The 72,089-nt window shown below is 46.8% G+C and overlaps 1 protein-coding gene across 1 annotated transcript; it reads right to left on the bottom strand.

Moving 5' to 3' along the window:
* Positions 1-39,328: 39,328 nt before the first annotated feature.
* Positions 39,329-69,847, bottom strand: LOC137525496 (perforin-1-like). Its single transcript, XM_068246615.1, has 4 exons — positions 69,801-69,847; positions 58,061-58,628; positions 55,250-55,616; positions 39,329-40,483 (listed from the first exon to the last, which is right to left on the bottom strand). The coding sequence occupies exons 2-4, from the start codon at positions 58,597-58,599 to the stop codon at positions 39,761-39,763; spliced, it is 1,629 nt and encodes a 542-aa protein (XP_068102716.1). The 5' UTR covers positions 58,600-58,628; positions 69,801-69,847; the 3' UTR covers positions 39,329-39,760.
* Between the last annotated feature and the right edge of the window lie 2,242 nt (positions 69,848-72,089).

Genomic DNA, 72,089 nt, shown 5'->3' with positions numbered 1-72,089 from the left:
CCTGCTGGTGCTGCTGGAGGAGCAGGAGGGCGGGTGGCTGCTGTTGCTGCTGCTGCTGCTGAAGGCTGTGCAGTGATGGGTGTGGTGCCACTGCCAGCAGCAGATGCCTTCAGCCTCTGGAACTCCTCATGCTGGTGGAAATGTTTAGCCGCAAGGTGGTTGATGAGCGAGCTGGTGCTGAACTTTAAGGGGTCTGCACCTCTGCTCAACTTCCGCTGACAGTGGTTGCAAGTGGCGTACTTGCTGTACACAGTGGGCATGGTGAAAAACCGCCAGATTGGTGACAGAAACTTCCCCCTACGGCATGGAAGCGCTGCTGCCTGTCTCCCTGTGGTGGTTGGGGGGGGGGCTTGGGTGCGGCTGGGGGTGGTACTGGCTGATGCTGCTGCTGCTGAGCCTGAGACACCAGCAGGCTGTGGGACGCTGCCAATGCTTGCAATGATGCGCCTCCTTGCAAGGCCCACAAGCGCATCCTCCTCCTCCTCCTCAGAGCTGCTGAGGACGACATCCCCTGGAGGTGGTGGCACCCAGTCTCTGTCTGTCACCGGGTCATCATCATCCTCCCCCTCCTGAAACATGTCCTGCTGGGATGAGGACCCCCCAAACTCCTCTCCTGATGCATGGATGGGCTGCTTGACTGTCGCCACAGTCTTGCTGTCCAATCCCTCATCCCCCAAAGTGCCCATCAGCATCTCCTCCTCAAGATCGCCAACAACAGCAGACAATTTACTCATGATGCCTGGGGTCAAAAGACTGCTGAATGACAGGTCGGCGAGTGACGGTGAACTGGCCTCCTCCCCAGACCCTGCTGGGCGGCTGCTGCGAACAGGGGTGGTGGTGGTGGTGAGGGTGGAGGCCTCGGATGCAGAGCTGATGGCGGGCTGCTCATCCTCCGTCATGAGTTGCACCACAGTGTCTGCATCCTTTTCCTCAATGGGACGTTTCCGACCCGGCTGGAGGAAAATGGGAGCAGGTGCTACACGCTGCTGCTGCTGTGTCTCTGCAGCGTGAGTTGCAGATGCTCCTGCTGGGCGGCGCCCAAGGCGTCCACGGCCAGTGGCTATGGGAGGAATGTTAGCCACTGACGCTGCTGCTGCTGCTGCGGAACTGTGCATGGTGGCGCGCCCGCGGCCGCGGCTTGCCACAATGCTGCTCCCTCTCCTCCTGATTCCCTTGCTGCCCTTCCCCTTGCCCAAACCGCGCTGGCTGCCACTTCCAGACATCTTAAATGTTTTGGGCGTATAGACAAAAGTTTTGTAAAAGGGCGGGTGAAAAGTGGGGTACTTTAATGGAGTGGGTTGGTTGGTGAGGTGACTGAGTGAGTGTCCCCTAGTACAGTAAGTAAGTAGTAACAGTCAGGAAGTACAACTAGCAGTTACAATAATCAGTAGTAATCACAAGTAAATTTAGTGTGTGTACACTCAGACAGTGAGTGCACGCACGCAGGAGCTAGTAGCCTATGAACACAGTGACTGAGTGTCCTAGACTCCTAGTACAGTAAGAGTAAGTAGTAACAGTAAGTAGAACTAACTAATTACAATAATCAATCAGCGATCAGAAGGAAATGGAGTGTGGGTGTGTGTACACTCAGACAGTGAGTGCACGCACGCAGGAGCTAGTAGCCTATGAACACAGTGACTGAGTGTCCTAGACTCCTAGTACAGTAAGAGTAAGTAGTAACAGTAAGTAGAACTAACTAATTACAATAATCAATCAGCGATCAGAAGGAAATGGAGTGTGGGTGTGTGTACACTCAGACAGTGAGTGCACGCACGCAGGAGCTAGTAGCCTATGAACACAGTGACTGAGTGTCCTAGACTCCTAGTACAGTAAGAGTAAGTAGTAACAGTAAGTACAACTAACTAATTACGATAATCAATCAGCGATCAGAAGGAAATGGAGTGTGGGTGTGTGTACACTCAGACAGTGAGTGCACGCACGCAGGAGCTAGTAGCCTATGGACAGTGACTGAGTGTCCTAGACTCCTAGTACAGTAAGAGTAAGTAGTAACAGTAAGTAGAACTAACTAATTACAATAATCAATCAGCGATCAGAAGGAAATGGAGTGTGGGTGTGTGTACACTCAGACAGTGAGTGCACGCACGCAGGAGCTAGTAGCCTATGAACACAGTGACTGAGTGTCCTAGACTCCTAGTACAGTAAGAGTAAGTAGTAACAGTAAGTAGAACTAACTAATTACAATAATCAATCAGCGATCAGAAGGAAATGGAGTGTGGGTGTGTGTACACTCAGACAGTGAGTGCACGCACGCAGGAGCTAGTAGCCTATGGACAGTGACTGAGTGTCCTAGACTCCTAGTACAGTAAGAGTAAGTAGTAACAGTAAGTAGAACTAACTAATTACAATAATCAATCAGCGATCAGAAGGAAATGGAGTGTGGGTGTGTGTACACTCAGACAGTGAGTGCACGCACGCAGGAGCTAGTAGCCTATGAACACAGTGACTGAGTGTCCTAGACTCCTAGTACAGTAAGAGTAAGTAGTAACAGTAAGTAGAACTAACTAATTACAATAATCAATCAGCGATCAGAAGGAAATGGAGTGTGGGTGTGTGTACACTCAGACAGTGAGTGCACGCACGCAGGAGCTAGTAGCCTATGAACACAGTGACTGAGTGTCCTAGACTCCTAGTACAGTAAGAGTAAGTAGTAACAGTAAGTAGAACTAACTAATTACAATAATCAATCAGCGATCAGAAGGAAATGGAGTGTGGGTGTGTGTACACTCAGACAGTGAGTGCACGCACGCAGGAGCTAGTAGCCTATGAACACAGTGACTGAGTGTCCTAGACTCCTAGTACAGTAAGAGTAAGTAGTAACAGTAAGTAGAACTAACTAATTACAATAATCAATCAGCGATCAGAAGGAAATGGAGTGTGGGTGTGTGTACACTCAGACAGTGAGTGCACGCACGCAGGAGCTAGTAGCCTATGAACACAGTGACTGAGTGTCCTAGACTCCTAGTACAGTAAGAGTAAGTAGTAACAGTAAGTAGAACTAACTAATTACAATAATCAATCAGCGATCAGAAGGAAATGGAGTGTGGGTGTGTGTACACTCAGACAGTGAGTGTACGCACGCAGGAGCTAGTAGCCTATGAACACAGTGACTGAGTGTCCTAGACTCCTAGTACAGTAAGAGTAAGTAGTAACAGTAAGTACAACTAACTAATTACGATAATCAATCAGCGATCAGAAGGAAATGGAGTGTGGGTGTGTGTACACTCAGACAGTGAGTGCACGCACGCAGGAGCTAGTAGCCTATGGACAGTGACTGAGTGTCCTAGACTCCTAGTACAGTAAGAGTAAGTAGTAACAGTAAGTAGAACTAACTAATTACAATAATCAATCAGCGATCAGAAGGAAATGGAGTGTGGGTGTGTGTACACTCAGACAGTGAGTGCACGCACGCAGGAGCTAGTAGCCTATGAACACAGTGACTGAGTGTCCTAGACTCCTAGTACAGTAAGAGTAAGTAGTAACAGTAAGTAGAACTAACTAATTACAATAATCAATCAGCGATCAGAAGGAAATGGAGTGTGGGTGTGTGTACACTCAGACAGTGAGTGCACGCACGCAGGAGCTAGTAGCCTATGGACAGTGACTGAGTGTCCTAGACTCCTAGTACAGTAAGAGTAAGTAGTAACAGTAAGTAGAACTAACTAATTACGATAATCAATCAGCGATCAGAAGGAAATAGAGTGTGTGTTGTGTGTGTACACTCAGACAGTGAGTGCAGTGCGCACACGCAGGAGCTAGTAGCCTATATGAACAGTGACAGTGAGTGTCCCTACGGGTATAGTAAGAGTAAGTAGTAAGTAAGTACAACTAACTAACAATAATCTATCAGTAATCAGAAGGAAATAGAGTGTGTGTACACACAGACAGTGAGTGAGTGCACACACGCAGGAGCTAGCTAGTAGCCTATAAACAGTGACAGTCAGTGAGTGTCCTACTCCTAGTACAGTATAACTACAATACTATTAGTAAAGGACAGCAGAAATACTGGTATAGATGAGAGAAATAAACAGAGGACAGCTGCCCACAGAGGCAAGGCCCCCCTGAGGCCTAAACCTGTAAGCTTGCAGCAGCTGCCTGTCTCTAATGTAACACACAAGCTACTAACTAAAATACAATGTCTATCTAACTAACAACAATATAGGTGTATATGGCAGGTGTAGGTGAGCAAAAACGCTAGGTAAATGATCACAATAGAGCACTTGCTAAGCCAAAGCACAAAGGAGCAACTCTCTCTCTGTACAAGTCTCAGGCAAGCATGGAGAAACGGAACATGGCGGCCGCTATTTATAGGGTAGGGGCTGGCCAGGGTCCCCCTCTGTGATTGGCTGCCGTCAGAGGGCCTGGGAGCCCTCTGATTGGCTCTAAGGACATCAATCTGGGCTATGACGCTATTCGAGCTCGGTACCGAGCTCGAATAGCGCCGAGTTGCTCGAATAGCTCGAATAGTGAATGGGCTATTCGAGTGTACTCGGATAGCCCATTCGAATAGCTCCAGCTATTCGGAGCTCGAATACCGAGCTCGAATAGCTGAAAAAGAGCTCGAATATTCGAGCTACTCGAATATTCGAGCTCTGCTGAGCACCACTGCCTATAAAGACTGTTTCTGGCCATAAAAGTGATGCAAAACTTGTTTCAAAGAGTCCAACACCTGGATAGGGGCTAGAGATGGCCTGAATGGTTCGCCGGGCAGGTAGCTCAAGCAAATTTCTGCTATTCGTGTTCACGGTGAACTGCGAACACACAGTACGTTCGTCCCGCCCCCTATACCTCATCATTGGGCTAAACTTTGACCCTCTACATCACAGTCAACAGACACATGGCAGCCAATCAGGCTGCACTCCCCCCCCCCCCCCCCCCCCATAAAAATGCAGCAGCGTCAGCCATGTTCTCAGTCTCTCTTTCCGTTGTAGTGAGAGGAAGGGAGAGACATTGCTGGAGATAGGGAAAGCGTTAGCTAGGCTCTTGTTAGCTTGCTCCTCGCTGAAATTTGTTGCTGAAAGCACCCCAAAAAAGCTCTTTTAAGGGCTAATATTCTTCTGATGTTTTTTTTTTTTTTTTTTACGTGTGACAATGACCTTGCATAGATACAGCCCTGTCGCAGCTGGCCCTTGCTTTACAGTACCAGTGCGTATCTTTCCACTGTTTTTGTGTCATTTAACTTATTATACCAAAGGTCTCTGTGTGGGTGACACGCTGCATAGATACAGCCCACAGTCCCAGCTGGCATTTTTAGTCCACCAGCACACTGTATTATACCAGTACATATCTTTTCACTGTATTTGTGATTGAACTTATTATACCATAGCTCTCTTTGTGGGTGACACTGCATAGATACAGCACTCTCGCCAACGTGCGCACTAGCACGGCCATCACTACACAGCTGTTTGTGGTGCGTTAAACAGTGAGTTTGGTCTGTCAGTGTAAAGCAGTACACTACTTACACTACCTGATTGATGTATATGTTACGGTCAGAACCCGAAGTGTGGCCACTTCGCGTTCTGGCCAGCCACTTCGGGTTCTGGCCGGCCAATGTGCGAAGTGGCCGCAGCGCAGCGGCCAATGTTAGAAATGGCATGATGACACATAAGTTACAATGTATTTTATGGCCGTCACGCTGCGGCCAAATGTATTAGAAGTCTCGCACTGCCTCCTCTCCTCCTCCCCCCGCCTCTCTCATCTCCCTGCCTCTATACAATATACGGAGCAGCCGGCGGGGACACGCGTATCCCCGAGAGTCGATCGTCGCGGCAGGGGAATCCTGCCGTTCCTGCAGAGCGGGTGCTGGCAGAAGCAATGTCTGCAGCCTCCCCGCTCTGCTGCCCCTGCTGCGACGAACGACTCTCCAGGACACGCGTGTCCCCGCTGGCTGCTCCGTATGTGGTATAGGAGGCAGGGAGAGGAGAGAGGAAATTGACCAACTTCCGCGTGTGTCCCCGCCGGCTGCTCCGTATGTGGTATAGGAGGCAGGGAGAAGAGAGAGGCGGGGGGGGGAGGAGGAGAGGAGGCAGTGCGAGACTTCTAATACATTTAGCCGCAGCGTGACGGCCATAAAATACATTGTAACTTATGTGTCATCATGCCATTTCTAACAGTGGCCGCTGCGCTGCGGCCACTTCGCACATTGGCCGGCCAGAACCCGAAGTGGCTGGCCAGAACGCGAAGTGGCCACACTTCGGGTTCTGGCCGTAACATATACACACACAAGCTGTTTTAAAGCCCTTGATGCCTGTTTCAAGAAAGTAGTGGTGCACCTCTTTTGCTTATCAGGTGATGTGCCACGGCCCAACATGGCAGCACCCCAGGTATATCTTCCACGTATATCCAGAGAGCCGGCACCATCCGTTTTCAAAATGCTCTTTTATTGATTAAAGTGCTTTACAGCCATCACAGCAACGTTTCAAAGCTAAACCGCTTCTTTATCAAGCTAAGCTGCAAGTCAGAATACAATATAACTGTATAGCTTACTCCTTTATATAGTATCATGGTTCCATGAACACCCAATCGCATTTCTTGCGATTCTTGTTGTATCCTCTCCACTGTAAGTACCATGGCATCAAAGGAAGCCTTATTCCAGATCTGGCTCCATTTTTGGCAGAAGACAGAGTCTGTGGGGAACATGATGGGTGCCACGCTAGATCTCATTCCTCGAGGAATCCGTTTGGTTCTGTAATATTCTGCAAGCGTTTTGGCATGTAGTTCAAATGTCGTGTGTAATTTCGCAACCTTGATAAGTTGTTTCCGAATGGCTTTTTCATCAGCCATATTGAGATAAGCCACCTCAGTAGACACCTGTGCCATGATTTTATCAGCTTCTTCTGGTGTATAGGAAAGGATCAATTGGTCCATGCTGCTGTCCTCCATGTTCACGCAATGGGTGCACACACTGTGTGCTGAGAAGACTCACGTTTCAAGAAAGTAGTGGTGCACCTCTTTTGCTTATCAGGTGATGTGCCACGGCCCAACCTGGCAGCACCCCAGGTATATCTTCCACGTATATCCAGAGAGCCGGCACCATCCGTTTTCAAAATGCTCTTTTATTGATTAAAGTGCTTTACAGCCATCACAGCAACGTTTCAAAGCGAATCCGCTTCTTTATCAAGCTAAGCTGCAAGTCAGAATACAATATAACTGTATAGCTTACTCCTTTATATAGTATCATGGTTCCATGAACACCCAATCGCATTATCCCAATTTGAAACATCCTATCGCAAGGCTCTATGGCCTGCGGACCTGATGGGGAACTATCTAGGTACTCACGGATAGGACATTACCATGGACGTCATCCCCTCAAACTTCAAATCTATAGGTTGAGTCTCCTGTCTCCGCAGACAATACTGGCCGCGCATCTCCTTCGTCTCCACCCCCTGTCTCGCCGTCATCAAGTGGGGAACGTCGGGGTCACGTGTGCCTGGAGAGACGTCATGCATCCCGCCCTGCCCACGTAGCGTCAGCCAATCAGTGTGCGGTGCGCTCGCTGTGGCGCGCCGCCCACCTCAGATGTAAACATTGCCTACGGACTCCGTGACAGAGATTATCAACTACGGAAACATACTATAAGGCTGCACAGATATACACTAATGTCAGGGGAGATCAAAACAGGGAACAGAGGCATATGCACATAAGAGCTGCATGTCATTATATACAATTTGATATCATTCCTAATGCCACACAGTGGCAAATGAAAAGTAAATGCAATATGCACAGAATGGATTATAGGTAGAAGAATAGAGCCACATCAGACACCATGGAGACAAGGGGAAACCAAAGTGTCACAATACAATACTCTACAAAAAGGGAGCCAAGTCTAACTCCCGATTGAGTCCCCTTGGCTCCATGGTGTCAAGTTTTTTATCCAGTGTGCCTCTCTCCAGAGAAGTCTCTTAAGTCTATCCCCTCCTCTTTTTGGTTGCATCACCTGTTCTACTATCTGAAACTTAAGCTGGCTAACATTGTGTCTAGCCTGGCTAAAGTGATAAGGGACAGCCTGATCAGTCAAGTTCTCACGTATAGCGTGTTTGTGAGATGACAATCTCACCTTCATCTTTTGAGTTGTTTGGCCTATATATAGCAGGCCACATGGACATTTTAGAGCGTATACCACATACGTGGAATCACATGTGTGGCATCCCTGTATCTTAAATTTAGTTCCTCTATGGGGGTGAAGAATTTGATCCCCTTTAATGACCGAACTGCAATGAACGCAGTTCAGACATAGGAATGTACCTCTACGTGAGAACCTGGCTTGTGATCCCCGTCCCTCCATATCTGCATGGACCAGACGGTCCCGCAGGTTAGGGGCCCGTTTATAGGAAAAAATGGGGGGACAGACAAACTGCTTCACATGGGGAAGGCTATCTGATAAATAGTGCCAATGCCTTTTAACAACTTTGGCTATCTCATCGCTCATAAGGTTATATCTAGACACAAATGGAATCCTATTCTCAATATCTCTTTGTCTCCTCTGTCTTGTCCTGTCCCCTGGCTCCCTGTCTCTGGCTCTCTGTACCACCTCACTCGGGTATCCCCTCTGTAAGAATTTTTGCTGCATCTCGTCCAATCTCCTAGTCTGTGCTTCACCATCATCCACTATCATCCGTACCCTCTGAAACTGACTTATGGGTACCGACCTCTTAGTAGCCCCCGGATGGAAACTCCCGTAATGGAGAAGGGAGTTCACATCCGTGGGCTTAACAAAGAGGTCGGTCTTCAACCGATCTCCATGTCTCATAACCAGGGTATCTAAAAAACTCACCTGTTCTACAGAACTATGAACTGTAAGTCTAATCTGATGACACCTGTCCATTAGCTGTGACACAAACGTGTCAAGGGTCGAATGTGGCCCCGCCCACACGCAAAAAATATCATCTATATAGCGAAACCACTGTAGGGCATGTGTTTTAAATAAATCATTAGTGTAAACAAACATCTCTTCATACACGCCCATATATATATTTGCGTAGGACGGGGCCACATTCGACCCCATCGCCGTACCTCTAATCTGCATATAATAAGTCTCCTCAAACCGAAAATAGTTCATCTGTAATACAATATTTAAGAGGGAGCAGACAAAATCTACCTGTGCCTTAGAGTGATCTGATGCTGTCTCCAGCATATATTGGATCGCCTCTACACCCCCATCATGTGGGATGGAGGTGTAGAGGCTCTCCACATCCATAGTAACCAAATACCACTCCCCAACAATTGGCTGCATATTTCTCAACATGTTAAGGAACATTGGTGTGTCCCTCAGATAAATTTTTGTGAAATAACATAGGGTCGTAAAATCCTATCAAGGTACTTGGCAATGGGGGCAAAAACAGAGTCAATGCCCGCCACTATGGGCCGCCCTGGCGGGTCCACAAGATTTTTATGAATTTTGGGGCACACGTAGATCACTGGTGTAATAGGATGCGTCTGAATCAAAAATTCCGACAGTTTATCATCGATAATTTGTTCTTCCCTGGCACTCGAGACAATTTGGGCTATTTTGGATTGTATTTCCTTAAGAGGATCTGACGTCAAGCATCTATACGTGGACTGATCTTGCAGTTGCCTCAGAATTTCCTTTCTGTACTTGTGGGTGTCCATCACCACGATGGCCCCACCTTTGTCCGCAGGTTTGATCGTTATTGCGGAATTATCCACTAGTTCTTGTATAGCCTTCCTCTCCACTTTTGAAATGTTGTTACGGATTCTAAAGCCCACCGGATCATATCTACGGAACAGCTGGTCAACATCCTTCTGGACCTTATCCACGAAGATATCGATAACCTGGCACGAGGATGGCTGAAACTTGCTTTTAATTCTTAAATCTGTATCTGCAAGTGCCAGACGATCATCATTGCTGTTTATGGGGGTAGTGCTAGCTGGAAAATCTCTAGGCATGGAGAAAAAATATTTAAGCTTAATAGTGCGAAAGAATTTCTGCAGATCTATGTCCATTTCCAGTGGATCAGGTAAATGTACAGGGGCAAAAGATAGTCCATGATTTAATGCTGATAGTTGGGAAGAGGTGAGCTCCACTGAGGAGATATTCACAACTATGTTCTCCTGTATGGTTTGTTCTGACGTGACCTCAGGCGCTCCCTTATGCCGCCTCCGTTTCCTGCCGCCCCTGTGTCTCCTCCTTGATTGGATCGATGATCCGACAGTCCCTCCTGGGAGGAACTGGTCAAAAAATCAGAGGATTCCTGAGGTTGTCGTGCTTCAGCAGGCTGTGCACCTCCTGCTCCCCCTGTACGTGGTTTCCTAATTGGTCGTCCACTCCTTATCGGTCTCTGCCATTGGTGTATATAACCTGAGTTGTAATCAGTGGTGTCCCTTTGATATTTGTCCCTCTTGATAGATTCAGTCTGTAAACGATGACAGTCCAGTGTTATGATAAGTTCCAACTCAAACTTATCAAAGTCATCTTTGGATATCAGATCACGTAATTTCTCTTTCAAATTCTGTTGCTGGGTTATCAGCTTGGGCAGTTCTTGTTGTATCCTCTCCACTGTAAGTACCATGGCATCAAAGGAAGCCTTATTCCAGATCTGGCTCCATTTTTGGCAGAAGACAGAGTCTGTGGGGAACATGATGGGTGCCACGCTAGATCTCATTCCTCGAGGAATCCGTTTGGTTCTGTAATATTCTGCAAGCGTTTTGGCATGTAGTTCAAATGTCGTGTGTAATTTCGCAACCTTGATAAGTTGTTTCCGAATGGCTTTTTCATCAGCCATATTGAGATAAGCCACCTCAGTAGACACCTGTGCCATGATTTTATCAGCTTCTTCTGGTGTATAGGAAAGGATCAATTGGTCCATGCTGCTGTCCTCCATGTTCACGCAATGGGTGCACACACTGTGTGCTGAGAAGACTCACGTTTCAAGAAAGTAGTGGTGCACCTCTTTTGCTTATCAGGTGATGTGCCACGGCCCAACCTGGCAGCACCCCAGGTATATCTTCCACGTATATCCAGAGAGCCGGCACCATCCGTTTTCAAAATGCTCTTTTATTGATTAAAGTGCTTTACAGCCATCACAGCAACGTTTCAAAGCGAATCCGCTTCTTTATCAAGCTAAGCTGCAAGTCAGAATACAATATAACTGTATAGCTTACTCCTTTATATAGTATCATGGTTCCATGAACACCCAATCGCATTATCCCAATTTGAAACATCCTATCGCAAGGCTCTATGGCCTGCGGACCTGATGGGGAACTATCTAGGTACTCACAGATAGGACATTACCATGGACGTCATCCCCTGGAGAGACGTCATGCATCCCGCCCTGCCCACGTAGCGTCAGCCAATCAGTGTGCGGTGCGCTCGCTGTGGCGCGCCGCCCACCTCAGATGTAAACATTGCCTACGGACTCCGTGACAGAGATTATCAACTACGGAAACATACTATAAGGCTGCACAGATATACACTAATGTCAGGGGAGATCAAAACAGGGAACAGAGGCATATGCACATAAGAGCTGCATGTCATTATATACAATTTGATATCATTCCTAATGCCACACAGTGGCAAATGAAAAGTAAATGCAATATGCACAGAATGGATTATAGGTAGAAGAATAGAGCCACATCAGACACCATGGAGACAAGGGGAAACCAAAGTGTCACAATACAATACTCTACAAAAAGGGAGCCAAGTCTAACTCCCGATTGAGTCCCCTTGGCTCCATGGTGTCAAGTTTCCGTAGTTGATAATCTCTGTCACGGAGTCCGTAGGCAATGTTTACATCTGAGGTGGGTGGTGCGCCACAGCGAGCGCACCGCACACTGATTGGCTGACGCTACGTGGGCAGGGCGGGATGCATGACGTCTCTCCAGGCACACGTGACCCCGACGTTCCCCACTTGGTCCGCCGATGACGGCGAGACAGGGGGTGGAGACGAAGGAGATGCGCGGCCAGTATTGTCTGCGGAGACAGGAGACTCAACCTATAGATTTGAAGTTTGAGGGGATGACGTCCATGGTAATGTCCTATCTGTGAGTACCTAGATAGTTCCCCATCAGGTCCGCAGGCCATAGAGCCTTGCGATAGGATGTTTCAAATTGGGATAATGCGATTGGGTGTTCATGGAACCATGATACTATATAAAGGAGTAAGCTATACAGTTATATTGTATTCTGACTTGCAGCTTAGCTTGATAAAGAAGCGGATTAGCTTTGAAACGTTGCTGTGATGGCTGTAAAGCACTTTAATCAATAAAAGAGCATTTTGAAAATGTATGGTGCCGGCTCTCTGGATATACGTGGAAGATATACCTGGGGTGCTTCCAGGTTGGGCCGTGGCACATCACCTGATAAGCAAAAGAGGTGCACCACTACTTTCTTGAAACGTGAGTCTTCTCAGCACACAGTGTGTGCACCCATTGCGTGAACATGGAGGACAGCAGCATGGACCAATTGATCCTTTCCTATACACCAGAAGAAGCTGATAAAATCATGGCACAGGTGTCTACTGAGGTGGCTTATCTCAATATGGCTGATGAAAAAGCCATTCGGAAACAACTTATCAATGTTGCGAAATTACACACGACATTTGAACTACATGCCAAAACGCTTGCAGAATATTACAGAACCAAACGGATTCCTCGAGGAATGAGATCTAGCGTGGCACCCATCATGTTCCCCACAGACTCTGTCTTCTGCCAAAAATGGAGCCAGATCTGGAATAAGGCTTCCTTTGATGCCATGGTACTTACAGTGGAGAGGATACAACAAGAACTGCCCAAGCTGATAACCCAGCAACAGAATTTGAAAGAGAAATCACGTGATCTGATATCCAAAGATGACTTTGATAAGTTTGAGTTGGAACTTATCATTAGTGTTGGGCGAACAGTGTTCGCCACTGTTCGGGTTCTGCAGAACATCACCCTGTTCGGGTGATGTTCGAGTTCGGCCGAACACCTCATGGTGTTCGGCCTTTTAAGTTCGGGTTCGCCCCGAACTTCTGTATGCCCCCGAACAGGGCCGAACAGGGCCCCTGTTCGGGCGAACAGGGCCCTGTTCGGCCGAACAGGCCGCAATACGGCCCCCCTATGGGGTCGCAGGCATAAGGGGGGAGCATGCCCCGATCGCGGGGGGGGTCGGAAATTCCCCCCACCCCCTCCGCTAGCGCTCCCCCCTCTGCCCGCTTCCCCATTCAAAAGTTTCAAGAAGTACCTGTATAGCGGATGGCCTGGCAGTGGGCGGCACTGTGGAGTGAGGAGGAGGAGGAGTCCGGAGAGTGACGAGTTGAGGGAGGCCGGGCAGCGGGCGTGAGGTCAGAGAAAGGGCGGAAGTTCCGCCCTTTCGCTGACCTCACGCCCGCTGCCCGGCCTCCCTCAACTCGTCACTCTCCGGACTCCTCCTCCTCCTCACTCCACAGTGCCGCCCACTGCCAGGCCATCCGCTATACAGGTACTTCTTGAAACTTTTGAATGGGGAAGCGGGCAGAGGGGGGAGCGCTAGCGGAGGGGGTGGGGGGAATTTCCGACCCCCCCCGCGATCGGGGCATGCTCCCCCCTTATGCCTGCGACCCCATAGGGCCCCCAAAATAGGGATGTTCGGGAAGTTCGGGGTTCGGCCCGAACATGCCGAACATCTCGGCCATGTTCGGCGAACTTTCCCGAACCCGAACATCCAGGTGTTCGCCCATCACTACTTATCATAACACTGGACTGTCATCGTTTACAGACTAAATCTATCAAGAGGGACAAATATCAAAGGGACACCACTGATTACAACTCAGGTTATATATACCAATGGCAGAGACCGATAAGGAGTGGACGACCAATTAGGAAACCACGTACAGGGGGAGCAGGAGGTGCACAGCCTGCTGAAGCACGACAACCTCAGGAATCCTCTGATTTTTTGACCAGTTCCTCCCAGGAGGGACTGTCGGATCATCGATCCAATCAAGGAGGAGACACAGGGGCGGCAGGAAACGGAGGCGGCATAAGGGAGCGCCTGAGGTCACGTCAGAACAAACCATACCCCTGTTTAACTCTCTAGTAAGGCCACATCTGGAATATGGAATTCAGTTCTGGGCACCACATTACAAAAAAGATATTGCAGTTTTAGAGCAGGTGCAGAGACGAGCAACAAAATTGATACGTGGGATGGAAGGTCTCACTTACCAAGAAAGGTTAGATAAACTGGGTTTATTTAGTCTAGAGAAAAGACGCCTTAGAGGAGATCTAATTAACATGTATAAATACATCAGAGGGCAATATAATAGCTTGGCGGATGAGCTTTTTGTCCCTAGGCCTTCTCAAAGGACTAGAGGACATGATCTGCGCATGGAGGAAAAACGTTTTAGCCATTTATTTAGGAAAGGGTTCTTTACAGTAAGAGTGATTAAGATGTGGAATGCATTGCCACAGGAAGTCGTTATGGCAAACTCTATACCTGCATTTAAAGGGGGCTTAGATGCTTTCCTTGCGTTGAATGACATCCATGGCTACAATTACTAGGTAATGCCAATGATGTTGATCCAGGGATTTTATCTGATTGCCATCTGGAGTCGGGAAGGAATTTTTACCTTGTAAGGGTTTTTTCGCCTTCCTCTGGATCAACAGGGATATGTGAGGGAGCAGGGTGGAGTTGTACTTTGTACTGGTTGAACTCGATGGACGTATGTCTTTTTTCAACCAAAGTAACTATGTAACTATGTAACATACAGGAGAACATAGTTGTGAATATCTCCTCAGTGGAGCTCACCTCTTCCCAACTATCAGCATTAAATCATGGACTATCTTTTGCCCCTGTACATTTACCTGATCCACTGGAAATGGACATAGATCTGCAGAAATTCTTTCGCACTATTAAGCTTAAATATTTTTTCTCCATGCCTAGAGATTTTCCAGCTAGCACTACCCCCATAAACAGCAATGATGATCGTCTGGCACTTGCAGATACAGATTTAAGAATTAAAAGCAAGTTTCAGCCATCCTCGTGCCAGGTTATCGATATCTTCGTGGATAAGGTCCAGAAGGATGTTGACCAGCTGTTCCGTAGATATGATCCGGTGGGCTTTAGAATCCATAACAACATTTCAAAAGTGGAGAGGAAGGCTATACAAGAACTAGTGGATAATTCCGCAATAACGATCAAACCTGCGGACAAAGGTGGGGCCATCGTGGTGATGGACACCCACAAGTACAGAAAGGAAATCCTGAGGCAACTGCAAGATCAGTCCACATATAGATGCTTGACGTCAGACCCTCTTAAGGAAATACAATCCAAAATAGCCCAAATTGTCTCGAGTGCCAGGGAAGAACAAATTATCGATGATAAACTGTCGGAATTTTTGATTCAGACGCATCCTATTACACCAGTGATCTACGTGTGCCCCAAAATTCATAAAAATCTTGTGGACCCGCCAGGGCGGCCCATAGTGGCGGGCATTGACTCTGTTTTTGCCCCCATTGCCAAGTACCTTGATAGGATTTTACGACCCTATGTTATTTCACAAAAATCTTATCTGAAGGACACACCAATGTTCCTTAACGTGTTGAGAAATATGCAGCCAATTGTTGGGGAGTGGTATTTGGTTACTATGGATGTGGAGAGCCTCTACACCTCCATCCCACATGATGGGGGTGTAGAGGCGATCCGATATATGCTGGAGACAGCATCAGATCACTCTAAGGCACAGGTAGATTTTGTCTGCTCCCTCTTAAATATTGTATTACAGATGAACTATTTTCGGTTTGAGGAGACTTATTATATGCAGATTAGAGGTACGGCGATGGGGTCGAATGTGGCCCCGTCCTACGCAAATATATATATGGGCGTGTATGAAGAGATGTTTGTTTACACTAATGATTTATTTAAAACACATGCCCTACAGTGGTTTCGCTATATAGATGATATTTTTTGCGTGTGGGCGGGGCCACATTCGACCCTTGACACGTTTGTGTCACAGCTAATGGACAGGTGTCATCAGATTAGACTTACAGTTCATAGTTCTGTAGAACAGGTGAGTTTTTTAGATACCCTGGTTATGAGACATGGAGATCGGTTGAAGACCGACCTCTTTGTTAAGCCCACGGATGTGAACTCCCTTCTCCATTACGGGAGTTTCCATCCGGGGGCTACTAAGAGGTCAGTACCCATAAGTCAGTTTCAGAGGGTACGGATGATAGTGGATGATGGTGAAGCACAGACTAGGAGATTGGACGAGATGCAGCAAAAATTCTTACAGAGGGGATACCCGAGTGAGGTGGTACAGAGAGCCAGAGACAGGGAGCCAGGGGACAGGACAAGACAGAGGAGACAAAGAGATATTGAGAATAGGATTCCATTTGTGTCTAGATATAACCTTATGAGCGATGAGATAGCCAAAGTTGTTAAAAGGCATTGGCACTATTTATCAGATAGCCTTCCCCATGTGAAGCAGTTTGTCTGTCCCCCCATTTTTTCCTATAAACGGGCCCCTAACCTGCGGGACCGTCTGGTCCATGCAGATATGGAGGGACGGGGATCACAAGCCAGGTTCTCACGTAGAGGTACATTCCCATGTCTGAACTGCGTTCATTGCAGTTCGGTCATTAAAGGGGATCAAATTCTTCACCCCCATAGAGGAACTAAATTTAAGATACAGGGATGCCACACATGTGATTCCACGTATGTGGTATACGCTCTAAAATGTCCATGTGGCCTGCTATATATAGGCCAAACAACTCAAAAGATGAAGGTGAGATTGTCATCTCACAAACACGCTATACGTGAGAACTTGACTGATCAGGCTGTCCCTTATCACTTTAGCCAGGCTAGACACAATGTTAGCCAGCTTAAGTTTCAGATAGTAGAACAGGTGATGCAACCAAAAAGAGGAGGGGATAGACTTAAGAGACTTCTCTGGAGAGAGGCACACTGGATAAAAAACTTGACACCATGGAGCCAAGGGGACTCAATCGGGAGTTAGACTTGGCTCCCTTTTTGTAGAGTATTGTATTGTGACACTTTGGTTTCCCCTTGTCTCCATGGTGTCTGATGTGGCTCTATTCTTCTACCTATAATCCATTCTGTGCATATTGCATTTACTTTTCATTTGCCACTGTGTGGCATTAGGAATGATATCAAATTGTATATAATGACATGCAGCTCTTATGTGCATATGCCTCTGTTCCCTGTTTTGATCTCCCCTGACATTAGTGTATATCTGTGCAGCCTTATAGTATGTTTCCGTAGTTGATAATCTCTGTCACGGAGTCCGTAGGCAATGTTTACATCTGAGGTGGGCGGCGCGCCACAGCGAGCGCACCGCACACTGATTGGCTGACGCTACGTGGGCAGGGCGGGATGCATGACGTCTCTCCAGGCACATGTGACCCCGACGTTCCCCACTTGGTCCGCCGATGACGGCGAGACAGGGGGTGGAGACGAAGGAGATGCGCGGCCAGTATTGTCTGCGGAGACAGGAGACTCAACCTATAGATTTGAAGTTTGAGGGGATGACGTCCATGGTAATGTCCTATCCGTGAGTACCTAGATAGTTCCCCATCAGGTCCGCAGGCCATAGAGCCTTGCGATAGGGTGTTTCAAATTGGGATAATGCGATTGGGTGTTCATGGAACCATGATACTATATAAAGGAGTAAGCTATACAGTTATATTGTATTCTGACTTGCAGCTTAGCTTGATAAAGAAGCGGATTCGCTTTGAAACGTTGCTGTGATGGCTGTAAAGCACTTTAATCAATAAAAGAGCATTTTGAAAACGGATGGTGCCGGCTCTCTGGATATACGTGGAAGATATACCTGGGGTGCTGCCAGGTTGGGCCGTGGCACATCACCTGATAAGCAAAAGAGGTGCACCACTACTTTCTTGAAACGTGAGTCTTCTCAGCACACAGTGTGTGCACCCATTGCGTGAACATGGAGGACAGCAGCATGGACCAATTGATCCTTTCCTATACACCAGAAGAAGCTGATAAAATCATGGCACAGGTGTCTACTGAGGTGGCTTATCTCAATATGGCTGATGAAAAAGCCATTCGGAAACAACTTATTAAGGTTGCGAAATTACACACGACATTTGAACTACATGCCAAAACGCTTGCAGAATATTACAGAACCAAACGGATTCCTCGAGGAATGAGATCTAGCGTGGCACCCATCATGTTCCCCACAGACTCTGTCTTCTGCCAAAAATGGAGCCAGATCTGGAATAAGGCTTCCTTTGATGCCATGGTACTTACAGTGGAGAGGATACAACAAGAACTGCCCAAGCTGATAACCCAGCAACAGAATTTGAAAGAGAAATTACGTGATCTGATATCCAAAGATGACTTTGATAAGTTTGAGTTGAAACTTATCATAACACTGGACTGTCATCGTTTACAGACTGAATCTATCAAGAGGGACAAATATCAAAGGGACACCACTGATTACAACTCAGGTTATATATACCAATGGCAGAGACCGATAAGGAGTGGACGACCAATTAGGAAACCAAGTACAGAGGGAGCAGGAGGTGCACAGCCTGCTGAAGCACGACAACCTCAGGAATCCTCTGATTTTTCGACCAGTTCCTCCCAGGAGGGACTGTCGGATCATCGATCCAATCAAGGAGGAGACACAGGGGCGGCAGGAAACGGAGGCGGCATAAGGGAGCGCCTGAGGTCACGTCAGAACAAACCATACAGGAGAACATAGTTGTGAATATCTCCTCAGTGGAGCTCACCTCTTCCCAACTATCAGCATTAAATCATGGACTATCTTTTGCCCCTGTACATTTACCTGATCCACTGGAAATGGACATAGATCTGCAGAAATTCTTTCGCACTATTAAGCTTAAATATTTTTTCTCCATGCCTAGAGATTTTCCAGCTAGCACTACCCCCATAAACAGCAATGATGATCGTCTGGCACTTGCAGATACAGATTTAAGAATTAAAAGCAAGTTTCAGCCATCCTCGTGCCAGGTTATCGATATCTTCGTGGATAAGGTCCAGAAGGATGTTGACCAGCTGTTCCGTAGATATGATCCGGTGGGCTTTAGAATCCATAACAGCATTTCAAAAGTGGAGAGGAAGGCTATACAAGAACTAGTGGATAGATCAAACCTGCAGACAAAGGTGGGGCCATCGTGGTGATGGACACCCACAAGTACAGAAAGGAAATCCTGAGGCAACTGCAAGATCAGTCCACGTATAGATGCTTGACGTCAGACCCTCTTAAGGAAATACAATCCAAAATAGCCCAAATTGTCTCGAGTGCCAGGGAAGAACAAATTATCGATGATAAACTTTCGGAATTTTTGATTCAGACGCATTCTATTACACCAGTGATCTACGTGTGCCCCAAAATTCATAAAAATCTTGTGGACCCGCCAGGGCGGCCCATAGTGGCGGGCATTGACTCTGTTTTTGCCCCCATTGCCAAGTACCTTGATAGGATTTTACGACCCTATGTTATTTCACAAAAATCTTATCTGAGGGACACACCAATGTTCCTTAACGTGTTGAGAAATATGCAGCCAATTGTTGGGGAGTGGTATTTGGTTACTATGGATGTGGAGAGCCTCTACACCTCCATCCCACATGATGGGGGTGTAGAGGCGATCCGATATATGCTGGAGACAGCATCAGATCACTCTAAGGCACAGGTAGATTTTGTCTGCTCCCTCTTAAATATTGTATTACAGATGAACTATTTTCGGTTTGAGGAGACTTATTATATGCAGATTAGAGGTACGGCGATGGGGTCGAATGTGGCCCCGTCCTACGCAAATATATATATGGGCGTGTATGAAGAGATGTTTGTTTACACTAATGATTTATTTAAAACACATGCCCTACAGTGGTTTCGCTATATAGATGATATTTTTTGCGTGTGGGCGGGGCCACATTCGACCCTTGACACGTTTGTGTCACAGCTAATGGACAGGTGTCATCAGATTAGACTTACAGTTCATAGTTCTGTAGAACAGGTGAGTTTTTTAGATACCCTGGTTATGAGACATGGAGATCGGTTGAAGACCGACCTCTTTGTTAAGCCCACGGATGTGAACTCCCTTCTCCATTACGGGAGTTTCCATCCGGGGGCTACTAAGAGGTCAGTACCCATAAGTCAGTTTCAGAGGGTACGGATGATAGTGGATGATGGTGAAGCACAGACTAGGAGATTGGACGAGATGCAGCAAAAATTCTTACAGAGGGGATACCCGAGTGAGGTGGTACAGAGAGCCAGAGACAGGGAGCCAGGGGACAGGACAAGACAGAGGAGACAAAGAGATATTGAGAATAGGATTCCATTTGTGTCTAGATATAACCTTATGAGCGATGAGATAGCCAAAGTTGTTAAAAGGCATTGGCACTATTTATCAGATAGCCTTCCCCATGTGAAGCAGTTTGTCTGTCCCCCCATTTTTTCCTATAAACGGGCCCCTAACCTGCGGGACCGTCTGGTCCATGCAGATATGGAGGGACGGGGATCACAAGCCAGGTTCTCACGTAGAGGTACATTCCCATGTCTGAACTGCGTTCATTGCAGTTCGGTCATTAAAGGGGATCAAATTCTTCACCCCCATAGAGGAACTAAATTTAAGATACAGGGATGCCACACATGTGATTCCACGTATGTGGTATACGCTCTAAAATGTCCATGTGGCCTGCTATATATAGGCCAAACAACTCAAAAGATGAAGGTGAGATTGTCATCTCACAAACACGCTATACGTGAGAACTTGACTGATCAGGCTGTCCCTTATCACTTTAGCCAGGCTAGACACAATGTTAGCCAGCTTAAGTTTCAGATAGTAGAACAGGTGATGCAACCAAAAAGAGGAGGGGATAGACTTAAGAGACTTCTCTGGAGAGAGGCACACTGGATAAAAAACTTGACACCATGGAGCCAAGGGGACTCAATCGGGAGTTAGACTTGGCTCCCTTTTTGTAGAGTATTGTATTGTGACACTTTGGTTTCCCCTTGTCTCCATGGTGTCTGATGTGGCTCTATTCTTCTACCTATAATCCATTCTGTGCATATTGCATTTACTTTTCATTTGCCACTGTGTGGCATTAGGAATGATATCAAATTGTATATAATGACATGCAGCTCTTATGTGCATATGCCTCTGTTCCCTGTTTTGATCTCCCCTGACATTAGTGTATATCTGTGCAGCCTTATAGTATGTTTCCGTAGTTGATAATCTCTGTCACGGAGTCCGTAGGCAATGTTTACATCTGAGGTGGGCGGCGCGCCACAGCGAGCGCACCGCACACTGATTGGCTGACGCTACGTGGGCAGGGCGGGATGCATGACGTCTCTCCAGGCACACGTGACCCCGACGTTCCCCACTTGGTCCGCCGATGACGGCGAGACAGGGGGTGGAGACGAAGGAGATGCGCGGCCAGTATTGTCTGCGGAGACAGGAGACTCAACCTATAGATTTGAAGTTTGAGGGGATGACGTCCATGGTAATGTCCTATCCGTGAGTACCTAGATAGTTCCCCATCAGGTCCGCAGGCCATAGAGCCTTGCGATAGGATGTTTCAAATTGGGATAATGCGATTGGGTGTTCATGGAACCATGATACTATATAAAGGAGTAAGCTATACAGTTATATTGTATTCTGACTTGCAGCTTAGCTTGATAAAGAAGGGGTTTAGCTTTGAAACGTTGCTGTGATGGCTGTAAAGCACTTTAATCAATAAAAGAGCATTTTGAAAACGGATGGTGCCGGCTCTCTAAAGCCCTTGATGCCTCCAATTTGGGAATGCAATGTGATTTCTGCCCTTTAGGGATTATAAACCTACTCTGTGTCAAATATGTAATTTTCCCAGGGACTTTTGCCATGTATCCCACTCTGGCATGCCCCCCTTCAGGTGTTAGGCCCCTTGAAACAACGTTTACATCACTTTTGTGGTCAGAAACAGTCTTTGTAGGTTTTACATTTTGCCGGCCTTTTGAAGTCTATTGTGGTTCGCCGAGTTCACGGTTCCTCGAACCCAAAATCTGATGTCCGGGCCATCTCTAATAGGGGCATGCCAGAGGAGGATCTATGCCAAAAGTCCCATCGAAAATGATGGCCTTTTAATCCCTAAGGGGCAGAAATCACATTATGCACAGCTCTGAGTGTTAGTGGGCTGTGGAGTGTCTCACAAAGAGAAATGCAATAGTACAATCGAACACTTTGAAATAATAATGCACAGGAGTGGTTCTGTGCCTGTAACTTAATGAGGCAACAGCAATAGTGTTCACACAGCTCTGGGTGTCAGTGGGCTGTGGAGTGTCACATAGAAAAAGAACACAGGAGACTGATGTGCTAGCCCTCAAAAGGGCTGATTGCTTTCACAGCAAGTGAGGAACAAGGACACAGGCCTAGCTAATGCTTTCCCTACTTATCTGCAGCAAGTCCCTGTTCTCACTAACAGTCAGCAGCCAGCAGAGAATTAATCCAATATTGCCACCGCAACTGCTTTTTGGGGTCTAGGAAGGGGTGCTAGCTGATTGGCTGCCATGTGTCTGCTGGCTGTGATGTAAGGGGTCAACGTTTAGCTCAATGATGATGTATAGGAGGCAAATCGAATACGCCAAATGTTCGCTGTTCGCAGAATACTGCTGTACTGTTCAGGCCATCTCTATATGCCACAGCGCTGATGTCCAGAATTACAAGCACCATCCACTTCAGAGGCCCCTCTGCAGCACTGCCACACCTGTGTGAGCACTCGAGTGGAAAGAAAACAAAGAGGGGTGCTCTCAGTAGGTTTCAAAGTTTATATCCAATTTATTTCTATAAAAACAGCTACAAACCACCAAGGTTACAATTACATCTCGAGAATCCTAATCTACTTAGGACTTCCCTGGTAAAGATTGCCCCCCAGTGGTAATCTATCCCCTCCAAATGGCACTGTGTGTAAGCTGTAAGTTGGCCCTGTCCGCTCTCGTCCCAACCAGTTTCAGCATTTTGCCATCATCAGGGGTCACGAGAGTGAATGGGCAAGCTTGATATATATAAAGAAACATAATTAACTTTCCACAGGTACTCCTGTGTCCTCCTCTGACTGTCCCGGCGGCTGTTAGTGCACTTCCGGTGGGTGCCATACTACATCCAGTGACGTAATTGGTCACATCGCGTTCCATTCAGGAAGCAGTTGCTAAGGGGACAGGCTACCACTTTTATGCATATTCGCATGCCGCCACAGCTGCTTCGTATATGTCATGTTTCGATAGCAACTGTGGCGGCAGGCGATTGGCGAATATGCGTAAAAGTGGTATAATACGCATATCACCGCCGCTCTGCAGTACTCACCTCTAAGCATAGGTTGTATGCGCAAATATGCCAGTTACACCAGACGGAGAAAACAGTGTAGTATAATTCCTAACGTAGCATACATCAATACTCATTAAAATGTGTATACAGCAGCAAATGTACTAAAAACAAAAATAAAAACAAATTAAAATACAATTTGAGTAAAATCCCATATAGAAAAAAATATTATAAAAAAATATTCCTTAGCGATCTTAAAATCATAAATTAAGACTTCCGGTTCCGGCGCCACATGTAGAGGACGCAGTTCACGGAGCTCCGGCCCTCTCTCCGACTAAAGATACCCGTGCAGCTATCTTTTCCCCCCGAAAAGGACAAGATCTTCTCACCCCTGCTCCTGCAAGCATCGCTGTACGCCTGGATGGATAAATACCTGGCGAAATCTCAGCGGAGACCAAAAGACACAGTGCGGCCTGGAGAAGGCGCGGCCACACGCTCCAAGATGGCGGCGGCTTCCGACTGTGACACGGAATCTGATGCTGATCTCTTTGAAACCCTGGAGGGTAAGACACTTTCTATTGACTACAAACGTTTGGCTGCTGAGGTGGCACTGCATTTGCAGAAAGAGCTAACAGACACGATAGTAAGATCTATCAGTGCCGAGATGGCACCAATAACAGCACTATTCCAGGCGCACTCAGAAAGGCTGGGAAAAGTTGAAACCAGGGTAAGCGCCCTAGATGACAATGTCTCCAACCTTACAAAACGCTCTGATATGCAGGACAAAAAACAGCTTATACTTGCCGATCGTATAGAAGACCTTGAAAACAGGTCTCGGCGAAACAATCTTAAATTTGTCGGCCTACCTGAATCCTTTAAGGCAGACTCTTTACTGGAGTGGTGCTCGGAAGCGATTCCGGATTCGCTTGACCTGGTCGGTCCGCTCAAGGTGGAAAGGGCTCATAGACTGGGCACGGTGAAGCCTAACAACAACCGCCCACGAGTAGTAATTGCGCGCTACCTGGACTTCAATGAAAAAACGCTGATCCTTAGAGCATACAGGGCAAAAAAAGAACTGCTGGTGAAGGGACAAACATTTTTAATATTTTCAGATTACTCGGTAGAAGTTTCGAAAAGCACGCAAGGACTTTGTACCAGCCTGCCAAATGCTATCACGTAAGCAAATTCGTTTTGCACGAGTCTACCTTGCAGTGCTCAGAGTGTTTCCAACGGACGACTCAGCTCAAACATTCACAGTGGCCTCTGAGGCGCTTACATATGCAAAGTCCATTCAAGATGGTAGAAATACGCCAGTCTCTCAAGATCTCCAACCCCAACATTCTCGGAACAACTCCTTCTCGGAACCGATAAATAAATCACCGAGGCTGCAAGAAATGGAAGGGACTGAGCACCAATCTGATGCTACACCACAGAAAGGCACTGACTGGGCTTGAAAATACAATATTCTCTCCACTATGAGGGTGGAGGGTTATAAAGAGCGTTCATGAGGCTGCAGAAAAGGGGACATATTGTTTTGGGTAAAGTAAGACGACATGTCCTGGTTGAGTGGGAATTGTTAATAAAGGGGGGAAAGCACTCATACTGGCGCCTCCATAAAATAGAACACTCCTGTGGTAATGTATGAAGAATAAGAAATGCATTGAAATAATGTGTAAACCTTCAATATAATATATGCTGCAAAGTATGTGATTATTAATGGAAATTATTACAGTAGTAGTAGGATGTTTTATTGCAAAATTAGACTCTGGGCGCCAGTCCTTAAGACAGGAGGGTATATTTCAGATATAAGGTTACTGATTATCTGGAGGGCCGATAGGCTTTCAACACGGAAGTGAAGGGGTGGTTTAAACTACCTGTTAGTTTCCATTTTTATGGCTTAGTTAACTGCCTTTCTCTACTTTGGGAAAAAAGGAAGTCATATGAGTGGCAAGGGCCTAGAGCCCAGGAGATCTTGTTCTAATGCATATTTCTGGTTCTCTTTAGTTTTTGTTATTGTTTGTGTTTGTGTAGGCACCACGGTCACCACCTATAAAGCTCACCTCTGGAGAGAAGTATTTTGGGATGGGATGTGCTCGGCTGGGACACACCCCGTCACTTGGCTCTTTGTGACACTATTCATATATAATCTGAAACTATTACTACCACCTTGATGTTAAAATAGTGTCATGGAATGTCAAGGGTCTGCGAACAGGGGAAAAGAGGGTTGAAATACTTAGGCATTTGAAAAAGCTAGGAGTGGACATGGCTTTGCTACAGGAAACTCATTTACAGGAAAAAGAATTCAGCTACATGCAAAAACAATGGGTAGGCGAGGTAATAGGGGCACCTGCTGTAGCAAGAAAAGCAGGAACTTTACTTTTAATACACAAAGCTCTCCAATGCAAAATTCTTGACCAACAGATGGACTTAGAAGAAGGGAGATGGATAAAAGTTAAGCTAGACATTGGGGGAAAACAAATTATATTACTAAATTTATATGGCCCAAACACTTCTAATGGGTCTTTTTTGGCTAAAGCCACATCCCTCCTACTGGATATAGATCAAAACATACCATGTGTTATAGGGGGAGACTTAAATGCCTTAATAAATACCAAAGAAGACAGACAGACATCTAGATGTATGGGACATGTGCAAAGAATAGGAGAAAATGACAAAGGGCTGGCTGCTTTTGCTGATTCCCTGAATCTCACGGATATCTGGCGATTTTTAAATCCCTTACAGAGAGATTATTCATTTTACTCACCAGTGCATCAATCCCTATCTCGAATAGACCTTTTTCTAACTACTCCCGCCACTATGTCACTAATAAAACAAGCAAAAATCTCAAATATTGTAATCTCAGATCATGCGCCAATATCTCTTGAGATTCAGCTAGTCAGGACCTCCACAAAGCCTTTTAGACAATGGAGATTCCCAAGTTTCCTAGCCAAAGATGAGGATTTTCTTGAACAACTACGCATTTGGTGGTTGGAATACGTTCGTACCAATAGTGCACATAAACAAAATGATTTTCTATACTGGGAACCTGCGAAAGCCTACATTAGAGGAGAAATCATCAAATACATTAGTTATAGAAGGAAAAAAACACACCTGAATTATGTCAAAACATCCCATTTGGCTAGGCAATCATATCTAGACTATATTGCTGATATGTCTGAACGCAATAGACAGATATGGGTAGAGGCAAAAGCAGCATTGGATTTGTGCTATGATCGGTATGCTATGTTTTGGAGATCTGGGACAGAATGGACCTTCTATAGGTTTGGGAACAAGGCGGGGCGACTATTGGCTAATATCGCTAAGGGTAGACAAAAAATACAACATATCACACATTTAAAAAATATTAAAGGTGATGTTCAGACAAAATCAGACGAAATAGCAGAAATCTTTCATAAATACTATCAAGAACTATATTCCGCCTCCCCAGACTCCCCTAACCAAGGTCAAGACTTCTTAAGCTCCCTCAGACCACCTACCGTAGATTAACGGAAGATGAATTATTAACTTTAAATGCATCTGTCTCTCAGGGAGAAATCCTAAGGGTACTAAAATTTGGTCATAATGGAAAAGCACCAGGACCAGATGGTTATCCACTGAAGTTCTATAAGAGTCTCAAACAGGAAATAGTACCTACCTTGACATCTTTATATAATAAGATTTTAAATTCTGGGTCATTACCTGAGACGGCTCATGAGGCCTATATAAAAGTATTACCAAAAAAAGACAAGGATCCACTAGAACCAGGCTCTCATAGGCCGATTTCACTACTGAATTGTGATATGAAAATTCTTTCCAAAATATTGGCAGAGGGACTTGCAGATATTCTTCCTAGGTTGGTTGAACCGTCTCAGGTGGGGTTTGTACGAGCTAGAGCAGCAGTCACAAATATAAGGAGAGTAATGGCAGTTCTTGAAGAGACAAGGCTGGGGAGGCCTTCTCGGGGTCCGGGGGCAATTTTGTCCCTGGACGCCGAGAAGGCCTTTGATAGCGTCAGTTGGGGGTGGATGGATATGGTTTTCAGAAAAATGAGGTTTAGTGGTTTATTTGTTGACTATGTGCATGCTATGCAGACAAAACCAGGAGCTAGAGTAATAGTGGAAGGTTCGGCCTCAGCGCATATTCATTTAAAAAAGGGGACTAGGCATCGGTGCCCGCTCTCCACCCTGATTTTTAATCTAGCAATTGAGCCACTGGCAGAATACTTTAGGTCTAAAAATTTATATAGGGGTATATCAGTAGGTAAAAGGATATTATATTGCTCTCTGTTCGCAGATGATATCTTGTTATATTTGGGGGACCCCATCACAGACTTAGAAGGAATTTTTTCTTTTTTAGAAAAATTCAGACATATCTCAGGCCTTTCTATCAATAAGACCAAATTAGAGATGCTAGTCTTGGCAGGAGGCTCCAGTGGTGCTCACCGCCAGGTCGTGATCACGCTTACGTGTGGATTCACGACCATTTTGACGCATTCCGCCTCGGACACGCTAAGCCGTGAATAGATTTTCAACCACGAAAATCTACTTCGGCTTCGCGTGAATGCGCACAGAAATCCGCATTCACGCTCGTGAACCCGGCACGGTACGGTTAGCGGAAATGCGTCAAACTATGCGGAAGTGACACATTGCAGGCCAATCAGAGGGCCCCAGCCAGGCCCTAGCAACCAATCACAGGAGGGGAGCTATGCCCTCCCCTCCTGAATATAAAGCGGCGGCCATGATGGAAAAGCTCTGTCCTTGCTAGACTGTGGTGCTGAGAGGATTATCTCCAGGCCATTGTTGTTTGAGCAAGTGCATTTATTGTGTTAAAAACAAAGCGTTTTTTTTTGCTAACACTGCTCTTATACTGTACACAGTTAGCTAGTCAGTGAGTGATTGCTGTAGTTAGTTGTAGTCAGTGTAGTGTAGTGGGAGTGTGGGAGTCTAGTGATTATTTAACTGTGTGTAGTGCTGTGCAGGCAGGTTCAGTGCTGCAGTGTAGTGGGAGTGGGGATTATCTGTGTGTAGAGTGCAGGCAGGCACGTTAGTGCAGCTGCAGTGTTCACTTGTATATTCCAGTGACAGTTATACACTTGTACTATTTACAGGCAGCCAGTCACACCGCCGGCGCCGCCACTCTCTGCCAGAGCTGTTCATTCATTCTGTCAGTGACCTTGTGCCGTGCCCAGTGCCCACTGCTCGCTCGCTGGCATATGACCATCTCATTACAGTGTGACATCCTTGTGTGCCCACTGCATCCTTCAGTGACCTAGTTGTATATCCAGTGCCCACTGCTGTGCCCACTGCATCCTTCAGTGACCTAGTTGTATATCCAGTGCCCACTGCTGTGCCCACTGCATCCTTCAGTGACCTTGTACTGTGGCCACTGCATCCTTCAGTGACCTAGTTGTATATCCAGTGCCCACTGCTGTGCCCACTGCATCCTTCAGTGACCTTGTACTGTGCCCACTGCATCCTTCAGTGACCTTGTACTGTGGCCACTGCATCCTTCAGTGACCTAGTTGTATATCCAGTGCCCACTGCTGTGCCCACTGCATCCTTCAGTGACCTTGTACTGTGCCCACTGCATCCTTCAGTGACCTTGTACTGTGCCCACTGCATCCTTCAGTGACCTAGTTGTATATCCAGTGCCCACTGCTGTGCCCACTGCATCCTTCAGTGACCTTGTACTGTGCCCACTGCATCCTTCAGTGCCGTTGTACTGTGCCTGGTGCATCCTTCAGTGACCTTGTACTGTGCCCACTGCATCCAGTGATTCATTACTAGCAACATGTCTGGCAGGGTTTCGCGGGGTGAGAGGAAAGGGAGTTCAATTGCCTCAGCCACTTCTGGGACTGCTCCACGTCCAGGGAGAGGACGCCCAGCTGTACATGGTCGTGATGCAGCAGAAAGGGGGGCAGCAAAGCCTGGGCCGAGTCAGCGGACGCCATTGTCCAAATATTTTAAAATTTCTGGTCCCCGTGTGGTGGTTGAGCAAATGGAACCTGACGTACTCATGGACATCATGACTTCCTCCCAGACCTCTACTGTGAGCACCACTCCAAGCAGCAGCAGCAGCAGCAGCCAACGTCCCACGCTTGTTGTGACATCCACCCCAGCACCCACTGGTCAGCAGCCCTCCCAGGATGACAGCGTTCTGTCCCTCAGTCCGGCTTCTGGGAACCTGCTGATGCAAGAAGCTCAGGACTTACTGGGGACTGATGTGGCAGAGATTGAGATCGGGCCACAATCACAAGCGTTGTTGAGTTCTGGTGATGAAGAAGAGGGGTCTGTGTCTGGGGATGTAGGGACAGAAGAGGAGGCGGGGGAGTCAGAGGAAGAGCTGGATTATGAAGATGCTGCTGATGATGACGATGTTGTGGATCCTAACTATGTGCAGCCTGCTGAGTCCGTGGAAGAATGGTCAGAGGCAGAGCAGGATGACGAGTCACCTCGGCCTAGGCAAGGATATCGCCACATGTCAGGCAGGGGCAGGGGCATCGGCAGCAGTGGGCGTGGAGGAAGTAGACAGGACACTGCTTCAGCCGGCACCACCACCATGCAACCCCCGGCAACTACTACCACACATTGTTCCGCTGCACCCTCTGCTAGTGGGGGCCGCAGTAAATTAAAATCACCAGTGTGGGATTGCTTTGAGGAATGTACTGATGACAAAAGGTATGCGGTGTGCAGGTTATGCAGCAAAAGATTGAGCCGTGGGAAAAGTCTGAGCAAGATGGGTACCCCATCCCTCCAGGGCCACCTGAGAAGCCGCCACTGCCGCGAGACTTTAAGAGGAAGCAGGCCCTGCTGGCAGGGGTTCCTGAGAGCACAAGGCCCACCAGCGCAGCAGCATCCTCCCTCCCTCAGGGTCGTGAATCCCCCACAGCAGCAGCAGTAGTAGCACGCAAGCGCTCTTCCACCTCGGCTACTCAGGACACAGACATTGAGGCTGGCAGCCAGTGTTCGTCTCTCTCCTCTGTCTCCCCTGCATCCCAGCGTCGTCAGACCCTGCTGAGCGACAACTTTCAGGGTCTGACCAAGCCTCTGCCTCCAAGCCACAGGCGGATCCGCAAACTAAATGGCTTGCTGGCCCGGGCCATGGCATCACAGCTGCTTCCCTACTCCCTGGTGCAGGAGGGGAGCGCCATGCGGACGCTGCTTCAATTTGACATCCCCGAGTGGCAAGTCCCCAGTTGCCACTATTTCAGCAAGAGCGCGATCCCAGCACTCCACAAGTTTGCGGTGGAAAACGTGGCCCGTTCCCTGGACTACTCTGTGGGCAAGCGGGTCCACGTGACCATGGACTCGTGGAGTAGGAGATTTGGGACAGGTCGCTACCTGTCCTTTACGGCCCACTGGGTGACACTGATGGAAGGGAGGGAGGACAAGAGCGCATCAGCCCAGCTAGTGGTGCCACCACGCGGGATCAGGGGGGATGCAGAAGGGTCCTGTCACGACACTCCCTCTGCACCCGGAAAGCAAGCCCGCCTCGGCAGCAGCAGCGCCAAGCCTCGGCACTGCCAAGCCCTTTTAAAATTGGTGACCCTGGGGAAGGAGAGGCTTACGGCCAACAACGTCCTGGCCGCCCTCAGGAAGCAGGAGCGGAGGTGGCTGACCCCCAGAGGCCTGGAAGTGGGGTATGTGGCAGCCGATAACGGGGCCAACCTGGTGGCAGCAGTGCAGCAGGGAAACCTCCAGCACATCCCCTGCTTGGCCCACGTGCTCAATCTTGTGGTGCAGCGCTTCTTGCGCACCTACCAGGGGATGAGCGAGCTGCTGCAGGATGCCCGGGCGGTGGTATGCTTTTTCCGCCTGTCAGCCACTGCCTCTGCACTCTTGTCCAACTTACAGCAGCAGTATGGAAGGCCACAACACCGGCTGATCATCGACATGCCAGCTCGCTGGAATTCGACTCTGGCCATGTTGGAGCGGCTGTGTCAGCACAGGCTGGCTGTTAGGGCCTACATGCTAGACCCAAGTGTCCCCAGCAACCAGCAAGTCCCCATGATTACTGCCACTCAGTGGACACTGATGCAGCAAGTATACCTGGTGCTGAGTCCCTTCCTGGAGGCAACCAAGATGGTCAGTGAGGAGCGGGCCTCTGTGTGCCAGTGGGTGCCCTTGGTTTGTCTACTGGAGCAGGCAATGGACAATTTAATTGAGCGTGGGGATGGAGCCCTGAGGCAGTTGGAAGAACAGGAGCAGATGGCAGCACAGTCCAGCTCAGAGGAGGGCTCACAGCAGGTAGTGGAAGAGTTGGAGGTCCCAAACCTGAATGAGGAGGAGGAGGAGGAGCAGAGTGCATCAGGCGTTGTACGTGGATGGCGGTTTGAGGAGGACAACGACATGGCACAGGAAGAGGACAGGCATGCGTTATGGGACAATGGCGAGGACGAGGAAGATCTTGCTGGCAGGGCCCACTTGTTTCCCATGGCTGTGCACATGTTGCGCTGCCTTCGCAGGGACCCCCGGGTGATCCAGATGCGTTCAAGGGAGGACATCTGGATTACCTTGATGCTTGATCCCCGTCTGAAGGGGAAGCTGGGAGACTTAATGATGCCATCCACCACCGAGCAACGCACAAGGGAGTTGAAGGAGGCCCTTGTGCGCAGACTACTGGAAGCATTCCCCCAGCCTTCCACCCCCACTGTAACTGCTCTGCCAAGCCAGCAAGAGGTGCCTGCCATTGCCACTACCAGCACAACAACAACAACCACCAGCAGCAGCAGCAGCAACTGGCGCCCCGGAGACCTGAAGAGCCTAAGCAAGAACCTGTATGCAGTGCAGCAGCCCAGAACATAGGTGCCCGCCACAGCATCCACCACCAACCAGCACAAGCAACGACTGACCACCATGGTGTCTGACTATATGGGGTCATCCAGTGGGCTCAATGACACCGACAGCCCCGTGGACCCCTTGGAGTACTGGGTCAAGAGACTGGACATTTGGAGCGAGCTTTCCCAGTACGCCCTGGAACTCCTATCCTGCCCTCCTTTCAGTGTCCTCTCAGAGAGATGCTTTAGTGCGGCCGGTGGCGTGGTCACAGAGAAGCGCTGTCGGCTCTCCCACGCCTCTGTGGACAAACTCACCTTCCTGAAAATCAACCAGGCTTGGGTGGAAGGTGAGTTCCTGGCCCCTATTGTCGGACACAGGGGGACATGAAGTGGCTGCTGCATGTGCTGTTGTTAACTATGCCTGCCTTTATAAAGACATTTACTACCTGCCTAGTGCCTACCTTGGTTAATTTTTTGGTGTTATGGTACTACTACCAGTAAGTTGCCATGGTCCTCCTTCTGAGCTGCTGAACTGACCGCCCGCTTTGTCCTCCTGACTCAGTCGCTACTACACTCTGCGTTCACACTGCCCGGGTCACCGGGTGCATTTAATTTTTTGGCCAGCACTATGACGCTGTGCTACTACTACTACCACCAGAATGTTGGCATGGTCCTTCTGTGCTGCTGCTGCTGAACTGACCGCCCGCTTTGTCCTCCTGACTCAGTCGCTACTACACTCTGCGTTCACACTGCCCGGGTCACCGGGTGCATTTAATTTTTTGGCCAGCACTATGACGCTGTGCTGCTACTACTACCACTAGTATGTTGCCATGGTCCTTCTGTGCTGCTGCTGCTGAACTGACCGCCCGCTTTGTCCTCCTGACTCAGTCGCTACTACACTCTGCGTTCACACTGCCCGGGTCACTGGGTGCATTTAATTTTTTGCCCAGCACTATGACGCTGTGCTACTACTACTACCACCAGTATGTTGGCATGTTCCTTCTGTGCTGCTGCTGCTGAACTGACCGCCCGCTTTGTCCTCCTGACTCAGTCGCTACTACACTCTGCGTTCACACTGCCCGGGTCACCTGGTGCATTTAATTTTTTGGCCAGCACTATGACGCTGTGCTACTACTACTACCACCAGTATGTTGGCATGGTCCTTCTGTGCCGCTGCTGCTGAACTGACCGCCCGCTTTGTCCTCCTGACTCAGTCGCTACTACACTCTGCGTTCACACTGCCCGGGTCACCGGGTGCATTTAATTTTTTGGCCAGCACTATGACGCTGTGCTGCTACTACTACCACCAGTATGTTGCCATGGTCCTTCTGTGCTGCTGCTGCTGAACTGACCGCCCGCATTGTCCTCCTCCTCCTGACTCAGTCGCTTCCACCAATGTACTCTGTCTGCGTTATCACTGCCCGGGTCACCGGGTGCATTTAATTTTTTGGCAAGCACTATGACGCTGTGCTGCTACTACTACTACCAGTATGTTGCCGTGGTCCTTCTGTGCTGCTGAACTGACCGCCCGCATAGTCCTTCTCCTGACTCAGTCGCTACCACCACTGCACTCTGCGTTCACACTGCCCGTGTCCACTGACAACTCTGCTGTGATGTCATTGCTAATTGCTGCAAAAAAAACAAAAAAAAAAATGACAAAAACCTCTCTGGGGCCTTTTTGGCGTCAGCCACTCATCCTCCTCCAGTGGTACCTTCGCCGCCAAGTGCCATTGGAACTCGCCTTCACCTCTTTGACTGCTTAACGCGTATATCCCTTTTTAAAACCACTTATTACCAATTTATAGCCCCATTTAAAGTGTTGATTTCACTTTAAAATCCATTTTCTCTAGAAAAAAAAAATGTTGAGAATTTTTTATGTTGAAGTTATGTTGCCCCTTATCACCTCGATAATCCATGCAATTTGGGGGACTGTAGCATGTATGGGGGCTTTGTTATTAACGTTAAAAGAAAATCCGCCTCCGGGCGGGAATCCACGCGTGATTACGCCATTCACGGCAAAAAATCCGCGTGGTTGCGTGGACGCGAACGAAAATCCGCATGCGGCGGGGCCGAATGCGGATTTGTTTTTGCAACCACGCGGATTGCCGAATTCGTGGATGAGGCACATCCGAGCATCCCTGGGAGGCTCCAGCACTAGATTGATTTCTTCAGTAACAAAGCGTATAGGGTTACAGGTCTCTAATCAATATATAAAATATCTTGGTATCAAGATCCCGAAGGACACACCTCAACTATACCACCTTAATTTTACTCCTATAGTGCAAAAGATTATATCAGAGCTCTCACACTGGAAAGATCTTCCTATATCTCTTTTGGGAAGATGTCCCCTAATAAAAATGATCAGCTTTGGTAGACTCTTATATCCATTACAAACATTACCACTCTTGCTGAGACACAGTGACTACCAATTACTACAGAAGGCCTTCAGTAGTTTTCTGTGGAGGGGCAAACGTGCTAGAATTCCATTGAGACTCTTGCAGAACCCGAAAGAAAATATGGGGGCCAATTTTCCAAATGTAAGGGCATATAATCTAGTATCAATCCTCAGACATATCAGAGATTGGTTAGGAAATATGGAATTTTTTTACAAATACGTCCCTAGAGGAGGAATTAGTTAAACCGTGGTCATTATCTGGGATTCTTCATACTACTTTGGCAAAGCTTCCTTCAACTATTAAAAGCAATATACTATTGAGAGACACGTGTGTAGCATACCGCGAACTCCGTAAATTTTTGAAATTGCAAGGCTGTCTATCACCACTGATGCCTTTATGGTCATCCCCAGATTTCCCTGGAGGCAATTCTAGTATGTCTAATTTTTAAAAAAATAAAGGTATAGTGAAATTTTCACAAATCTTGGATTCAAATGGGCAGTTGATGACATTTGAAGCTATTAGGAGATTATATCACCTTCCAATATCTCATAGATTTTTATATTTCCAGATAAAGCATTACCTTGTTTCAATTTTGGGTCACCCCGCCTTGTTCCCAGATCACACTGAGGTCTTAGATATTATGGGTAATCTTGCTGAAAAAAAATCGATCTCAGACCTATATCGGTTGGTACGTTCATTTAAAGGGAACCTTAACTGAACGGGGGGGGGGGGGGGGGGGGGGGTAAAGAGTTTCACTTACCTGGGGCTATTACCAGCCCCCTGCAGCTGTCCTGTGCCCTCGAAACCGCTCTGGAATCCTCCGGTCCCCCGCTGTCACTTAGTTTCGTTTTTGACGACTCACCAGTCGGCCGGCTGCAATGCGAATTATTGGACGCATTCCCTACTGCAATTAGCGCTGTTGCGGACCGGAACACGTACAAAAATATGCGTTGCCGCATTCCGCACGCGTAGATGTGCAGCAACGCGTATTTTTGTATGCGTTGCGGTCCACAACACTGCTGATTGCAATAGGGAATGCGTCCAATAATACGCATGGCGGCCGGTCGACTGGTGAGTCGTCAAAAACGAAACTAAGTGACAGCGGGGGACTGGAGGAATCCAGAGCGGCTCCGGAGGCACAGGACTGCTGCAGGGGCCTGGTAATAGCCCCAGGTAAGTGAAACTCTTTACCCCCCGTTCAGTTAAGGTTCCCTTTGAGGTCAAATCCCAACCAACTAGACATCTGGTTTATTGGGCAAAATGTCTAGATGTTTCAACAGAGGCCTTAACTCCTCTGATGGAACTAGGATGGAATGAAGTTAAAAGGGTTATACTAGGAGAACAATGGAGGGAAATGCAACTCAAAATTATTCTGAAGGGTTATTATGCATTTCATTTTAAGAGTATCCCCTTGGGATCACAATACCTGACAGCATGTCCCAAATGTAAGGCCCACTCTCCAGACCTGTTCCACCCCCTGTGGTCATGCTCCTCTATACAACTATTTTGGAACAAGGTTTGGAGGGTATGCCGAACACTCACCCCGACTCCCCGCGTCTATAATCAATGGGAAACACTATTCCACTGTATAGACCCCTCCAATACTAGCAAAGAGGAATCACTATCAAGCATGGAGCATTTTGTCATTATGGCAGCAAAAAAATGCATATTAAAATTATGGATTAGTTCCTGCCCGCCCTCACATAAAAATCTAATAGATACTGCAAAGTCATTGATGTACATAGCTAAATTTGATGCAGAACAGCATAAATCCAATTTAAATTTTTTAAGACCTGGGGAAACTTTATTAAAAAGTACACTAACCAATCTGAATTTTATGATATTCTCCAACCTTTTACGTACACAAAATGGTACCTGAGGAAGAAAGTAGCAGGGACCCTGGGTGCTTTTGATATTGGAATCTAGCTATGATCAAAAGTTGTTGTGAAGAAATGCTCCATGCTTGGCCTCCCTCTCAGTGGCGTAGCTAAGGAGCTGTGGGCCCCGATGCAAGTTTTACAACGGGGCCCCCCAAGCACTCTATACATAACAATTGATATGGTGCACCAAAACCTGCCAATGGCAACTACAGTGTCAGAGATGCAAGAAGGGGATGGGGAGCTGTTTGTTAATGATTACCACTATTCAAAGTATCTATAGAAGTGATTATTATGAGCACAGGACTAGTAGAGAGCTAATACTGTAGTTAAGGAAGGGCCCTTTGGGGCCCCTCTGGCCCAAGGGCCCCGATGCGGTCGCAACCTCTGCAACCCCTATTGCTACGCCCCTGCTCCCTCTCTTGAACACTGACGACTCTCTCCCCTACACCGCACTTGAAATGCATTACTAATTAAATGTTTGCATAACCCGAAATTAGAAAGAGGTGAATTTGGATATATCTATTATAAATTAATAAAAAAAAAAAAAGCTGGATGAGTGACCGTGGTGCTGCACAAGAGTGTTGGTTATAGTTTTTTGTTTGTTTGTTTTATTATTTAAGGAAACAACTCATAGCTCTGACATATAAAAAATAATATATTTTTCTCTGTTTAGTACTGTCACAAGGTATAGTCGATGAATGGGTCAAATACAACTGACATTCATGGACTCCTCAGGAACCATAAAGCCGGCGATGAAAACCGGCAGGACACTGAGTGACCCCATGATTGGTTTGAGGAGTGAGAGTCCTCAACCCACATTGAATTAAATATTCCTTCTATAGTTATAAGACAGTACCTGAGGCTACCAGAGTAAATATACAGGATTAAACTCTAAGTTATTTCTGTTATCCTTCACGAGTAGGTGAAGTGTTTAAAAAAAAAAAAAGGGGAGAGGTAGAGAATGGGAAAAGGGGGAGGGGAGAAGGGAGGAGATACTGCTTTCAAATATTGAGGGTGGGTTATAGTGATAAGAACAAAATTATTGCCTACTGTATAGTATCTGCTTACTTATGAGACCAGCCTGACCTCCTCTCCTATGCTTACCTATCTTTCTATGCATGATCTGTAATATCGAAGAATATATCATTAACATGGATTGAAAAATATCATTCTGTACACGGAAACATTTTTCATGTGACTTGTATTGCGACAGATGTCTTTTGTACCCATTTTCTATCTTTTCAATAAAAATATTTAAAAAAAAACAAAACATAAATTAAAATATGCAGTGTTACTATGTGACTCATATACTTTATCTTAGGATGTGAACGGCATGGATTCTCTGTTTCCATGGGAACAAGCCAAACATTTTTTTTTTAAATTGGACTTGTAGTTTTTGAGAAAATCGATTTAAAAAAATCAAAGAAAAAAATGGCTTTTAAACTTGTATAAACAGGTACAAAGGGCAGAGGTGACACAGAGGGGGACACTAAAAGAAAAGGAGGGCACAGAGGAGGTACAGGGGACAGAGATGGCACAATTTTCTGACTTAGGGCTGGTTCAGACGGACGTTTGGAGGCGTCGCGTTCGTTGGCGTTGCGTTCGTGATGCGTTCAGGCTTTCAGCAGCGTTCGCATTGCATTCGGATGTGGTTGCGTTTTTTCTTCCCCTAGAGGGACATCACCCGTCGCGGTTAACCGCCCCTGGAAGCAACATGTAGCTTCCAGGGGCTCCTTGAACGCCAGTGAAAATCGGGACCCGAACGCCGCGTTTGTGCAAACGTGCGTAAAAGCTTGGTACAAACGCTCCCATTCACTTGAATGGGAGCGTTTAACGCCAAGCCCCGAACGCTGGCAGTAAACGCTCTGCAAACGTCCGTCTGAACCAGCCCTTAAGAACAGATTCAGGTTAGGAAGGAACCTTCAGTCCCTATCTCGTTCATTAACTGGGGACTACCCTATGCTCTTCTAAGGCTACTGAAACGCAGTGGCTTGGTAGTGTAACGGTTAAGGGCTCTGCCTTTGACACAGGCGACCTGGGTTCAAATTTCAGCTCTGCCTGTTCAGTAAGTCAGCACCTATTCAGTAGGAGACCTTGGGCAAGACTCCCTAACACTGCTACTGCCTATAGAGTGTGTCCTAGTGGCTGCAGCTCTGGTGCTTTGAGTCTGCCAGGAGAAAAGCGCAATATAAATGTTCTGTGTTTGTTTGAAACTACATTTGCCATTTAGTGGTCAAAATTGATATTGCACATAGTCCCACTTACTTCGTAAGTAGTGAATTTGTAGTAGTGAAGTGTGATAAAATAGGTAGGAAATAGGAAGAAAAAACTGCTGTAAGTACTTTGATACATCTGGCCCTATCAGGTGACAATAATTCATGGCCCTATAAGTTAATGCTAGTGTTGCTTTTTGAACCCAGGTTACCATATTCGGAAGCACTTTCGCACCATTACTTGTGGAGAGTGTCACAGAGCTGTATTCCGCATCCTTCGGAAGGAGGAGGCATCTGAGTCACATGAAGCATGGAACGTGGAATACAGCTTCGAAACTCTGTCTGCAAGTAATGGCGTAAAAGTGCTGCAAATGGCATTATCCAGGTTTCCAAATCATGCAAATTTTATACAACATTGGGGGTGGCGCATTGGCTTAGTAAATAGCACTCTTGCCCTGCAGCATCGGGTCCCTGGTTGCAATCCTGGCAAGGACCCTATCTGAGTGGAGTTTGCTTATTATTCTCATGTTTGTGTGCATTTCCTCTGAGTACTCCAGTTTTGTCCCTCATCCCAAAAACATACAGATAGGAATTGTCTTTTCCCCAAGCAATTAGCCTTAGACTATGATAGACTTATGACTACGGTAGGGTTTAGATTGTGAGCATCTCTGAGGGAAAGCTAGTGTGGAAAAAAAACAAAAATAACAAAACTAAAAACATACAAGTTTATTCAGCTTCGAAATAAAAAGCAATGGCAGTGTCTTCTGGATTTTATTGGTGCATTTTCAAGCTGCATACATTTACATAAAATTAGCAAATATTAGCTTCAACTTGGAATTTTTGGCATCTCATTGTACATCCCAGTATTGCAGTGATCGTTGTTCCCTTAAAAATATTGTATGCGTTTTATATACAGTATATTTTTATTATTTGGTCCTCAAAACCTTTCTCCATTATGGAGCTATTCATAGCTTAGTTGTGGACTAAGTTTACTTAGCAGAGCTTTTTGGCTCTGTGAAAATGATAGATGAGCTATGCTATATAAATCTATAAATAATACTTGGACATTATTTGTACATTGTAGTTGTATACTGTAACACTTAATACAACCTCTTATTTCTACTCAAAAAGAAGGGTTTAAAAAAATGCAATATCGTTTTTTAACAAAGTGGAGTTGCATTTTAAATTTTGCTACCTCTGCAGAATTTCTGTATTCTGGCCTTTCTTCTAGACATGACTTTGGTTCAGCTTTAACACAAACCTAATTTGTGGAAGCAGCATACTCTCTACAGAGTGGACCAGTCAGGTGCGGGATGCATTCCGCACTTACTGTAAAAGTCACGCTGCCGTGAGCACAATAACACAACTCATCCTTAATGCCACTGTTGACTAATTTTTCACATGTTCCAAGACGATCATCATCATATTTATTATCTTCATCCCAGACCTCCACCTTTAAAGCAGACACTGAGCTAAGTTCTAGGACTCCAAGATCTAACCGGGTGTTCCAAGTTGGATTATCATTATTCCATATGGTCTCTGTCTGACCACCGGATGAAGACCCAAAACTTATTTTTACAAAGGCATCTGTCCTCGAGGTGTAGTCACCCCAAAGGTTGGACGCACTTTTTACAGTAACAACCACTTTGGCAAACCCTCTTTTTGAAGGACAACAGTTGCTGTTTTTGCTTGGACTACCAGGACAAACGCAGGAACATTCTGTTCCAGGGATAAGCTGTGAGCCTGCTGGGCATGAACAGTTCTTCCTGAGGGCTTTCTCCATGATATAATCACTGATGGCTTTTCTCAAGTTCTCTTTCTTTGGTCCCTTGAACCTCACAAGGTTATGGATGGGCTCTAAATAGTAGGAGACAACATCAGGGTCAGTCTTCAGGCTTTCCATCCAGGTCTCAAAAGCTTCTGCACTGTCACCATTCCTGGAATCAAAGGACAGCTGACTGAAGCTTATTTTTCCTCCTCTTACCTAAAAGTAAAATAAATAAAATAAAAGGCAGTAACATATTAACAATTAGAAAAAAAATGTAATTTTGATCAACTCCCAACTCTATGCACAACAATTGATATGGTGCACCTAAACCTGCCAAGAACAGCCACAGGGTTAGAGGTGGAAAAAGGGTATTGGAAACAATTTATTAATGATTACTACCATTCAAAGCATCTATAGAAGTGATTATAACAAGCACAGGACCAATAGAGAGCTAATGCTGCAGTTGAAGGAGGGCCCTATGGGGCCCCTCTGGCCCAAGGGCCCCGATGGGGTCACAACTTCTGCAACCCCTATTGCTACACCAGTGGCAGCTATATAGCGGTGCCCAGTGGATAATATTGGTGCCAGAGACGCCAACCATAGCCAAATTATTGGGAGCCTTAACAATAGCAGCATAGACAGTGGTGGAGAGACAAATAGTGGAAGGGATTACGGCCCAGAAAGGGCTGGCGGGACAAATAACAGTGGGGGTTACCGGGTTTTGGTTACCAGGTAGTGGTTTGGCTACTGCGTTAGCTATAGTGTTAGATGTAGAACGGCTTTGGTAAGTGTTAGGAGTAGGTAGTAAATGGTTACTGTAAGGAAAAGGTTAGGTAAAGCGATATTAGGATATTGATAAAATTACCAATATTTTTATCAACACTATTATCTTCCCAATAGTAGAATATTGGCAATGTAATATTGTTGATATTCTATTACCAGCTTCACCCGGTGCCCGAATTTCTAGATTCTTTTTTCAGTGTACACCTGTCTTGTGAGATAGGGTAATTATAAAGTAAAGTCAACATGGCCCAGAACCACCAGACATTGCAACAGATGTCTGCTGACAACTAATTTAAAAATCAGGTATAGAAGGCAGCATTCAGAAAATATATTGGTCAGTTGTTTTTGCAAATTTCCATCAATTTTCGCATTGAAAATGGCACTTTAGATTTTGAGAAAAATCTTGCAAAAATTCATTGTATCTTGACAGAAATTCGTAAAACCACGAAAAATCTTTATTTTTACCATGTGGATGCAAAAATCCATTATTTTTACTGTGAAAAAAGCGAAATAATTGTTTATTTCTTTGAAAATTCACAAAAAATGCAAAAAAAAAAAAAAATCACAAACTTATTACAAAATGATTTTCAATAGCATTTTTGCTCAAAAGTCTAATTTAACATTATTTTTATGAAAATGAATGCAAAAAAAATATTGCCATTTTCGCTCATCACTGATATTGGTATTGGTCAGACATTAATGCTGTACCTGGTAACAGGCCACATATAATATTGTACTTTTTGTGTTTTTATGTTTGTGAGTCGCAAAATAGAATATTTTCTGGTAGTGGTGCTCAAATACCCCTTTTCAAAATTCGAGTTAGGTCGAATTCGAATAGTAAATTATTCGAGATCAGTCGAATATTCAAGTCGAATAATTTTTACTATTCGATTCGACCTCGGAATTCGAGCTCACTATTCGAGTCGGTATTCGAGCTCATTATTCGAGCTGACTATTCGAAATGGCCTTAAATAGCTTCCAACACTTGTTTTGAGGGTGAATGATGCAAGAAACCTCTTTTTTTCCAAGTAACAACAGCAAGTGATTATGTGGGGATGTTCCTTTAAAAAAAAAAAGTTGAAAAGAGAAGTTGTGTCCAGAAATTTGTTCAGTACTGTATATACTTCTTCTTCTTCTTCTTCTTTATCTTCTATATCTTCTTCTTCTTCTTCTTCTATATCTTCTTCTTCTATATCTTCTTCTTCTATATCTTCTTCTATATCTTCTTCTTCTTCTTTTATATTGTCTTCTTCTTCTTCTTCTTCTTCATCTTCTTCTTCATCATCTTCTTCTTCTTCATCTTCTTTTTCTTCATCTTCTTCATCTTCTTCTTCATCTTCTTCATCTTCTTCTTCATCTTCTTCATCTTCTTCATCTTCTTCTTCTTCTTCTTCTTCTTCATCTTCTTCATCTTCAACTTCTTCATCTTCTTCTTCTTCTTCATCTTCTTCATCTTCTTCATCTTCTTCTTCTTCTTCATCTTCTTCATCTTCAACTTCTTCATCTTCTTCTTCTTCTTCATCTTCTTCATCTTCTTCATCTTCTTCTTCTTCTTCATCATCTTCTTCTTCTTCATCTTCTTCATCTTCTTCATCTTCTTCTTCTTCATCATCTTCATCTTCTTCTTCATCTTCTTCTTCTTCATCATCTTCATCTTCTTCTTCTTCATCTTCTTCATCATCTTCATCTTCTTCATCTTCTTCTTCTTCATCTTCTTCATCTTCTTCTTCATCTTCTTCTTCTTCATCATCTTCTTCTTCTTCATCTTCTTCATCTTCTTCTTCTTCATCATCTTCATCTTCTTCTTCATCTTCTTCTTCTTCATCATCTTCATCTTCTTTTTCTTCATCTTCTTCTTCTTCATCTTCTTCTTCTTCATCTTCTTCATCTTCATCTTCTTCATCTTCTTCATCTTCTTCTTCTTCATCTTCTTCATCTTCATCTTCTTCTCCTTCTTCTTCTTCTTCTTCATCTTCTTCTTCTTCTTCTTCATCTTCTTCTTCTTCATCTTCTTCATCTTCTTCTATATCGTCTTCTTCTTCACTTATTTCTCTTTTCAAATTTTTTTTTTTAAAGAAATGCAGCTATTTTTGAGCGTAACAAATAGCTGGTGGCGCACGCATGTTGGAAGCGCCATTGTATGTGCTCCCTGGCAGTGGAAACACACAGACAACAGGAGGTAAATTCAGCAGCAGGAGGAGGAGGATGAGTGTGTGGCAGCAGGCAGTCAATGAGGCAGGCAGCGTGACATAATAGCCCTGGTACCTAGCGGTGATACCAGGGCTGTAAATAAACACAGCAGGCAGGAGGTCCCAGACAGCGGTCGTGCAGCCCACATTGTGTCCAATACACAACTGGGACAACACAGTTTTCAACCCGGGCACCTCAGAAAAATTAAACCTTGGTTTTTTTTTTATGGTTTTGTAGTTTTGTTTTTACAACAAATTACACAGACAGATATAGCTATTTTTTGATGTAATAGCTGGTGGCAGAGTGGCAGCAGAAGGTAAATCTGTGTACCCTGGCGTTGGGAAACACAGACAGACAGACAGCAGCAGCAGCAGCAGGAGGAATGGAGGAGTAATGTGAGCAGCTATTGTTTGACGTAATAGCTGGTGGCAGAGTGGCAGCAGAAGGTAAATCTGTGTACCCTGGCGTTGGGAAACACAGACAGACAGCAGCATCAGCAGGAGGAATGGAGGAGTAGTGTGAGTGTGGCAGCAGGCAGGCAGCGTGACATAATAGCCCTGGTACCTAGCGGTGATACCAGGCCGTAAATGAACACAACAGGAGGTCCCAGACAGCGGTCGTGCAGCCCACATCGTGTCCAATACACAACTGGGACAACACAGTTTTCAACCCGGGCACCTCAGAAAAATTAAACCTTTTTTTTTTTTTTTTTTTGTTTAATGGTTTTGTAGTTTTGGTTTTACAACCAATTACACAGATATAGCTATTTTTTGACGTAATAGCTGGTGGCAGAGTGGCAGCAGAAGGTAAATCTGTGTATCCTGGCGTTGGGAAACACAGACAGACAGCAGCATCAGCAGGAGGAATGGAGGAGTAGTGTGAGTGTGGCAGCAGGCAGGCAGCGTGACATAATAGCCCTGGTACCTAGCGGTGATACCAGGGCTGTAAATAAACACAGCAGGCAGAAGGTCCCAGACAGCGGTCGTGTAGCCCACATTGTGTCCAATACACAACTGGGACAACACAGTTTTCAACCCGGGCACCTCAGAAAAATTAAACCTTGTTTTTTTTTTTATGGTTTTGTAGTTTTGTTTTTACAACAAATTACACAGACAGATATAGCTATTTTTGACGTAATAGCTGGTGGCAGAGTGGCAGCAGAAGGTAAATCTGTGTACCCTGGCGTTGGGAAACACAGACAGACAGACAGCAGCAGCAGCAGGAGGAATGGAGGAGTAATGTGAGCAGCTATTGTTTGACGTAATAGCTGGTGGCAGAGTGGCAGCAGAAGGTAAATCTGTGTACCCTGGCGTTGGGAAACACAGACAGACAGCAGCATCAGCAGGAGGAATGGAGGAGTAGTGTGAGTGTGGCAGCAGGCAGGCAGCGTGACAAAATAGCCCTGGTACCTAGCAGTGATACCAGGCCGTAAATGAACACAACAGGAGGTCCCAGACAGCGGTCGTGCAGCCCACATCGTGTCCAATACACAACTGGGACAACACAGTTTTCAACCCGGGCACCTCAGAAAAATTAAACCTTTTTTTTTTTTTTTTTTATGGTTTTGTAGTTTTGGTTTTACAACCAATTACACAGATATAGCTATTTTTTGACGTAATAGCTGGTGGCAGAGTGGCAGCAGAAGGTAAATCTGTGTACCCTGGCAGTGGGAAACACAGACAGACAGCAGAAGGGCAGTACGCAGCCCACTGTAGGTGTAAAATGTGTGGCTGCAGGCGACTTAATAGTCAAAGTGAACCAGGCTGGCTTAGTGAGCAGGAGCCAGGAGGTGGTAAAGGGTGGTAAGGCACATTAACGATGGTTCTTAGCCAGTTCATGTCCCCCTCTCGCCGACAACAGGGGCCAGGAACTCGCCTTCCACCCACGCCTGGTTCATCTTGAGAAACGTCAGTCTGTCCACAGACTTGTGAGACAGACGTGAGCGTTTCTCGGTGACCACACCACCAGCTGCACTGAAGCAGCGCTCGGACAGCACGCTGGAAGGGGGGCAGGACAGCACTTCCAGGGCGTACTGCGCCAGCTCGCTCCAGATCTCCAGGCGCTTGACCCAATACTCCATGGGATCAACAGGGGCATCGCTGTCAAGCCCGCTGTAGGACCCCATGTAGTCAGCCACCATGCGGGTCAGGCGCTGGCTGTGACCGGTGGAGGATGCTGCTGCATGCACCTCCTCTCTAGTCACTGCTGCCGGAGCCTCTACAGTCCTGTAGAGCTCGTGGCTGAGAGACAGCAGGTCTGTGGGGCGCTTGCTGCTGGATGCAGGCACCTGCTGCTGCCTCTGTGCTGGCTGCTGGACAGTGGGGGTGGAAGGCTGGGGGAAGGCTTCCTCCAAGCGCTCAACAAGGGCCTGCTGCAAGCTCCTTATTTGTTGCGCTGGGTCTCCTCCTGCAGGCGGCAGGAACTGGATCAACTTCCCCTTGAGGCGTGGGTCCAACATCATGCTGATCCAGATGTCCTCCCTCTGCTTCATCTGGATCACCCTGGGGTCTCTGCGCAGGCACGTCAGCATGTGCGCTGCCATTGGGAAGAGGCGGGCCACGTCTGCTGGCACATCGACGGCAGTGCTGCTGTCCTCATCCTCCTCCTCTGCCTCGTCAGCCTCATCCTCTCTCCACCCCCGCACCAACTCAGCTGCACTGTGCTGCTCCCCCTCATCAGCAGCAAGGTCAGGGACCTCCACCAAGTCCTCCTCCTCCTCCCCCTCAGAGGTGGACTGTGCAGCTGCTTGCCGCTCCTGCTGGTCCAAGGCTGCCGCTCCCTGTTCCAGCAAAGCATCGAGGGCCCTGTTCAGCAGACAAACCAGGGGCACCCACTCGCAGACCATAGCATGGTCCCTGCTCACCATGTTAGTGGCCTGCAGAAAGGGAGCCAGCACTAAGCACACCTGCTGCATGTGCCTCCAGTCATCATCGGGGACGATGGACGGGATGTTGCTGGTCTTGTCCCCTCTCTGAGCGGCGGAAACAGTGGCCAGGGCAAGGTACTGTTTGACAGCGCGCTTCTGTTCAACCAGACGCTCCAACATCGCCAGGGTGGAGTTCCAGCGAGTCGGAATGTCAAGGATCAGCCGATGGCGTGGCAGATCCAGCTCCTTTTGCACGTCTTCCAGGCTCGCACAGGCTGCAGCCGAGCGCCGGAAGTGACGCTCAACGTTCCTTGCCGTTTCCAGCAGTTCGCCCATCCCCTGGTAGGTGCGCAAGAACTTCTGCACTACCAGGTTCAGCACGTGGGCAAGACAAGGGATGTGGGTCAGGTTTCCCCTGTCTATTGCGGCAACCAGATTGGCCCCATTGTCGGCCACCACCTCTCCGACTCTGAGGCCTCTGGGGGTCAGCCAAATCCTCTCCTGCTCCTGGAGTTTGGCCAACACATGGGTTGCCGTCAGCTTGGTCTTCCCAAGGCTGACCAAGTGCAGCAGCGCTTGGCAGTGGCGGGCCTTCACGCTGCTGCTGAGGCGGGGGGTTTGGCCAGGTGTGCCGGAGGATGGCAGAGGATCGGAGGAACCTGCTGCAGTTCCCCTGACCCTGCGGGGGTGGCACCACCTCACTGTGTTGCTGCTGCTGCTGCTGTGCCCGCTGCTGCTCTCCCATCCTCACCCCCTTCCACCAAGCTGACCCAGTGGACAGTGAAGGACAGGTAGCGGCCTGTCCCGAAGCGGCTGCTCCAGGAGTCCATGGTGACGTGGACCCCTTTCACCAACCGCGTGCTCCAGCCCTCGCTCCACATTGGCCCATCACAAAGCGGTGGCAGTGCAGGAATGGCCTTGCGGGGAGAAAAAGTGTCTGCTGGGGAGCTGCCAGTCTGGGGCTGCGCAAGCAAGCTGCGCCAACGAATGTCGCTCCCCTCCTGCACGAGCGTGTACGGCAGGAGTTGGGAGCACATGGCCCGTGCCAGCAAGCCGTTCAAGCTGCCGCACGCGACGGCTGCTGGGAGGCAGAGCCCTAACCACCCCCTGGAAGGACTCGCTCAAAAGGCTCTGGCGTGGCCTTTTGCTGGCACGGGAATCAGCAGGACACAGCGGAGGAGGCCACTGAGGACTGGCTGCCAGAACAGGCCTCAGTCGTCGGCAGGCAGGAGTTGCAGAGGGGGGAGGAGCAGTGCGTTTCCGCACTCCTGCTGGTGCTGCTGGAGGAGCAGGAGGGCGGGTGGCTGCTGTTACTGCTGCTGCTGAAGGCTGTGCAGTGATGGGTGTGGTGCCACTGCCAGCACCAGATGCCTTCAGCCTCTGGAACTCCTGATGCTGGTGGAAATGTTTCGCAGCAAGGTGGTTGATGAGCGAGCTGGTGCAGAACTTTAAGGGGTCTGCACCTCTGCTCAACTTCCGCTGACAGTGGTTGCAAGTGGCGTACTTGCTGTACACTGTGGGCATGGTAAAAAAGCGCCAGATTGGTGACAGAAACATCCCCCTACGGCATGGAAGCGCTGCTGCCTGTCTCCCTGTGGTGGTTGGGGGTGGGGCTTGGGGGGCTTGGGTGCGGCTGGTGGTGGTACTGGCAGATGCTGCTGCTGCTGCTGCTGAGCCTGAGACACCAGCAGGCTGTGGGACCTGCCTACTGCTGCTGCCAATGCTTGCAATGATGCGCCTCCTTGCAAGGCCCACAAGAGCATCCTCCTCCTCCTCCTCAGAGCTGCTGAGGACGACATCCCCTGGAGGTGGTGGCACCCAGTCTCTGTCTGTCACCGGGTCATCAACATCCTCCCCCTCCTGAAACATGTCCTGCTGGGATGAGGACCCCCCAAACTCCTCTCCTGATGCATGGATGGGCTGCTTGACTGTCGCCACAGTCTTGCTGTCCAATCCCTCATCCCCCAAAGTGCCCATCAGCATCTCCTCCTCAAGATCGCCAACAACAGCAGACAATTTACTCATGATGCCTGGGGTCAAAAGACTGCTGAATGACAGGTCGGCGAGTGACGGTGAACTGGCCTCCTCCCCAGACCCTGCTGGGCGGCTGCTGCGAACAGGGGTGGTGGTGGTGGTGGTGAGGGTGGAGGCCTCAGATGCAGAGCTGATGGCGGGCTGCTCATCCTCCGTCATGAGTTGCACCACAGTGTCTGCATGCTTTTCCTCAATGGGACGTTTCCGACCCGGCTGGAGGAAAATCGGAGCAGGTGCTACACGCTGCTGCTGCTGTGTCTCTGCAGCGTGAGTTGCAGATGCTCCTGCTGGGTGGCGCCCAAGGCGTCCACGGCCAGTGGCTATGGGAGGAATGTTAGCCACTGACGCTGCTGCTGCTGCTGCGGAACTGTGCATGGTGGCGCGCCCGCGCCCGCGGCTTGCCACAATGCTGCTCCCTCTCCTCCTGATTCCCTTGCTGCCCTTCCCCCTTGCCCAAACCGCGCTGGCTGCCACTTCCAGACATCTTCGATGTTTTGGGCGTATAGACAAAAGTTTTTTAAAAGGGCGGGTGAAAAGTGGGGGGTACTTTAATGGAGTGGGTTGGTGGGTGAGGTGACTGAGTGAGTGTCCTAGTACAGTAAGTAAGTAGTAACAGTCAGGAAGTACAACTAGCAGTTACAATAATCAGTAGTAATCACAAGTAAATTTAGTTGTGTGTACACTACAGACAGTGAGTGCACGCACGGCGCAAACACGCGCAGGAGCTAGCCTATGAACAGTGACTGAGTGAGTGTCCCTAGTACAGTAAGTAAGTAAGTAGTAACAGTCAGTAAGTACAACTAACTAATTACAATAATCAATCAGTTATCAGAAGGAAATAGAGTGTGTGTAGTGTGTACACAGACAGTGAGTGCACACACGCAGGAGCTAGTAGCCTATGAACAGTGACTGAGTGTCCTAGACTCCTAGTTAGAGTAAGTAGTAACAGTAAGTACAACTAACTAATTACAATAATCAATCAGTTATCAGAAGGAAAATAGAGTGTGTGTAGTGTGTACACAGACAGTGAGTGCACACACGCAGGAGCTAGTAGCCTATGAACAGTGACTGAGTGTCCTAGACTCCTAGTACAGTAAGTAGTAACAGTCAGTAAGTACAACTAACTAATTACAGTAATCAATCAGTTATCAGAAGGAAATAGAGTGTGTGTAGTGTGTACACAGACAGTGAGTGCACACACGCAGGAGCTAGTAGCCTATGAACAGTGACTGAGTGTCCTAGACTCCTAGTACAGTAAGTAGTAACAGTAAGTACAACTAACTAATTACAATAATCAATCAGTTATCAGAAGGAAATAGAGTGTGTGTAGTGTGTACACAGACAGTGAGTGCACACACGCAGGAGCTAGTAGCCTATGAACAGTGACTGAGTGTCCTAGACTCCTAGTACAGTAAGTAGTAACAGTCAGTAAGTACAACTAACTAATTACAGTAATCAATCAGTTATCAGAAGGAAATAGAGTGTGTGTAGTGTGTACACAGACAGTGAGTGCACACACGCAGGAGCTAGTAGCCTATGAACAGTGACTGAGTGTCCTAGACTCCTAGTACAGTAAGTAGTAACAGTAAGTACAACTAACTAATTACAATAATCAATCAGTTATCAGAAGGAAATAGAGTGTGTGTAGTGTGTACACAGACAGTGAGTGCACACACGCAGGAGCTAGTAGCCTATGAACAGTGACTGAGTGTCCTAGACTGCTAGTACAGTAAGTAGTAACAGTGAGTACAACTAACTAATTACAATATTCAATTACAATAATCAATCAGTTATCAGAACTTGGAAATAGAGTGTGTGTAGTGTGTACACAGACAGTGAGTGCACACACGCAGGAGCAGCTAGTAGCCTATGAACAGTGACAGTGAGTGTCCTAGTACAGTTACAGTATATAACTACAATACTAATACAATCAGTACTAGTAAAGGACAGCAGAAATACTGGTATAGAATAGAGAGAAATAAACAGAGGACAGGAGGACAGCTGCCCACACAGGCAGGCCCTGAGGCCTAAAGCTGTAAGCCTGCAGCAGCTGGCCTGTCTCTATGTAACACAAAAGCTACTAACTAAAATACAATGTCTAACTAACTAACAACAATATAGGTGTGTATAGGAGGTGTATGTGAGCAAAAACGCTAGGTAAATTACCACAATAAAGCTCTTGCTAAGCCAAAGCACAAAGGAGCAACTCTCTCTCTATGCAAGTCTCAGGCAAGGACGGAGAAACGTAACATGGCGGCCGCTATTTATAGGGTAGGGGCTGGCCAGGGTCCCCCTCTGTGATTGGCTGCCGTCAGAGGGCCTGGGAGCCCTCTGATTGGCTCTAAGGACATCAATCTGGGCTATGACGCTATTCGAGCTCGGTACCGAGCTCGAATAGCGCCGTTTGCTCGAATAGCTCGAATAGTGAATGGGCTATTCGAGTGTACGCGAATAGCCCATTCGAATAGCTACAGCTATTCGGAGCTCGAATACCGAGCTCGAATAGCTGGAAAAGAGCTCGAATATTCGAGCTACTCGAATATTCGAGCTCTGCTGAGCACCACTGTTTTCTGGGCAGATTCTTTTTTCCTTTACAGACAAGTGGGCACTTGACAAAAATGATTTAGCTTTCAGAATGAGTCATCTTCTTTTCTCTCCTTTACTTTGTCTACGGTGGCTGTGTGGCAATGACAGGAAACTGGCCGTGAGGTGTGTATAGTGTTACATAATGTTCTAGAAATTAGGCCAAGGCTAGGGGGGGGGGGGGGGGGTGATATACACTGCGTAAGAGTTTCAAAAGGTAAAAAATGTAAGTGCACTGTTCTCTGGAACCTAGATGCTCAACACATTGTACACAAACTCCAGGGGGTACTTGTACTCAATTTATTATATGAAGTTTTGAGATGAAATAAAAATGATATGATAGTATATAAATTTACCTGACTATGTAATTATAGTTAATTAACCCTCCTGGCGGTTTGCAAAAAAATCGCCAGGGGGCAGCAAATCTTTTTTTTTAATTTTTTTTTTTTTTTTTTTTCATGTAGCGAGACAAAGTCTCGCTACATGATAGCCGCTGCTCAGCGGCATCCCCCCAGCCCCTCCGATCGCCGCCGGCGATCGGAGATCCGGAGATCCCGTTGAAAGAACGGGATCTCCTGGAGGGCTTCCCCCGTCGCCATGGCGACGGGCGGGATGACGTCACCGACGTCATCGACGTCGTGACGTCAGAGGGGACTCCGATCTGCCCCATAGCGCTGCCTGGCACTGATTGGCCAGGCAGCGCACGGGGTCTGGGGGGGGGGCGGCCGCGGCGAGAGGAATTGCGGCGGATCGGCGGGTAGCGGCGGCGATCGGGCACTGCACGCAGCTAGCAAAGTGCTAGCTGCGTGCAGCAAAAAAAAAATTATGCAAATCGGCCCAGCGGGGCCTGAGCGGTGCCTTCCGGCGGCATAGCCCGAACTCAGTTCGGGCTTACCGCCAGGAAGGTTAAAAGCATCAATGATTTATACACAATTATAAAAAACACTCCTAAGCAATATGTTTTAATCAAGGGTTCTAGACATGGTGGCCCTTATTCAATTCCCCTTTTCTCCCAAATTTTTCCTAGGTAATATTTCCACAATTGGGCCCATATGCCATTAACTTTTTCTCCTGTGTTTTCCCATAGGAGATAATTTTTCAACTTCTTTTTAAAATAATTTTTCAGCACTTTGCAATTGAAAAAGTACCAAAAGTTAGGATGAAATGTACCATCAAAATGATTTGGAGCATTTTCTTGCTTCCTGGTGGATTAAAGGTATTTTATTGACAAGATGTAAAAATATCACCTACGAGAAAACTCAGGAAAAAAAGTGAATTGCATATGGGCCCTTATCAATAAAATACCCTTTCAGCCATTAGCAATAGCAAGCAAGAAAATACTCTGTAATTTTGCCACTACTTTTTCACCTTTCTTTGGTGCTTTTTGGTATTGTTTCAATTGCAGAGTGCTGCAAAATTATCACCTAGGAGAAAACTTAGGAGAAAAAGGGAATTTAATACGGAGCAATGTATCTCACAACAGGGAATCCTTACAGTGGTGGCTCCCTTCTGTGCATTATTTATTTCTGAATATGTGACTATTTTACTAGTACAAGAGTTCTACTAGTACAAGAGAACTACTGAGCCTGCGCAGTCCGCTTCGGCTCACGTGGCGGTGATTGACAGCGCCGATCGCGCAGGCGCAGTACAGAGCGACCTCCAGGTCGCTCTGACGCCATCGCCGGGGACTGGGTCGGAGCTCCGGCGAACAGCTGCGGGCAGAGCTGCAGCGAGGGAGGTCCTAGGAGCTTGGGGCTGAAGGAAGCCCCCAGTAAGTACCACTCAGTTTACTATATATGCCCTGATGACCCCTTTAGTAGTTAATGAGTTCAGTCATGATTTTTATCGTGATTTTATCATGGTCCACAAAATGGGGGTTTCAATATTTTTTTACCACTTTCCGACTACCCATAGGTGGTGGAAAGGGGCTGTGCATGTGTGGGAGTTTGGACGTGAATGAATACGCCCCCCTTCCCCGCAGCACCTGTGGTCGCACCACAAACCTCTTCCCTGCAAAAAAAAAACAGATTTTTTTTTAAACCGTCCATTTGGCAGGAACTGGATGTTATGCTGCAGTACTATTCATACTATGCCAGATTTTTTTTTCCTGTTAAATAAGAACATAATACTTTTTTAAATAGTCCTTTAGTGGTGGGCAGAAATTACGCCTATGCGTAATTTGGAATTATGCATCATAATTGTAATGGGAAGTTTTGGGGGAAATCATAATTAGTTTTGTATGTGATAGTAATCATTCATAATTTCATGTCATTTTTGCACAATTTTTGCATAATTGTATGCTGAATTTTGGGGTTAATTGCAAAGCCCCCATGTTATTGCTACCAAAATTGTTACACAAGTTACAGAGGAACTTCAGCCTAAACAAACATACTGTCATTAAGTTGCATTAGTTATCTTAATTAAAATGGATAGGTAATATAATCTTTTACCTACCCTGTTTTAAAAAGAACAGAAATGTTTGTGATTTCATGGGGGCAGCCATCTTTTTGGTTGAAAGGAGGTGACAGGGACCATGAGACAGTTCCAACTGTCCTGTGTCCTGATCATTCCTCCCAGCTGTTCATGCTAGGCTTCAATTTAAAAATTCAAAATTAAAAAAAAAACTGAGCCAAAACAGCAGAACAACAACATTAGAAATGCCATCATGCTTTGCACAGCATCAGGGGAAAACTGCCTCGGCAGTTTTCTTCTGTGCAGCTAAAAATGAGGCTTGTGTAAGAAAAATAAAGTTCTGATGCTGTGAAACTGTTAAAGAAACACCAAGCCTTTTCAGTGCTGCTGAGTAGATTTTTAGACTAGAGGTTCACTTTAACTACTTGCCAACCGCATCATGCCGATGGGTGTGGCTGCGGCGGCAGCCCCAGGACTGCCTAACATCGATTGGCGTAAGGTTCTGCGGGCCTGTTTTGCAGGAGATCGTACGCACTGATGCACGCACATCCCTGCTTAGATGGGGAGCTCTGCTCCACCTTCAGTCTCCAAGCGGCGATCGCGGACGGTGAAGCCGCTGTCTATTAACGTAGTACAGCGCTGCAATCTAAGGAAGCGCTGTACTGGGGACAGCCGTGTGACATGGCTGTCCCCTCCAGAGGCTCAGGGGTGATCGGCTGTTATAGGCCGAAGCCTATGACAGCCGATCACAGTGATTGGCTGGTGGGGGGAGGGAGGATAGGTTTTAAAAAATAAATAAATAAGGAAATTTATTATAAAAATAATGAAATAAATGTAAAAAAAAAAAAACACTGGGGGAACGATCAGACCCCACCAACAGAAAGCTCTGTTGGTGGGGAGAAAAGGGGAGGGGGATAACTTGTTTGCTGAGTTGTGCGGCCCTGCAGCGAGCTCTTAAAACTGCAGTGGCCAATTTAGCAAAAAAATTGCCTGATCTTTAGGGGGTTTAACACTGGGGTCCTCCAGTGGTTAAGGAGAATAGTGGGTATAAGACACATTTTTTTTTAAAGACCTTGTAGCTCTTGAGAAAATTTATTTTAAAAATGCAAAAGAAAAATGTTTTTTAAACTTAGAAAAATGACAGTTAAAAAATATCTTTGCATATTTAAAATGGATTTTCTCAAAAACTACAAGTTCTTTTTGAAAAATTATTTTTCTTTTGACTTTACTCGCTCTTTTTCTTAACTTACGTAGCAATTTTGGTGACAATAGCATGTATGGGGGCTTTGCTATTCACTGCCAACGTTGGCACGAAATTACGCAAAAATTCATGTTAAATTACAAATGATCATCCAAATCCAATTGAATTAACAATTTGTAATTACGTATAGGTGTAATTGCAAAAATGTATGCAAAATGTTGTGTCATCGTAATTAGCTGATTATGATCATCACTGTGGTCCTTTTTTTTAATGTAGCAAGATGTATTCAAATTAAAACAGACAAATTAACAAATTATGTTTTTTCCCATTTTTTTCTTATTATTCCAGTTAAAATGCATATTGGAAAAAATAATTCTTAGCAAAAAGTACCATCCAAAGAAAGCTTAATTGGCGGTGAAAAAAACAAGCTATAGATCATTTCTGTGTGATAAGTTATCAGCGACTGAGGAGCGCTGAAATGTGAAAATTGCTCAGGTCCATAAGGGGAACACCACCTGTAGTAATCAAGGGGTTTAAAAGTACCCAAGGCTAACCTCGCATCACAAATTAAATACTAAGCTAAGGACAGGGGAACTTCTGAATACTTCAAAGGTTTCCCACACCATCCTCTAACCCTCCAATGCCAAGCATGGACCCCGCAAACGAATCCCATACGCTCTTGTTGGATTCCACTCTCACAATTATGTTCCGCTTCAAGCAGAAGCATGGCCGTATTGTCCAACTCCATGCTTGTGCATGAAGAAGTGAGGTTGTGATGTGCAGGTGGAACCCAGGCAGGGTGTAGGACCAAAGTACAGTGTAAAAAGCCTCTGGAGGATCTCATTAGGTAAGTATTTAACCTTTGAGGTTCACCTTAGGTTCTCTGGTCACACATCACTACTGTACAACTCACCTGCCAATTCCTCTCGTTAAACGTCTGGTGGAAACTCTCCCCCTTATTAGCTTTTTTACTTAGCTCTTTGCAGTTGCTGAATTTAGCATTTGCTTCAGCCTTCCCAGTGACAGCCACTGAAGCCTCCAAACTGAGACAATCCTTCATTTCATCCATGGACATGCCATCCATGGAGACCTGGCAAGTCCTGATAGCATTGACCTCGGAAGCTTGACCTCCCACATCTGCTTGGTTGATATAATGGGTGCCAAAGACTTCAATTAGACGTCTGTATTTAGCTTGAGTCTTGATGTCATAAGTCGGAGGAAGATCATTCAAGGCATGGTTCAGATCTCTGCTCAGAGGAGGACGATATGACAGACGGAAACTGATAAAGGGATACAAAGAGAATATTTGTTAAACACAAAATTAAAGCATCATCTTGTTTAACTTTTTACTTTTTGGTTTGAATATTATGTCTTAATTATTAAGGCAATTTTTTTCTGTGTTATTTCCGTCTTTATTTCCTGCTGTCACAGGAAATGCAATGCAATGGCCACTGTGAATGTGGCCTTGAAGGGCCTGTGAGTTTAAACTGTAATCTTTCTGATTAGGAAACTAGTACATTTCATTATCTCTCTTTAACCACTTGCCGACCGCACGCTTATACCGTGCGTCGGCAAAGTGGCAGCTGCAGGACCAGCGACGCAGTACTGCGTCGCCAGCTGCAGGCTGATTAATCAGGAAGCAGCCGCTCGTGCGAGCGGCTGCTTCCTGTCAAATCACGGCGGGGGGCTCCGTGAATAGCCTGCGGGCCGCCGATGGCGGCTCGCAAGCTAAATGTAAACACAAGCGGAAATAATCCGCTTTGTTTACATTTGTACGGCGCTGCTGCGCAGCAGCGCCGTAAGGCAGATCGGCGATCCCCGGCCAATCAGCGGCCGGGGATCGCCGCCATGTGACAGGGGACGTCCTGTCACTGGCTGCACAGGACGGATAGCGTCCTGTGCAGCCCAGATCTCCCGGGGGAGAAGGTAGGAGAGGGAGGGGGGAGAATGTCGCCGCGGAGGGGGGCTTTGAGGTGCCCCCCCCGCAAAATGCCTGCAAGTAGGAGCGATCAGACCCCCCCTGCACATCATCCCCATAGGGGGGAAAAAAGGGGGGCGATCTGATCGCTCTGTGTGGCCGCGGATCTGTGCTGGGGGCTGCAGAGCCCACCCAGCACAGATCCAAACAAACAGCGCTGGTCCTTAAGGGGGGGTAAAGGGTGGGTCCTCAAGTGGTTAAAGAGAACTCAAGGCAGAACAGATGGCTGGCAATCTTTATAGGACCCATAGCATGTCATTACGCCTATGCGTAATTTGCAATTATGCATCGTAACCGTAATGTGAAATTTTAAGGGTAATCATAATTCCTTTTGTATGTAATTGTAATCATTCATAATTTTATGTAATTTTTTGTGCAATATTTGCGTAATTTTGTGCCGAATTTAGCGGTTAATTAAAAAGCCCCCATAAATGTTATTGTTACCAAAATTGCTACATAAGTTAAGGAGAATAGTGGATATAAGACTTTTTTTTTTAAAGACCTTGTAGTTTTTGAGAAAATTGATTTTAACCTCCCTGATTTCTGGATTTGAGGGTCTCTTCTGAATGTTTCAGACCCTAAAACCAGAAAATCATGCTGCCAGAAAGCCAGCAGCAGCCCCAGCACTCACTCACATCCCTGAGCTCCAGCGCTGCAATTTTCCCTCCGGGTGGCGCTGTAACTCTGTAGTAAGATCACTGACGGTGATCTCACCAGAGTGATTTAGAGCCTCTGTGGTGAGGAAGTAGAATGGCTACCTGCATCTGAATCGTCCGGGAGGTGAGTAAAAACACGCTGCGCTGCATTGCTCTGCATTGAGCTCCCAGCGGCTAGTCCGAGCGTAGCTTGGGGTTATCACCAGGGAGGTTAAAAATGCAAAGGAAAAATGGTTTTTAAACTTAGATCTCAACTTCTCTGGGGATATCACAGGGCCTGAATCTGTAGTCTAGCATGTGTGATATTGCTATGCGGATGTGTGTGTGTGTGTGTGGGGGGGGGGGGGCTTATGGAATGGCGCCAGTGACATTATGCAGAATGCAGTGGGTAGAGTGCCTGGGGAGAACAATGCTTTTGGCCAGCGCTTGGCTGAGTCATCGGGTGTGCCTCTGGCAGTTTATAGTTTATTAACTCAGTATATTCAGGACACAGTAGTCCTTTTAATAAAGCTGCTGAACAATGAGACCTACATTCCAAGGGCGTAATTTCGAAGGGAGCAGCACTTGCGACCGCAAGAGGCCCAGAGCTGTGAGGGGGCTCCAACTACTAAACTTCTCTTCCTCCGATACAAGACACTATACTTCAGAACAGGTGTTTTTGTGGCTACATTTGTTATGGGTGTGCAGATTATGATAGGCACACTTGTTTTATGACACTTGTGAGATGGGCCCCTAGGCCATGAGGGGCACCACTGTGTATGGAGCTCTGCTGTCATAATGACAGCAGAGTGAGTGGGTTGAAGCGATGTCACAGCAACAAGTGCGAAGGGACCATGTGGTGTGAGTAGCTGAAATCTATGCCCTGGCAGCCAGGAATAACTGGCCATAAACAGGGCGTATGTTTAAACTACCTACTGTAATAAATATTTGTTGGTTGCTGCCTTTGGGCAACAACACTACACCTTTGTTCGGCACCATATCACAGCACTTGTGATAACTTGAAACTCGTCACAGCAGCAGCAAAGGAGATGGGACTAATAAGCGTCTGCAAGTGGTTTAAAGAACGCTAAAAAAATGTTTTAGACAGTACCTGTAATAAACACAGCTGAGATGGTGCTTGATAAAGGTATAGTGGTCTTTGCTCGTCTTACTTTGAGCAAACTGGGACAGGTCAGACTGAGACCCAGCCAGGACTAACTTGGCATCTCCTGCTTTGTGGTGGAGCTCAAGACTGGTCTCCCAGTCATTCTTCACGTCTGATGCAGTCTCTTCAGCCAGAGATGTGGAGGATCGGGAGACCTCACTGCTGATCTTCCTAGAGCAGTATGACTGGGGCCTCCAGTCTACCATAGACAGGGGTACCTTCTGCCACTCCTTATTCATGTACGGGTTGTGACAGACAGTGCAGGTGTTATCCTGTGTAAGAAACCTCTGTAGGTCTAGCAAGTGAGCTCCTGTCTTCGCCATTTTCACAATGTCAAACCCACCACCAAGAAGGTTGTGACCAGGAACAAAGTGGAGTTTATCACATTCTTGTCTCTTGGCAGGTCGGCAAGCGTAGGTGAGTGGGGGAGGAGTTTGGCAGGAGACAGAAGTTGCAGAAATTAGGAAAATGAAGATGGACCACATGTTGGGGAAGCTGCATGGACCTTTAAAACCTTCACACACAAAAAGAAAGAAAGAAAGAAAAGGGTAAAAGTTAACATCAGTTCTGAATCAAACCTAAAGATATTACATCACACGTATGCTGCCAGAAAAGTGTATATTCAGGTGACAGCAGTGATTGGCTAAATGAACAGCCTTGTTTGAAAGCATGAAATGCCTGTGGAATGCTGGCAATTCCCTGAGAAGCAGTTAAAATTGGCACACGGTGCACCTGTTAATTTAGGCACCGCCATAGCCCACAATCAGTGTTGCTTGCAAAATTTCACCAAAGTCATTTTCGCATCAAACATGCGAACAACTAGCTCAGCACCAGAAGAGTAATTTGGGTGGCAGGCAAATGATTTTGAACATTCACAGCTGCTGCGTTCTCTGTAGCAGCTTCCAGCTTCTTTCAGTTCACAGTAGGTGCCAGGTTGTCGTAGGTAAGATTAAAGGACAACTGAAGCCAGAAGTATATGCCATATTTATTTCCTTTTAAACAATACCAGTTTCCTGGCTGTGCTGCTTATCCTCTGCCTCCAATACTTTTAGCCATAGCCCGTGAACAAGCATGCAGCAGATCAGTTATTTCTGACATTATTGTCAGTTCCGACAGGATTGGCCAGGGCCACCTTCGGGGGGGAGGGGCAGCTATCACTTCAGTGAGTGGCCCGGGGGCCCCTCAATGCCAGGTTTGAACTGGGCCCTCCAGGGAGCCGAGTAAATCCCCATCCCGGCGGGCCTTCCCGCACTTTAAAAATGGTTCCGGTGCCAGTTGCTATGGCACTGGCGCCACTCTCTTAGATCACGGCAACCCACGCGCCTCCTCCGCTTGCCCCCCGCACAGATAGACGCAGGCACACAGCAGCAACTTCCCTAATCCAGCGCGGTACAAAGAAATATCTCTCTTCCGCCTGGCTGTTACCTAGGTGGCAGCTTCTATTAATGACGCTGAGCGCGTTATAAGCAGAAGCTGAGCACCCGGAACAGCGAGAGAGGAGGAAGATATAGCTCTACATTCCACGCCGTACTAGGTAAGTTGCTGCTGAGTCTATCTGTGTGGCAGGCGAAGGGGCGGGCTGACACACTATAGTAGTTAGCTAGCTATGCTGAAGGCACATGCACCTAGCTACATACACTGAAGGCTCCTATACTTTGCTATCTATACTAAAGGCACCTATACCTAGCTACCTACCTTGAAGGCACCTATACCTAGCTACCTAGGCTGAAGGCTCACATACCTAGCTACCTACGCTGAAGGCTCATATACCTAGCTACCTACGCTGAAGGCTCATATACCAAGCTACTTACGGTGAAGGCTCATATACCTAGCTACCTACGCTGAAGGCTCATATACCTAGCTACTTACGGTGAAGGCTCATATACCTAGCTACCTACGCTGAAGGCTCATATACCTAGCTACCTACGCTGAAGGCTCATATACCTAGCTACCTAGGCTGAAGGCTCATATACCTTGCTATCTATACTGAAGGGCCCTATACCTAGCTACCTACGCTGAAGGCTCATATACCTAGCTACCTACGCTGAAGGCTCATATACCTAGCTACCTAGGCTGAAGGCTCATATACCTAGCTACCTACGCTGAAGGCTCATATACCTAGCTACCTACGGTGAAGGCTCATATACCTAGCTACCTAGGCTGAAGGCTCATATACCTAGCTACCTACGCTGAAGGCTCATATACCTAGCTACCTAGGCTGAAGGCTCACATACCTAGCTACCTACGCTGAAGGCTCATATACCTTGCTATCTATACTGAAGGGCCCTATACCTAGCTACCTACGCTGAAGGCTCATATACCTAGCTACCTACGCTGAAGGCTCACATACCTAGCTACCTACGCTGAAGGCTCACATACCTAGCTACCTACGCTGAAGGCTCATATACCTAGCTACCTACGGTGAAGGCTCATATACCTAGCTACCTAGGCTGAAGGCTCATATACCTAGCTACCTACGCTGAAGGCTCATATACCTAGCTACCTAGGCTGAAGGCTCACATACCTAGCTACCTAGGCTGAAGGCTCACATACCTAGCTACCTACGCTGAAGGCTCATATACCTAGCTACCTACGCTGAAGGCTCACATACCTAGCTACCTACGCTGAAGGCCCATACACCTTGTTACCTAGGCTGAAGGCTCCCATACCTAGCTACCTACGCTGAAGGCTCACATACCTAGCTACCTACGCTGAAGGCTCATATACCTTGCTATCAGGGGCGTAGCAATAGGGGGTGCAGCGGTAGCGACCGCATCGGGGCCCTTGGGCCAGAGGGGCCCGAAGGGCCCTTCCTCAACTACAGTATTAGCTCTCTATTGGTCCTGTGCTCATAATAATCACTTCTATATATACATTGAGTAGTGGTAAACATTAACAAGCTGCTCCCCATCCCCTTTTTGCACCTCTGACACTGTAGTTGCCATTGTCAGGTTTTGGTGCGCCGTATCAATTGTTATGTATAGAGTGCCTGGGGGGCCCCATTGTAAAACTTGCATTGGGGCCCACAGCTCCTTAGCTACGCCACTGCTTGCTATCTATACTGAAGGGCCCTATACCTAGCTACCTACGCTGAAGGCCCATACACCTTGTTACCTATACTGAAGGCCCATACACCTTGCTATCTATAATGAAGGGCCCTATACCTAGTTACCTACGCTAAAGGCCCCTATACCCTGCTACCTACGCTGAAGACCACTATGGGGGTGTGTGGGGGAATGGGGGGCAGGCCTGATGATCTGTGAGGGGCCCTACAATTTTTGCTGGTGGCCCTGGGATTAACTGCATGTTTTTTCCTGGTGTTATTCAGGAACTACTGCAGCCAAACTGATCAGCAGGGCAGCCAGGCAACTGGTATTGTTTAGAAGAAAATACATATGGCAGCCTCCATATCCCTCTCACTTCAGTTGTCCTTTAAATAATGTTAGGCATGGATGGGGGTAGGGAATCATTAGGAGTAGATGGGGGAGGTTACGAGTTGGGGCGTGACTATGTAATGCCAGGACCCCAGCAGAGATCTTTCAGCCCCCCTCCCCCCCATCTCAGAATTTTGCTACCCTCTATTGCAGGAGGGCCCTGGGTATGGCTCCTGTATCTTGGGTCTTGCGGACCTAAACTCAGAACTTCCTCTCTGCTCTAAAAGGTAAGCAACAGCATGATAACTTTAAAAAAAAAAACACATTTCTTTGTTACAGCTGATACAAATCATGCAATAAATGTGCAGTGTGTCTACTTCCTGCTTTCATGGAAGCAGACATAGGGTTAACATCCTGTATTTACTAATTAGCTGTGTCTGCCTAAGGCTACCAAGATTCCTGAGATGACACAGCAGAGATACACTTGTGATTAGGCCCAGAAGTGGAGGAATTAGACAGGCTTAACTCTATAATTACATACAGGATGGATTTCTCTGTGTTTTCCTTCTGTCCTGAGCAAGATTTCGGGTCCACTTTAGAAGATGCAGAGCAACAGCAGCAGTGGAGCACCAAACATTGTCTGCATCTGTCAGCGGGACAGATCCTTCTCACTCCTTTTCAGTCAACAAGCGCCTTAAAGAGAAACTCTGACCAAGAATTGAACTTTATCCCAATCAGTAGCTGATACCCCCTTTTACATGAGAAATCTATTCCTTTTCACAAACAGACCACCAGGGGGTGCTGTATGACTGATATTGTGGTGAAACCACTCCCACAAGAAACTCTGAGGACCGTGGTACTCCTGGCAGTTTCCTGTCTGTGAACCTTGTTGCATTGTGGGAAATAGCTGTTTCCAACTGCCAAAAAAGCATGCAGCAGCTACATCACCTGCCAACAGTAAAAATGTCACCATGTAATAAATGTCAGAATGTAAATCAGGGATTTAAAATATTTTACAATGGGCAAACGCTGACTAAATCATTTATACATAATAATTGTAAAAATGAAGCACTTTTTTACAACATTATTTTCACTGGAGTTCCTTTTTAAGAAAGGACTGTTAGTGCAAAGATTATCACATAGAGTACTCATGCTTCCTCTTACCATAAAAAATATACAGTAGTTACATAATTACAGTATGGAATGTATGACTCTCAGCAACAAGCTGGACATCTATTCCTGTGACATTTGTGTGTGGTCAATGTGAAGTCTCGCCAAGGCCTTTGTAGTCATTTATGACTAATAGCATAACACATGTTGGGCTGGAAACTATGACGTTCTCCCCAGACTGTTATACACAGAAATCAATCACATTTCTCTGCGCTGGGCAAGAGAGATACCGCAGATCACATAACTAACAGGAAACGTCCTCTCCAGCAACAAGAGAAAACCACAGCTACTAAGACAACATGTGTCAGCTCCACAAGAATGACATGTCAAATGGAGGTACAGTTATCACGACACTGGAATAGATCAGATGAAACAACCATAAAGGAAATTGTGAGGCTCATAATAAGTTACTATAGTTCATGCTGCTTTCTAAAAAAGAAAAAAAAACATTTTTTTTTTCATAGTCGACTTGAATTTAAAATTTTGATAACAATTACCGTATTTTTCGGACTATAATCGCTTCAGACCGTAAGACGCACCTAGGTTTAGAATACAAGAACCAGGGGAAAAAATATATACTAAACCTGGTGCCTCCATAGGGAAGGGGTATCTTGTGTATTATGCCCCCTTTGTACCTCTTGCCCCCTTGTACCTCTTGTGTCTCCCCGTGTCTTTCTGTGTCCCCCTTGTGTCCGCCTCTATCCTCCTTGTGTTCTCGCTATGCCCCTTTGTATCCCCTGTGTCCTCCTCTATGCCCCTTTGTGTCCCCCTGTGTCCTCCTCTGCATGGGCACAGTACAGGGAGTCTCTGACATTGCGGTGAGTCAGAGGTTCATATTTGCAGGTGTTCACAAGTCAGGAACTCCCTGCATTCGCACTATAAGGCCCGGTTCACATCTGTGTTTGCCAACGGAACCGGCCGTATGCTTCCGTGGTCCGTTCCGCTGAATGTACAAAAATAAAATGCAGCAGGACCCACTTTTCTGGACCAATTTGCTCAGCGGAAAGGAAACGGAAGGTTTTGCAGCTACATAAGAACAAATAGAAAATTGACAGTTAGTTTACAGCACACTGGCTGTAAAAACTGACAGTTTTTACCTGATCCTGATGGTCGGATCTGTACGGCCGGCTTCGCAAAAAAAAATGCAGATGTAAACCGGACCTAAGACGCAGTGACTTTTCCCCTTACTTTTGGGGGAGAAAAAGTGAGTCTGATAGTCCAAAAATACAGTATATAAGACATGTGGGCCCATAGGCAATTCACTTTTTTTCTAAAGTTTTCTTCTTGGAGATATTTTTTAATCTTCTGTTTAAAATAACTTTTCAGCACATTGCAAATGAAAAAGTGCCAAAAAGTAGGTGAAAAAGTCCTGTCAAAATTATTTTGAGTATTTTCTTACTTGCTGGTGGCTTAAAGGGCATTTTCTTGCTAAAGTGTGAAAATATCACCTAGGAGAAAACTCAGGAGAAAAATGTTTATTGCATATGGCCTGTGATATACAGTATATTACTATTCTAATAAAAATAAAGGAAAAACTATTCATTAACTTTTCAGGTGTCGTCTTTTTTATGCCATGATGTTATAACTGATAGTTACTGGGACTCTGTACACTGTTTACAGCATTCCAGATTTTGTTTCCAAATATGCTCTACTGACCTTGTTATGATTGTTCATAATTTAGTAATCCTGATAGAAAATCAACATGTGAATTACTTTATCAAAAAAAAAAAAAAATGCCAGCAGCTGCAGAAAAGGAGGGAGCCGTCGCTGATACTGGGGCCACAGGAGGCATTGATAAGGTTAGGGAATAGTGATGGGCGAACACCTGGATGTTCGGGTTCGGGAAAGTTCGCCGAACATGGCCGAGATGTTCGGCATGTTCGGGCCGAACCCCGAACTTCCCGAACATCCTGCTTTTGGGGGCCCTATGGGGTCGCAGGCATAAGGGGGGAGCATGCCCCGATCGCGGGGGGGGGGTCGGAAATTCCCCCCACCCCCTCCGCTAGCGCTCCCCCCTCTGCCCGCTTCCCCATACAAAAGTTTAAGCAAAGTACCTGTAATAGTGGATGGCCTGGCAGTGGCACTGTGGAGTGAGGAGGAGGAGTCCGGAGAGTGATGCGTTGAGGGAGGCCGGGCAGCGGGCGGTTCAGCGGTAGTACCCTTGTGGTACTTCCGCCCTTTCTCTGACCTCACGCTCGCTGCCCGGCCTCCCTCAACGCGTCACTCTCCGGACTCCTCCTCCTCACTCCACAGTGCCACTGCCAGGCCATCCACTATTACAGGTACTTTGCTTAAACTTTTGTATGGGGAAGCGGGCAGAGGGGGGAGCGCTAGCGGAGGGGGTGGGGGGAATTTCCGACCCCCCCCCCCCCGCGATCGGGGCATGCTCCCCCCTTATGCCTGCGACCCCATAGGGGGGCCGTATTCGGCCGAACAGGCCCCTGTTCGGCCGAACAGGGGCCCTGTTCGGCCAGGTTCGGCCAGGAATTGAGCCGTTCGGGCGAACGCGAACAGTTCGGCCGAACACCACCAGGTGTTCGGCCGAACTCGAACATCACCCGAACAGGGTGATGTTCTGCAGAACCCCGAACAGTGGCGAACACTGTTCGCCCAACACTATTAGGGAAAGGGCCATTTTGGATGACTGTATTTTGTAGGTATAGATGAAATAAAGGCGCCTGGAAAAAAAAGGGACTGCCGCTAGTAAAATATTGCTGAGTTTAGCGATATTGTACTAGTTATTTTCGATAATATTTACAAATATTTTACATCAGTTAAATCTAACCCTACTCTCACATAGAACTCTTCCGTAGTGTTGTCTAACCCTACACCCCCCCCACCCCACCCCCGCTGGGGCCTAACTCTAAGGCCCCCCAGTTGGTGCTTTACCATCAGAACCCCCCTGACGATGCCTTATCCTAAGACTTATCCTTATCCTAAGACCCCCCCCCCTTGGTGCCTAAGCCTAAAGACCCCCGGTGGTGCCTAACCCTGGGACTCCCACTGTTGGTGCCTAAACCTATCCCCCCCCTTCCTGGTGGCGCCTAAACATAAATCCCCCTTCTTAAGCTACCCTGCCCTTCCACAAATCCACAATACGCAGCTATGAAGGTGAATTTGGGCATCTGGACGTGCCCGATTAGTGGCAAGTGAGGCCGTTTTATGCAGACAGGCTTGCAGGCTTGCAGAAAAAAATGGCACAATGTAGTTATCCGTAAGCTATTTTTTTCGCAAGCATGTCCACAAAAAAATGGCCTTGCCTGCCGCAAATTGGGCACCTCCAAGCACCCACCTTTACCTTCAGGGCTGCATATTGCAGCTTTGCAGAAGTTGTGATATGTGACAAAAAAAAAGGTAAAATTGGGCACCCTGAGGCACCCGCTAGTGGCCGCCGCCATATGCCCAAATTTCCATGTTATGCCAGTAAATGCAGCTTTTATCATACGCACTTATAGCGGGGCCATTTTTTTCCCAAGAGGTTGCCTTTTTTCCTGCTTTTGTTTTGTAGATACCTTTATCATTAAACAAAAATAAACAACTTCATTCATAATCTCTTGTTCCTCAAGGTGGCAATTATCTTCGGATCTGTGAGTCAAGCTATTTTAAGGTGTTATGGCTATCTCTTTGTCTTTTTAATCAATAAAAGAGCTATATATCACTGACGTGGTGCTGTGGACCTTTCGTGTTGGATTCTACTTGACCCACCTAGGGCTACTGGGTCTATCCACTCTAGCACACGTCTGTCCCCGTTTGGGTGCTGGTCTATCCAGTTTCTAAGCTATTTTAAGGCTCGTACACGCGTCGGATTTTCAGCTGATAAGACTGCACTTGAAGCCAAGTGGATCGCTCAAGTCCAGTCTTATCAGCTGAACGACAGGCCGTACACATGCCTGATTTGACGTCCAAACTACCGGACGTTCAAACGTCCAAACCACGGGTCGTTTGCGAAAATCCGACGTGTGTGTATGACCCTTTACTCTCTAATGGAAGCAGGAAATTTGGGTGGCAAAGGTGCCCTGCCTGTGTCCGCTACCACTATCTGTAGCTGCAGTTGAAGCCCTGGTACCACATTTTCATCTTATAGCCGCTATTTTTATGGGCACCTATGGCAGCATTCAAACTTCTGCAGCACCTGATATTATTATTTATTTATTTATTTATTTTATTTTATTTTTTGCATCGAATGCAGCACATTTATTGCAGGGTTTGTGTTGGGGGTTCGGTTAGGGTTAGCCATCGGCTGGGGGGGTTATTTGAGGTTAGCCATCGGTAGGTAAAGGGCGCTGTGTGAGAACAGGGCTAGGCTTAGTTAGAGTAGGCAGCACGGCGATATAGTCATTAGCACCCTTGCCTTGGAGCACTGGGTTCCCAGTTCGAATCGCAGCAAGGCCACTGGAGTTTGTATGTTCACTCTATGTCTGTTTGGGTTTCCTCTGGGCATTCCGGTTTCCTCCCACATCCAAAAAACATTAAGATAAGTTAATTGGCTTCCCACTAAAATTGGCCCTAGACTACACGATACATACATAGACATATGACTATGGTCGGGATTATACTGTCTACGAGACTATATACTCTGTACAGTGCTGTGGAATTTGTCGGTGCTATATAAATAATAATAGTAAAACATTGGTAACATTTAATATAATTAGCACTGCACAATAGTAGAATCTCTGTAATGTTACCGATATCCTACAAGCGGCTTTTTCCGGTGCCGCTTTTGCATGTAAGCATTTTGCTGACTAGATCCAAGATATTGTTTAGAATTCTAATTAGAGAAAGATTCTGAACACTGTCGGAGCTTTTGCCACAGACAACGTTTGAAGCACAATCAAAAACTAAAGCCGCATCTACACGCGTAGATGCAGCTCCGATCCGGCGGCACAATTAGCCGCCGGATCTTCTCTTCCGCGTCCCCGCGCGTGCCCGCCGCGTCCCCGCTCGCCGCGCGTGCGCCGGATTTGATTCCCCACTCGTCCTCGCCGGCGCTGCTTATCTTCCGCTCGATTCCCTGCCATTGTCCCCTCGCGGGGAGCAAGCAGGGAATCGGCGGTGCGGAGATCCGTCCTGTCGGATCTTATCAATCGAGCCACATCAGCGGCTCGATTGATAAGGAACATCGGAGCCGCATCTACGCGTGTAGATGCGGCTTAATAAGTAAATGTACAAATCCTAATTCTATTTAATGACCAATCCAAGGACACTTCGGAGACTTTCCCATCACCTGGAGTCTGTAGTATGTGATGTAATGTTTCAGCAAACAACTGGTCTTATCTATTTGTGATAAATTAGCTAGCATCCCTGTGAGACCCTCCTGAAGTTGCAATTAAGGCATCTAATGACATTTATTTATGTTTACAAAAGAATGTTTCTCATCCGAATGTCCAATGTGTATAAGCTGTGTGTTTTAACATCTTGTTAATATACAGGAATAAATTTGAAGATGGCTTATCAGCCGAAAGCTTAATTTTTTATTCACCTCTAGGGTAGCCAATAAATGGTATCATCCTGATTCAAAATGTCTTGCTTTTACTGATGGCTAACACTGTACAACTATCTACTGCTTCTAGAATTCTCTAGTAATGGAAGAAGTGATTTAAGGGATCCTCCCATTACTAGAGCGTAAATTGCCTCAGGCCTGGAACCCACTACAAATCGCTAATCGCTAGCATTTTTAAGTAACATTTTGTGCTGCTTAAAAAGTGATTTCATGAGCCAGCGATTGTGTAGCAATTTGTGATTAGCGACTTTAATTCTGGTCCTTTTGATGTATCATAATTTTTTTTACAGTTTGCAGTAATTTAAAATCACACACAAATCGCTATGTGTAGCAATTTATGAGCGATTTGCCAGCGCTTCAATACTTTGCATTGAAGCGCAAACGCTCCCAAAATGCTGCATGTGATTTTGCTAATGGAAATCGCTACTGTGGAATTTGTTACGCTTATTTACATTGGCAGAGGGCTTAGGGAAAGCGCTAGCAATCAGTGCTGCTTGGATACCTCTTTTCAAAATCCGGATCCGATTCGGATCCGGATACCCAGATATCCGATCCGGGTCGGATATCCGATTTCAAAATTTTCCGATCTGAATCGGATATCCGACCTCAGTATCCGGGGTATCCGGACGGATTCGGATATCCGGATAGAAAAAACGGAAGTGGCCTTTAAATTGCTTTCAAAACGTTTTTTAGGGGAAATGAGGTATGTGGCATCATTTATTTTTAAAGGGAAACACTAATTGATGATGTGGGGACTTAAAATCCCCCCCCCCCCAAAAAAATGGCTGTCAATTAACATCAGGACTAGGTTCCAGACAGCGGTCGTGCAGCCCACATTGTGTCCAAAGTCCAACCGCACAACTAGGACATGACAGTTTTCAGCCCAGACACCTCCAAAAAAGTACGCAGCAATTGTGTTTTGGGTTAAATATAGGTGGTATCAGTGGCCTGTGGCACTCTGGCGGTGGGAGTTGCACAGGCAGCAGGAGCAGGGCAATGCAGCAGCAGCAGGTGTAACGTGTGCCAGGAGCATGCCGGACGTGGCACTTGGCAGGGGTTAATAGTGAAGGGGTTAATCACTGAACAGCTTTGGGTTTATCACTGTGTACACACTTGCAAGGCCAGCAGCCCTGCAGCATGCCTCTTAGTGACTGAGCAGTTACACAGGACGAGATTTCTCATCATGGCACCTACAGGGGGGCTGGCCAGGGTTCCCTTCTGTGATTGGTTGCTAGGGCTTCTGCTGGGAGCCCTCTGATTGGCTCAATGATGTTATCTCCTTAGTTACAGTATTCAGATCAGGATATCCGCATGATATCCACGGATATCCGGGTATGCAACCACAATCAAATATCCGCAGATAGCTATCCGGATTTGGGCCCAGGTATTCGGAATCCTGATGAGCAGCACTGCTAGCAATTTAAAGTGATTCCCTAAACACTCTAAAAAGTGCTTTAGAAGGTTCCAGGCCTCAGTCTGTTTTACAATACTATTATCATATGACACAATATAGTTACTGGAACTCTGCGATGATCACAGCCAATGCTGCCAATACTTATTAACTGAACACACAGCATACTCTACCGAAGTCTAATGGATGGTACAAGGATCAGTAAATACTGACAAGGACATCAGCTCTTACCTGCTGCAGAGACGCTGTATGTGAGGTCTGTGATATAATGTCAGTGCTGTGCACAGTGACACAGGATGTGGACAGGAGATAGCTGTGCATGAAGTGTGATGAGTGTGGGGGGAGTCACACCTTCTTACCTCATGTAACTCAGAACACATCATCACATGGCCTCAATAAAGAATCCCACCACAGCATCATATACCCTGCATTACTGGAAACACTGCCTTTAATACAAGAAGCTCTGACTAACGTCTCTGCACATTGGAATTAATGACAACGTAAGTTACAAATCAAATGATATAAAAAAAAAACAAGAATACAAAACTGTCTGTCTTGCAGTTTTTCCCTCTATTGCTTTATGGAATTCCTACTCTAGGCTCAAAGGAGGTAAAAGACGGCATGGTGTATATAAAATTTAAAACCAACTAAAATGGAATGAAAAGGAGGGGTGCTCACGTCAATAATGACAACGTCATACAAAAATGAAATGTATTATGTGCTGGCAATGCATTTCATGGGTCTGAGCCCACTTCCTCAGACCAATTTGTAGTGCCAAATATACCCGAGCAAAAAGTGTCACCCAAGCAAGGCGCGCAATGCATAACTTAAAAAAGAAAGTATGTAAAAATAATGAAATAAAAAACAAATAATACAAAACTCTCTTCTGTATTTTTTTTCCCTCTCTTGAAAACCAATTGCGTTATGGAGTTGATACTTTAGGCTGTAGATGATCACAGGGATTGTAACACGGTCAGACATCATGCACAGGCCCAGATTTCCATCACAGGAGCGTATAGGCACAGATGTCCTGGCACCCTACACTTCACCCACTATGTACCTACAAACTACCGCTAGACTGCACTGCAGTGTGCTGGCTAGCCCAGTTGTCACTTCTCCCTTATTTCCCTTGCCCATCATAGGTAGTTACAGGTCTCCCTTAGTATTAGGTAGCAAAAGGTACCCTCGGTATTAAGTAGCTAGTGGTGCCCATAACTGAAAGGGAACTCTCGTCAGTGGAATGCCGAGAGCTGGGTGAGTAACCTGACATTAACGCTCCGCTCAGGACTCTGCAGAGGGAAGGAAGGAGGGAGGGAGGCACTCAGGGAGGGGAGTGAGCTGCCTTTCAATCATCAGGCGCCTGTAGGCATACGCCTACCGTGCCTTATATTAAATCTGGCCCTGATCATGCAGCACCACATCTGTTCTTCTTTCCACTTTATTTTCTTTTCGGTTTCTTTTTCTATGTCCTGTATATTTCCTAACAAGAGCTGCTTACTTGCTTAGTCCATGAATATACCTGTCAAAATCTATTGTGATTTCACAATCAGCATGCCTTATTTAGTGTTGGGCGAACAGTGTTCGCCACTGTTCGGGTTCTGCAGAACATCACCCTGTTCGGGTGATGTTCGAGTTCGGCCGAACACCTGATGGTGTTCGGCCAAACTGTTCGGCCATATGGCCGAACTAAGAGCGCATGGCCGAATGTTACCCGAACGTTCGGCTAGCGCTGTGATTGGCCGAACGGGTCACGTGGTTCGGACCCGAAAGCGCTCTGATTGGCCGAACGGGTCACATGGTTCGGGTAAATAAATAACCGATCCACGTCATTTCTCCGCCATTTGTCTGTGGGTTTAGCTTTGGGTAGGCAGGCAGGGTAGTTCTCTCTCCAGCCAGGCTAGCCAGGGTCCCCCGGTCATTGTGTCACTGCTGGGAATAGTAGTACACCGCTCACCCACACTATATAGCATTGTGTTTACTGCCACTCTGTGTCTCTCTGCTGGGAACAGTAGTACACCGCTCACCCTGTATAGCATTGTGCTCTGTGTCACTGCTGGGAACAGTAGTACACCACTCACCCACCCACCACTGTATAGCATTGTGTTCTGTGTCGCTGCTGGGAACAGTAGTACACCGCTCAGCCACCACTGTATAGCATTGTGTTTACTGCCACTCTGTGTCTCTGCTGGGAACAGTAGTACACCGCTCACCCACCACTGTATAGCATTGTGCTCTGTGTCGCTGCTGGGAACAGTAGTACACTGCTCACCCACACTATATAGCATTGTGTTTACTGCAACTCTGTGTCTCTGCTGGGAACAGTAGTACACCGCTCACCCACCACTGTATAGCATTGTGCTCTGTATCGCTGCTGGGAACAGTAGTACACCACTCACCCACCACTGTATACCATTGTGCTCTGTTTCGCTGCTAGGAACAGTAGTACACCACTCACCCACCACTGTATACCTTTGTGCTCTGTGCCGCTGCTGGGAACAGTAGTACACCGCTCACCCACCA

This window comes from Hyperolius riggenbachi, chromosome 7 (assembly GCF_040937935.1).
Source record: "Hyperolius riggenbachi isolate aHypRig1 chromosome 7, aHypRig1.pri, whole genome shotgun sequence".
NCBI lineage: Eukaryota > Metazoa > Chordata > Amphibia > Anura > Hyperoliidae > Hyperolius > Hyperolius riggenbachi.
Note: the sequence above shows the minus strand (reverse complement) of the source record. Positions and strands in the feature narration are given on the sequence as shown.

What these genes read in the sequence shown, in the direction of transcription:
- LOC137525496 (XM_068246615.1), bottom strand. Translation starts at nt 58,599, where the DNA reads ATGTGGTCCATCTTCATTTTCCTAATTTCTGCAACTTCTGTCTCCTGC. An exon ending in CTCAGCTGTGTTTATTACAG is followed by an intron (nt 55,617 to 58,060) that starts GTACTGTCTAAA and finishes TCCCTTTATCAG; the next exon opens with TTTCCGTCTGTCATATCGTC. An exon ending in TTAACGAGAGGAATTGGCAG is followed by an intron (nt 40,484 to 55,249) that starts GTGAGTTGTACA and finishes TTTTACTTTTAG; the next exon opens with GTAAGAGGAGGAAAAATAAG.